The 71,066-nt window shown below is 35.4% G+C and overlaps 4 protein-coding genes across 8 annotated transcripts in view; 3 read left to right on the plus strand and 1 right to left on the minus strand.

Annotated features, from left to right (window-relative positions):
* Positions 1-8,955: 8,955 nt before the first annotated feature.
* Positions 8,956-18,296, plus strand: LOC115959898 (glucose-6-phosphate isomerase 1, chloroplastic). The gene is made up of 14 exons (XM_031078550.1): positions 8,956-9,633; positions 10,891-11,013; positions 12,514-12,612; positions 12,876-12,959; positions 13,242-13,385; positions 13,465-13,530; positions 14,533-14,601; positions 14,689-14,796; positions 16,195-16,247; positions 16,337-16,475; positions 16,550-16,706; positions 16,892-16,970; positions 17,623-17,689; positions 18,005-18,296. The coding sequence occupies exons 1-14, from the start codon at positions 9,109-9,111 to the stop codon at positions 18,137-18,139; spliced, it is 1,848 nt and encodes a 615-aa protein (XP_030934410.1). The 5' UTR covers positions 8,956-9,108; the 3' UTR covers positions 18,140-18,296.
* A 2,945-nt stretch (positions 18,297-21,241) lies between these two features.
* On the plus strand, positions 21,242-33,435 carry LOC115959685. Of its 3 annotated transcripts, none has more exons than XM_031078182.1 (23): positions 21,242-21,501; positions 21,629-21,699; positions 21,902-22,522; positions 23,012-23,280; positions 23,473-23,544; positions 23,653-23,787; positions 25,328-25,446; positions 25,527-25,832; positions 26,258-26,372; positions 26,444-26,549; positions 26,637-26,750; positions 27,653-27,816; positions 27,943-28,063; positions 28,235-28,459; positions 28,547-28,737; positions 29,435-29,602; positions 29,719-29,824; positions 30,106-30,243; positions 30,964-31,125; positions 31,208-31,411; positions 31,936-32,130; positions 32,247-32,318; positions 33,014-33,435. In XM_031078182.1, exons 2-23 carry the CDS (start codon positions 21,652-21,654, stop codon positions 33,164-33,166), a joined length of 3,804 nt encoding a protein of 1,267 aa, XP_030934042.1. In that variant the 5' UTR covers positions 21,242-21,501; positions 21,629-21,651; the 3' UTR covers positions 33,167-33,435. The 3 variants fall into 3 exon arrangements, with proteins under 3 accessions (XP_030934042.1, XP_030934044.1, XP_030934043.1); XM_031078184.1 differs by having other exon boundaries at positions 26,285-26,372; XM_031078183.1 differs by having other exon boundaries at positions 21,905-22,522.
* Positions 33,436-35,599: 2,164 nt separating this feature from the next.
* Positions 35,600-39,822, minus strand: LOC115960878. Of its 2 annotated transcripts, none has more exons than XM_031079879.1 (7): positions 39,572-39,822; positions 39,255-39,489; positions 37,972-38,062; positions 37,651-37,808; positions 36,616-36,643; positions 36,309-36,417; positions 35,600-36,041 (listed from the first exon to the last, which is right to left on the minus strand). In XM_031079879.1, exons 2-7 carry the CDS (start codon positions 39,471-39,473, stop codon positions 35,960-35,962), a joined length of 687 nt encoding a protein of 228 aa, XP_030935739.1. In that variant the 5' UTR covers positions 39,474-39,489; positions 39,572-39,822; the 3' UTR covers positions 35,600-35,959. The 2 variants fall into 2 exon arrangements, with proteins under 2 accessions (XP_030935739.1, XP_030935738.1); XM_031079878.1 differs by having other exon boundaries at positions 37,651-37,811; positions 39,572-39,819.
* A 16,132-nt stretch (positions 39,823-55,954) lies between these two features.
* The window catches only part of LOC115960309 (rho GTPase-activating protein REN1), a 20,133-nt gene continuing 5,021 nt past the window's right edge, over positions 55,955-71,066 (plus strand). The window contains exons 1-22 of one of the 2 annotated variants that reach the window (XM_031079127.1): positions 55,955-55,993; positions 56,197-56,318; positions 56,509-56,592; positions 56,923-56,959; positions 57,824-57,900; positions 58,836-58,906; positions 59,048-59,126; positions 60,310-60,454; positions 60,993-61,112; positions 62,199-62,276; positions 62,781-62,836; positions 62,942-63,011; positions 63,563-63,647; positions 64,033-64,276; positions 65,033-65,248; positions 67,121-67,450; positions 67,686-67,735; positions 68,995-69,055; positions 69,145-69,228; positions 69,468-69,581; positions 69,653-69,822; positions 70,114-70,174. In XM_031079127.1, the coding sequence (XP_030934987.1) occupies positions 56,289-56,318; positions 56,509-56,592; positions 56,923-56,959; positions 57,824-57,900; positions 58,836-58,906; positions 59,048-59,126; positions 60,310-60,454; positions 60,993-61,112; positions 62,199-62,276; positions 62,781-62,836; positions 62,942-63,011; positions 63,563-63,647; positions 64,033-64,276; positions 65,033-65,248; positions 67,121-67,450; positions 67,686-67,735; positions 68,995-69,055; positions 69,145-69,228; positions 69,468-69,581; positions 69,653-69,822; positions 70,114-70,174 (2,262 nt within the window). In that variant the 5' untranslated portion in view covers positions 55,955-55,993; positions 56,197-56,288. The remainder of the gene's footprint in view (positions 55,994-56,196; positions 56,319-56,508; positions 56,593-56,922; positions 56,960-57,823; positions 57,901-58,835; positions 58,907-59,047; positions 59,127-60,309; positions 60,455-60,992; positions 61,113-62,198; positions 62,277-62,780; positions 62,837-62,941; positions 63,012-63,562; positions 63,648-64,032; positions 64,277-65,032; positions 65,249-67,120; positions 67,451-67,685; positions 67,736-68,994; positions 69,056-69,144; positions 69,229-69,467; positions 69,582-69,652; positions 69,823-70,113; positions 70,175-71,066) is intronic. The other variant, XM_031079128.1, reaches the window with a different exon arrangement.

Genomic DNA, 71,066 nt, shown 5'->3' on the forward strand with positions numbered 1-71,066 from the left:
ATGACAATTAATTAGAATATATTTCAAGTGTTAAATTTTCTTAAAGAAAGTTTGAGTTTACGTTTAGTATCTTTCATGATCAAGAGTTGATGGAAGAGAGGTTGAGCCTAAGCGTAGTACAAGGGCAAACATCATAATTGTTTGGTCCAAATTTTCTAATTTATATATTAGAAGATGAACTTAAAGTTTCAAAGAATCAAAATCCTAAAGTGCCTTATTGGAAAAGAGATTGTCAATAGTGCAATAAATCCATTTTTGAAATCTATGCATAGTAATTGGTGGATCTACCACCTAAGAGTTTGAGAGTTGATGGAATTATTGACTATTACAATGCGAGACTTGTTTTAGAAGGTTACAAATAAAAGGAAGATGTGAGTTTTCTTGATATACAATAAACCAAAGGGGTTTATGATTCTTGTACAAGGAAACAAAGTGCTTAAACTTGTTAAATCTTTGTATAAATTAAAGCAAGTTTCAATCCAATGACGTGAAAAATTTGACAATGAGATGATGTCAAATGAGTTTAGATTTAATGTGACTAGCGTGTGATGTGAAATACATCACAAGAGGCTATGTCGTTGTGGGACATGCTCGTGTAAGTGTTGTAGATGTGATACAAGAAATGAAAATTTATAATACATCTAATGGACTTGTCTTGTCTCAATTACATAAGAAATGTGACGATAGTCTAGTGAGAACACCTTATGCAAAAAGCATATATATTTTTTGGGAAGTCAATAAATCTAAACAGACATCTATTGTTGGATACTTGTGCCTCCTATTTGTATATATTGGTAAGGCACAGAGTTATGATAGGTCTCAACATATTTCTTGGAGGCATAATACCATGAGGCAGTTGCTCTCAGATGGAAGTATTTCCAGATTATAAAACGGATTCGTAATCAATTTTTTGAGTGGAGAGCAAATAAACTGCGTGTTCATCGAGAGGACTAGGGTTAAAGCCTATTACCTAAAAATCTCCGGCATGGCAACCTAACCTAGCTGACTGGAGATCCCAAGATCTAGGTTCAAAGGGACAACCGAATCATGGAGACTATTTTTATTACTATGGAGATAACATCTCCCTCCCATTCCTATGATGAAATAGTGATGCTTGTAAACGATGTTCAAGGTAAGTTTTGCTTTTAATGATTCTTATATCTTGGAATTCGAAGTGGAGTATAGCAAGATATTCTTAATAAGAATCACCTATATGAGTGTGAAGTGGCGGCTTCCATGAGAGTTTTTAAGGCTGAATTCTCTAAAACACTTCATGAATTTACCAGGATATGGTCAGGGCTGAAATGAACATAACTATAAGAACAAAAAATGTTCGAAAATGAGCTATGTGAATTCTATTGTCTTGGTAGACACAAACGGTTGATAGTTCAAAAATATCGTGTTCACTGATTAGCTAGTATATCCAATAGTCTTTCACAAAGGAAAGTTCAAAGGCACAAGCTACTTCTCCTGATACAGTAACTTTTCTTCTACTCTCTCTGTGTCTACATCATCATTTGCATTGTGTTTATCAATTTCTATTAATGTGAGGAATTGTTGAAAAAATAGCATGGAGTGAATAAGAAATTAATGTTTTCTATGTTCACTTGAAGATGTTATTATTGTTATTAAAAGTGATAAAAATATTGAGTCTCACATAGGAAAGGAAATAGATAATATATGAGTTTATATGCTCATGAGTTGGACATTGGGTTGGGCTTTTGGCATATGTGGACTGGGCCTACTTATCCAAATAATAATATTTTATTATTTTAATTTTTGAGTCAGTTAGTCTGTACACAACAGTTATTACTGAAACAAAGTGCCTATTCAGTAACGTATAATAATTCATAGTCCCTCATTCATGAAAACAACTTTTCAGAAAAGACTTTCTAAGTGAGAATATTTTTGTGCATTCATTTTGTGTCAAAGAGAGAGAAAGAGATATTGAGTAGTTTGCAGAACACGACCTTGTGTGCTTCATTTTCGTGCTGTAGATCATTTTATCTTGGGAGGCAAATGTCCATGAGTCTCAAAGTACCACAATGATTGTGTGAGGGGCGAAATTGCTTTAAGGAGATTGTGTCAAACACAAAACTTGATCTGATTCATTCATCCTTTATGCATTTGGTCTGTGAGTTTTTAATTATTTGCAGATTTCTTCTTATATATATTCAATATTTGCTTATTGCTTTTGCCTATCATATCTATTTGTGTTATTGCTTATTCTTAGATCTGTGTATTGTTCCTTTTACTTTATCACAAAAGTAAATTGTTGAAATATATCCAACAATATAATTGTAAGTTGAAACTTTACGAACCCTAAATCTCTAAATCCATCATATAACTGATATAAGTATCTAGTTTCATTTTATTTTATTTTAGTCGTACTCACTCTCACAATCTCATACCCTCCTACTCTCAATTCTCAAACCCCAAACCGCTTATTGCTCCCTCTCACTCAATAGTCAATTCACTGCCCTCTCTCTCTCTCATGTGTTTAGTGATTTCTCATATTTGTGTTTTAATGTGTTGTTTATTCGCATTTTGTGAACTATGTAGGTAAAGATGGAGGAGAAAATCAATAAGTAATAACACCAATAATGTTGAAAATTTTAACTAACTTTTAGCGAATAAAATAAACAATAAAAAACTACAAACAAAGCACACTTTTAGTTTCTCACCATCTCTTGAATAACTTCAATGGCAATTGGACAAAATTTAGAACTAGTTAGCTATTCGCAGAGCGTGGGGGGTTGTCTTCTGAAAGAAATTAAAAGCCTCGAACAATAAAGGGCCCGAGAGGTAGAAAACAAGTTAGGAGTCTCTTCTACCTATCTAAAGGTCAAGAGCTTTTGATATCTTGGAGAAGCCTAAAATGTTGAAATCATGAGGTGGTTGTTGTATCTATAAATTAAACATGCAGACCTTTAGATGCAATAGTCACCATTGGTTACAACTATTTGAATAATACGCTTGTTGTAGACAGTCGTGGTTAATTAACACTCAAGTTTGGATCAAATCTATATTATCGAAAATAATGGTAACAAAAGAGTGACAACTTATTAAGATCAATTTATTTTCATCAAAAGAAAATGTATAACTTTTAAAAGTATCATATTTTTCAAAGTGAAAATGTAAAATAATACTTTTACTCTATAAATAAAATAAACACATCCAAACACACATCAAGGGAGGCTTTGATAAGATCAAAAGCAATGGATTTTACGGGTGTTATTATTCTCACAGACAGTGTAAAAGTTGGTATCATTGGTAATAGTTGCAAGAAGGGCAGCTGGGAAATGAATGCCATTCTCTTGTACCTTAAGTGTCTAAGTGTGTGTTTGTATTGAGCTTTTGCGTCTACGTTTTGCGTTTCCTGCGTTTCAGTTTTTTTTTTTGTTTTTTTTTTTTTTAGCCGCACTTGTTGACTTTTTGTCCGTGAACAGTGCATTCTTGCACTGTTCACGGACCCACAAATTTCACTTTTTATCAACTTTTTTATTAAAAATGGGTTCTACGGTACTATTCACACATTTAAAAATTATTTTGCTACAGTGTTTTAAGTTTTCAGTTTTCAGTTTCAGCAAAATAAGTTCTATCCAAACAGACCCTAAATATGAATGTAGATCCTTTTTGGTTTTAAGCTTTGCTTAGCATTAGCAGACTTCTTAGCAAGCAAAGGTTAGGCTAACAGCTTAAGCATCAAAATATTTTTGTATGCCAAGGTGCCAAACACCTAGCTTAATTGAATAAGAAATGGATATGGCTAACCAAACATGAGCACGTGCAACTTACATTCAAATACATGATCAGCCATTCAATCATTCACCAACACCTTGTAGGTGAGTTATACTATCAAAAACAAAAAGCACTATGGTTTTGTTCACGTGCTTTAAGTTTAAATAACTATTAAATCTTGAATTTGTACGGGAAAATAATTTTCTAACATAACAAATGCAAAAGATAATTAGCAAACACGTTTCAATGATATTTTTTTAATTATTTGCATCATTACATTGCTCATTCTTGCTATTGGACCATAACTCCACAATTTGCATCGTGTAAAGGGCTCAATTGTTGAATGTGAAAATTCATTTTCATGGATCTGTCTCTTTATTTTGGCAAGTGATTTGTGGATGGATATAAAATAATTACCATTTCAAAATCTCTAATTACGTGCCTCTATATATAAAAGCAAATCATACTTTCCAGTTTCCACGGATTAATACTTTGAAAATCTACATACATTTCACTTCTTGGTGTATATCCAAAAGGGTCTAACTCTTTAATTCACACTCATTTTTCAATGTGGGATTAACCCACTATTTTTTATTTGGAGAATACTAAGGAGGTGTTTGGATTTTGTGTTTTCCATCACTCATTGCTCATTACTCAAAATTTGTAAGTCCCACACATGCTACATTTGTTTGGATTTGTTTTCAATTTTTGTTTCCATCACTCAAAATTCACCAAAATGAGTTATGGATGAGTGAAAATGAAAAAAGAAAAAGAAAAAAGAAGAAGACGTTTTTAAGTTATGGAAACAGAGTGATGGTGGCATTTTTATAAATATCTTCATATGGTGGGCCTTGTTGTCTGTCCTATCTTTTCCTTGCTAGCTCCAATGACTACCAACGGCTCTCTCCTTTACCAGACCATCTCTTTTCTTTTTTCTTTTTTTTCCTCTTCCTCTTCTCTTCCCAAGCCACTCTCTTCTCTCCGTACCCATTTGCCATTAACACAACCCATTACTCTCACAGTTTCGGTCTGCCACTCCAGCTGAAGCTCAAGTCTTCCTTCTGTTCCATCTCTGTCTTCGTCTCGGTAGTGGGTCTCATGGTTCCAGGTTATGGGTTGTCATCTCGGCGGCATAGACATGGTTCCGGGTTGGGTATCTATGGGTTTATATTTGTATGTTTAAGAGAGTTTGTATCTGTTGTGTTTTGGGCTGTGGGTAAGAAGGAAAAAAATCTGAAATTTGGAGTGGGAAAGAGAGAAAATATGTGCTATGGGTAAGAGAAAAGAAAAACAATCTAAGATTTGGATTGGGGAAGACAAAAATATGCTATGCGCAAAACAAAAAAAAAAATCACTGTAAGCTTTTTTTTTTTTTTTTTCCTTTTTCTTTTGTCTTTGTGGAGCAAAGAGTTGTTGCTCTGCAATTTTTATGTGGGTATTGTGCTTCATGTTTGAGCTGAAAATGCAGTGAGATATGAGAGAGAAGAGGGGTTCCATTAATGAAAAGTTGACAATTTTGAGTTTTTAGAATGAAAACACAACCGAATTTAAGGGCCAAACAGAGGCGGTGCATAAGTTGGGGATTTTCAAGTGATAAAAAATGAGTTATGGGTGGTGAATTTTGAGTGACGAGTGAGGAGATATCACTCACTCACCCCAAACAGCCCCCTAAGTATTAATTTTTAAAACCTCCACATTGTCTTTTTCTCCCCACTTGTAGAATTATTGTTTTCAGCATCATGCTTCAATAGTTTATTCTTAGCATAATTTCACCAGTATTGTATCTAAGATTAACATAAATCTAGAAACGAGAAATTGGCCTCTTGTGTAATCCAATGATAACACCAACAAATTACACACACCTATTATAAACCAATGGTGTTCATGGGAATCGAAATCATCTAATTGTTGGGGTTTATGCCTTAAAATCTAATTTATTGGCATGTCATAAAAAATTAATTTGTTTAATTATATGAGACTATTTGCAAATGAACTAATGAGACATTATTATAGTCCTTAAGATGCATTGTATGTGATTTATGTGATTTAATCACAGAAAATATAAATTACAAGTTCCTTATAAACTCAAAATATAGTTCGTAGTCGGTGATGAAATTGGACGTTTTATCTGCGAAGACTATAACACATCAACTAAGATGGTTTGTCTTGATCATGGAAGTGGAGATTTCTAGTTGATATGTTGATGTGTCTTAAGAGTTAAAACATATTGAACTGGACCGTTGTGAAATTAATTATTCAATCAACAACTGTCACCTGAATAATTAATCTCACGACTTCTAATTTCATAAACTCTCAATCCTGAGAGGATAGTAAACTCGATCATGAAATATAGCTTACTTTGATATATCAGGAGTGAGATCTAATATTCACGATTAAAATCTCAGTATGTTAGTTAACCACATGTAGTGTTGAGGGAACATATATTTTCAAGATGGAATCCATAATCTCTTTTTATAGAGACACGAAATATCTCCTTGAGATAAGTTTAATGGGAATTGGTTATTCAAGGTGCCCACTTTAGTAAGGAGTTACTAAAGCTTATATTTTATTGAAATCGGATTTCAATAAATGTAAATAACTAAAAGATTAAACCGGGTACTCGAGAATAAAATAGTTGTTTACAAAGTGACAGTTTATTATGACTTTGTTCATTATGGATATTTCATGGAAGGGTCAAATGATACCATTAAAGTATTGAGATATACTTTATTAATAAGGCCTAGAGTGCAATTATATTTATATAGTTGTATTAAATATAATTAATGGTAACTTTGGACTTGTTAAGAGTTAACAGAAAAACCCAAGGCCCATTGGAGCTAGAGTTTTATTTGTTCCCTTTAATCTCATCTCAAGCCACAAACTAAAACCCAATTGGGTAGGCCTAAAAGGTTAACCCAATTAGATAATCAGTTATGTATAAGGAAAGAAACATACAGAATTTTCATAAGTGTGAATATGGAAATGATGTAAATGTGAGTGTAAGTTACTCTCTTATTCTCCCTTGAACACATACATCTAAATTAATTAAGAGACCACACCTCTTGGGCACAATGTGGAATTGAGATGAATATTAGAGGTATTCTCAAGTCTTGGTTTTGAATTTCACTGCATCAAGGTACGTTTTCTATTATTTGTTCTAGAATTTAAGGTTACATGTTATCTCTCATAAATGAAATAGATCCATGTTTATCGCTTCTGCTGTGTGTTTTGTATGAGATGCAAAACCATATTTTCCAACACTAATGCATCCTTCAATCTACAATTAGATAGAAATTGACTTGTCAAGTTTAAAAAAAAAGGTCATTTTATTTTTACCTACTCTTTTTTTTTTTTTTTTTTGAGAAAATTTGTACCTACTCTTTGTCATGTTGCTCACTCTAATTAGTAATTAGTACTATATAATTACTCAAAATAAGAAGTGAAGTTATGAAGCGCACGCAACAAAAGAGTTAAAAATGAGTTTGTTAAGTAAATTTAATATGGGATTATATCATCTAGTATTAAAATTGTTGATTGTTAACATTTTTTGAGCTAAAAGCCATACCAAAATTCTTATTGATTTAAAACACTATGTATATTGTTAAAAACTTTGTAACTCAACTAACAAATCTTAATGTTTTTAACGAAGATATATAGGAGGCAAATTCTATACTAGAATCATTGAAGAACTAGGAGAAAGTTATAATTCATTTAAGAAGAGCTAAAACCATTACTAATTTTATAATAAAAGACCAATAAATCGATGCGAAATATGGAATTTCATTCAATTAAATTGATAGTGATAATGAATAATATTAGTGTGACACTAAAAATGACACAAAACCCAAAAAAAAAAAAACTCATTGCACTAAGAACTACTAATACAGCCAAGAGTGTCACGAGGCTAATTCTTAAGAATTTAGGATAAACATATAGGTTGTGTTTGTTTCAGTGTAAAATATTTTCTCGGTGTCAAATATTTTCAGGTGTAAAATATTTTTGGGAAAGGAAAATATTTTCAAGTGTTTGGCTGCATTATAAAAATTGTTTTAGAAAATGTTTTCATGTGTTTGGTTGCATTCTAAAAATGCTATTTTCCTACTACTTTCTCACATTTTCTCAGCTACCAAACAAATTTTTTAATAGAAAATTTCAGTCTATAAACTTAAAAAAACAAAATCAAAACAACACCATTCATTAAACTTCACCGTTCGGTCAAACTGAGAGAGGGAGGAAGAGAGAGTGATAAAAAATGGAGGGAAAGGGAGAGATTGATCTGGGTGATGGGTAACGACGAAAGGGCGACGAGATTAGTGATGGGTAACGACGAGAGGGCGACGAGATCGGTTTTGGGTGGATCGGTTAGGGGTGATGCGATCTTCGGTGGATCGGTCTGGGTGGATCGATTTTCGGTGGGGTGCGATTGGTCTAGGTGGATCGGTCTTCGGTGGTGATGCGATCTCGGTGGTGGTGCGAGATATAAGGCGGCGCCGGCGCTGGGGTGCAATCGGTGGATCGGTAACTCTCTCTTCTTTCTCTCTCTCTATATCTCTCTTTGCGTGTCTGACCTGGAAATGGTTTGAAGTGAAAATAGAAATGTAAAACCATTTCCAGGTCAAAGCCTCGTTTTACATGGTCAACTGAAAATATTTTCCGAAAAATTTATTTTCCATGCACAACCAAACACCCGCATTTACGGAAAAAACATTTCCGAAAGTTATTTGAAGCCAAAACAAACACAACCATAGTTGAATCAAAAAATATACTAAACCCCTTGTGCACACGTTTGTCTACTATATTATGCATTTAGAATTACTAATACACGTTTGTCTCCAAAAAAAAATTAACACTGAAATAACATTGAAATCATATGAATATATATTGATGAAACGAACACCAAAATAAATTTAAATCATATGTTCAGTTCATTTTTTGAAGCTAGCTTCGTCACTCTCTTGTCCGTATTGGTAAATCTAAATACCCTAGATTTTGAGCCAACTGGCAAGCCAGTTATTCTTCAGATAAATTATGTTATAGACGCGGCGATTTCCTATTGGGCTAGCTCGAGTAGTCAACATATCCTCTATTCACAGACAGTGACTGAGGAGGAATATGCGGGGGCATTAGTGTAATATAGAAACCCGCGAAAGTCCATTCCGGTCAATCAGCAAGAAAACTGCCAACCAATCAAATGTGTGAACCACGTCACCCTGAACCAACAGACAAAAACCCCAAAACTCAAACACACAGACACAGACCCAAAAGATTTTCTCAGCTCAGAAATTCAAACCTCGCCATGGATTAGTAGTACCACTACTCTACTAGTAAAACCCTCTCTAAACGACACCGTTTTCTTCGCGATCTCCAATGGCTTCGATCTCAGGCATTTGTTCGTCTTCTCCATCTCTCAAGCCCCAAAAGCCTCTCCTCAGGCCAATCCACTCGCTCCGACGCGACTCGTTGGCGTTCCCAACTCGCTCGCGGACTCAGTCCGTGGCCCGCGAGATCTCCGCCGAGCTATTGTCGTCGTCGAAGCCTGAGATTTTGAAGAAGAAGGAGAAGATTGAAGCTTTGGAGAAAGATCCTAGGGCTCTGTGGAGGAGGTACGTGGATTGGCTGTACCAGCACAAGGACTTAGGGTTGTTCATCGATGTGAGTCGGGTCGGGTTCTCGGACGAGTTCGTCGCCGAGATGGAGCCCCGATTCGTAGACGCGTTTAGGGCCATGGAGGAGTTGGAGAGAGGCGCGATTGCGAACCCGGACGAAGGTCGCATGGTTGGACACTATTGGCTTCGGAACCCTATGCTCGCGCCCAAATCGTTATTGAGGACTCAGATTGAGAGTACTCTTGACGCTGTGTGTAGCTTCGCAAACGACGTCGTCAGTGGTAAGGTCAGTTTTGACTGTTGACTTTTGAGAAGTTTGACTAATTTTCGGTTAATATGTGGTCGTTTAATCAGTTGCAAATTCGTTGCTTATGGAAGTCAGGCATTAGGGGATTGTTTGGATTGACATAAAATTGGATTATTTAGTTATTTATTTATATTTCGATAGTTCGAGGAGAGGGTATTTGAATTGAACACTTGATGTCTCTGTTGGAATCTCGCATTCATACTAAATGCGAGTTTTGTGACAATTTTATTTTTCAGTTTTTGAAAATGGGGTGGTTTGAAAAATCCAGGAAAAGAAAAGTGAAGTTTGAAAAAAGGCTGTACTTTGAGATTTGAAGCTAACATTGTTATATTCTCTGTGTCCAAGTGTTTAGAAGCTAATTAGAGTTTTTATACTGTTTATCATATTCTATTAAGAAATTAAAAAATAAAGGGAAAATTACAATATCCTCAAGGTATAAGGAAATGACGGTCCTTTCCTAAGCTTTGCGATAAGGGTCCGTTTGGTTAGGCGGCTTGAGAGCCTAAAAGTGTGTTTTTTAAACCCAATTCTGTTTTGCATCAGCAATTCCTCGTAGCTTTTTTACAAATGCTCATTTTAAACCCAAAACACCATTTTGCAACAGTTTATCCAAAAGCACCCTAAGTGTATATAAAAAATACAATGAAATTCTTGTGGATCAACTCGTCCTTATTTAAGTGATAATGTTTTTGATTTTCCCTTGGTTATCAATGAAGGCCTTATTTTGTCCTTAAGATATCTTATTTAATCAATTTACCAAAAATTAGGAATGTTTAATTAAACAACTCAAGGGTAAAATAGGTATTTCATTGTATTAGTTATGTTTATCACATATCTTAAGGAGAGGACTGTCTTTTCTGCAAATCGTCATTGTCACTCCTTTATATCTCAGGGGAGGTTGGTGTATTTTTTCCAAAAAGAAAAGAATAATGGTATAACACCATAACTATACTTTTTGAAAGTCTAATATAACAAAAAATGGAATTTCGCTTGGTTGATCAAGAAGTTGTGGACTAAGCACTCTGCTGGATATGTTGGGTGGAATTGTGCTCCACTTCCTATTACTTGCCTTCTAGGGTTTAAGACATTAAATACATGTACGAGTTTTTAGATGGATGCCATAATTTGAATTATTGGAATGCTACCATAATACTTTCGGCATTATGTTGTCAGTGGTGGTCTACTTTGCCTTTTTTTTTTTTTTGATGTGCTCTTTGCTTGAAATCAAAATTGCAGATTAAACCCCCATCTTCTCCAGAAGGTCGCTTTACTCAAATACTTTCTGTTGGGATTGGAGGTTCAGCTCTTGGACCACAGTTTGTTGCAGAGGCGTTGGCCCCTGATAATCCTCCTCTTAAGGTATACGAGACCCTTGTACTTGGGTGTCTATTGGTGCTGGTTTTGCTTTTTCTTTAATCATCCACATTGCAATTATAAAGTATAATTGTGACAAATTTCCCTGCACCGGCACCAGCATTTTTTTTTCATCTTATATCTTTCATTTTTTTCATACTCCATATGTTAAAATATTAATTGAATATACATGTTGAAGAAGCTTTTTTTCCGTGCTTTGCCTTTTCTTGATGAACTGTGACTCTCTCTCTTTCCCCCCCCCCCCCCCCCACCCCCCTCTTCCCAAATTTGTTTAGCATACAAAGAACACTTCCACATTGCATGGGATAATGATCCAACAATGGGGGCCAAGAGCCTGGTAGAACCAGTGTTCAAATTCCCCCTTCCCCACTTTTTGTAATAATTGAATTATCAAAAAAGATGCAACAATGGCAGAAAATATGGTCTGGTCAATTGATAGTCTGCATTGGAACCAAAGATTTGTTAGAGTGGTACATTATTGGAACTGGAATCCTTTGGTCTTGAAATGCTCTGCAAAGTTTGTTAGGGGGGTGATGATAAAATAATTTGGATTCCTACTAAAAGCCATGGCTTTGAACGTAAAATCATATGGCACCAAGGTTGGGGTTGGCAGTACATTGGAAAAATTTATGAAAGGTTAAAGCTTGTCATATTTTTACATGGACAGAAATCCTTACAACAGACAATTTAATAAAGTGTGATATAATCATCGTGGGTTGCTGTTCTTGAGCTACTATCTCGCTTTCCATTTAGCATTTGTTTGAGTTTTTTAAACTTTTGAAATTTTAGATGCTAGTAAGGATGTTTTATCCTATATATATCCTATGTACTAGGGTTGTGTTTCTTATTGTGCTTTTAATAAATTTCATTTATCAAAGAATTATTTGGTTGAGAAGTATTTGTTATCTGGTGGATGTATTACGCTCCAAGTAGAGGAAAGGCCTGACTGTTAAATCAAACTGATATAACTCAGCTATGCATACTGTTAAATCGAACTGATCCTATTCCTCCTATTTTAATTATTTTCACTTTGAATTTGGGTTTTTTTGAACTTTTGAATTTTAGATGCTAGTCTTTAGGGTGTTTTTTCCTATATACATCCTATGTACCAGGGTTGTGCTTTTAATGAAAATTACTTATCAAAAAATTATTTGTGTGAGAAGTAATTGTCATGAGTGGTGCAATATATTCTGGTTGGGGCTTGTCTGGTGCATGTATTACACCCTAAATGAAGGAATGGCCTTACTGGCTTCAAATGATATCATATAACCTAGCTACCCAATGGCTTGTGAGGGTTTCTATGCCTCACAAGGACTAAGAGCTGGATTACAATATGTAGACATTGAAGGAGTGGCAAATTGTAAATTGTCCTTTTTTTCAATGATATAACCTAGCTATGCATACTTTTAAGTCTAACTGATTCTATTGCTCCTATTTTGATTGTTTTTGAATGTGCTGATAAATATTTTCTTGTCTTATTGGCAGATAAGATTCATTGACAATACAGATCCAGCAGGAATTGATCATCAGATTGCACAGCTTGGTGATGAGCTGGCATCTACCCTTGTAATAGTGATTTCAAAGGTCTGTGTGGAAATTATCCTTCCTTATGTGTTTAGTCCTCGTTTGGGAGAGCTTATTTTCATTGGCTTATTATGCTTAAAATAGTATAGTTGTACATAGAAAACGTACAATTGTACCTAGAAAAAGTGCAGCTTTAAAAAGATGTACATAAGAGTAAGCTGGAAATAAGCCCCTGGAAAAAAGAGCCCTTTTGCAGTTAAATAATGGGTTTTCTGGATTACGTTGTAAGGTTTGCTGCTAATGTAATGTCAACTTTTCCTTAGAGTGGAGGCACTCCTGAAACTAGAAATGGTTTGTTGGAAGTACAGAAGGCTTTTCGAGAAGCTGGCCTGGAGTTTGCAAAACAGGTTTTGATCTCAGGTTTTTCTTTCTGCTTTTATCAATCTATATCTTTCTGCTTTTATTAATTACACCCCTACTCCATAATACAAATCTAAAATAAATTTTTGGTGATAATTTTGATCCAGAGTTGCAAACTAAGATTTTGCAAGCCTTAACACTAGCCAGATAAGATATAGATTGATTTGCACATATTTGGATGGAGTCCAGACATTAATGCCTGAGATTTTTCTCCTTCTTAATTTGATGGCAAAATTGTGATTTGGTTGCTTAAAAATGTTTTTGTGCAGGGTGTTGCTATAACACAAGAAAATTCATTATTAGACAAAACTGCAAGAATTGAGGGCTGGTTAGCTAGATTCCCCATGTTTGACTGGGTGGGTGGTAGAACTTCTGAAATGTCTGCAGTTGGTCTGCTTCCAGCAGCACTTCAGGTTAGTGATTCTTGAATTCTGAATTTGATGTGATAATCCTTTATGTTTTATGGTTATTTATATGCAATTTATGCTTCAGGGAATTGACATAAGAGAAATGCTTGCTGGTGCATCAATAATGGATGAGGCAAATAGAACTACTGTGGTAAGAATTTGCAATCAACCATTCTTTTTAATCATTGTCTTGTTCTGATGCTGTTATTTATTCAGTGAGGATAAAGAACTTTGTTGGTTATAAATTTATCGAAGTGGATAAAGTCATTAATCTGTCATTTACAGTTCATCCTGTACAGTCTAATTAGAAACGAAGTTTACATTTGTTCCCAATGCCCCAATGAAATCAATGCCAGGAGCTCCTAATAAATTGGAAAGACTACTTATCAAAACCAAAAAAAAGAAAAAGGGAAAGAGTTGGTTTGTTCCCTTATGGCTTCAGATTTCTTTTACTTGTGTTATAGCAACACCCTGCACAAAAATAAGGGCAAATATATGCTGAATAAGAAAAGGTGGAGTGGTTTACTCCCTTCATTCCTCATTCTCATTTCTTCTGTAGGTTGAAGATTAAGCTTTTCCTTTGAATGGGGGATAGGTACCTTTTGCAAGAGATAATTCCTGGCATGGCTCTTTTCTGCATAGAGTTAGCATTGTGCAACATATGTCATAAACTGAAATGGTGTTTTTTTTTTTTTTTTTGGTATTAAACGTGTTCATTATTACTGATATGGAACTCTATGCATGCATGCTTCCTTTTTCTTTATTTTGTCTTTGTGTGAATGGTGGTTTTGAAGATTCAACCAGACCAGTAGAATCTTCCTATTCAAAGAGCTGTATTCTGCTAGTTTCAATAGCAAAGACATCTACTGTTCTTCTTGTTGGCTAGAAATATATTTAAAATGACTTTATAAAGTACAAATTTTTTTTAATATGACTTAGTGCTCTTTATTTAATTTTGTCTGATGTTCCGTTCCAGCCAATAAGTTGAACTCTTGCTTCCTCGAGACAAAATTACATATTGTGAAATATATTGTCATAATAGTTCTGTTTTCATGGGAGATACTTGTCTCTTCACAACCACCCCCCCCCCCCCCCCCCCCAAAAAAAAAAAAGGGAAAAAGTTTAACCCTTTTGGTTGATTTCATTGATTTAGGTCAGGAATAATCCTGCAGCGTTGCTAGCTTTATGCTGGTATTGGGCTTCTGATGGGATAGGATCAAAGGTACTTTATACTCTATTAAGATTTGCTTAATATTTAAAATTTCAGCCCCTCTTAAATTGGTTTTTCTTTCCTCTGTTTTTTTCTCAGGATATGGTTGTTCTTCCTTACAAGGACAGCCTATTGTTATTTAGTCGGTATTTGCAGCAGTTGGTCATGGAATCTATTGGGAAGGAGTTTGACTTGGATGGAAATCGGGTATATGCAACAAATTTTGAGTACCTAGCTTTTGTGTGTGCGACTTAATTATTGAGGGTTTGTTTGGGATCCGCTTATTTTGCTGAAATTGAAAACTCTTTGCTGAAAGTACTGCAAATAAATGTAAAAGTTTTCTGAAATAGTATAGTGGGATCCATAAATAGTACTAAAAAGTGCAGTGGGGACCATAAATAATAGCAAAAATAAGCTGAATAGTAAAATAAGTTAGCAAAAATAATTTTTGCCAAACACACACTGAGTGGGGTAAAACTTGAAAATCTAGAAGATTAATTCAAGTTCATTTGCCATCATGGCTAGTTAGACATCCAATTTTAAATCACCACGACAATGCTATAGAATTTTAACTTATAAAAAAGAAGGTTCATTAGACTGAAGCATATATGGTACTGTTACCATTTTGGTGAGTTCTGCCATTGGTGAATATGATTCTATCTAGAGAATTTCCCTTTTTACCACGTGACATGTGCCTATTCTTGTTTTCCCCAAGCCATTTACACACTCAATCTATGTTTTCGCAAGGTCTTCTGAATGGCTATAAGAAGTCGACCAAGCATAAACTTGAGAAGGGGGTATTCAGTAGTTTGATTGTTGGTTCAATTATCCAAATTGCTTAAAGATTAATGTTGCATTTAGATATTTATTTGTTTGTTGAAACTCTTGCTGATTGACATGTTTCTGGGTTCAAACTTTGTCCCAATGGGGCTTATCATCTGGAGTATGTGGCATAAAAATTATGTCATATATGATATTTGTGTTAAAAAGTGTAAATATCAGGTAAGATATTGAACAAAGTATAAGTATTTGGAAGTATTAACTATATAAAAAAGGTACTATGCATATAGTACTTTCTATAATAAATTTTTTCGTACCTATCAAAAAAAAAAAAAAAAGGTACTATAAGCGTGCATTTGGATTGTGTTGGGGATGATAATTTTTTGCGTTTTGATGAAAAATGGTCGGTCTCATGGTACCGTTCATGCATTTTTTGGTACTATTCATAGGCCTTACTGTACTATTTCAACTAATTTTTACCTTTATCTATAATATTTTTAGTAATAAGTTTTCAATTTCAGCAAAATAAATGGTATCCAAACACAACTTAAGTATACTAGTGGAAAACTTCAAATTTGATGTATTTTTTTTGGAGTCCTTGGCCTCATGGCTGTGTTTATCTGATATATCCTAGAAAGACTTAATGAGTCAACTTGCATCAAATTTGATCACATTTTCTTGCTAGCATAAGTTGTTGAGGGGGCCAACTCCAACTAGCATAAAGGACCACTACAATATGGGCTTGATGAGATAAATGGAAATACTTATCGTCAAAGATGTTCAAATTGTAGCATAATTGAAGATTTTGACTCTTTGATATCACAGGTGAATCAAGGACTTACCGTATATGGAAATAAAGGGAGCACAGATCAGCATGCGTGAGTTTTTCGTTAAATTTTTAAGAGTATATGATATATCCCATGATGCAGACTCTGCTTAGTCCTGATGCACTTGTTCTTTTATGTAGTTATATTCAACAACTGAGAGAAGGTGTGCACAATTTCTTTGTGACATTCATTGAGGTGCTTCGTGATAGACCCCCTGGTCATGATTGGGAGCTTGAACCTGGTGTGACATGTGGCGACTACCTCTTTGGCATGCTACAGGTTAGATTTATTCCAACCAGCCAGTTACTCGTGTCCTTTTACTAATCTGTACATACTAATTCAAGTTCATACAGGGAACAAGGTCAGCTTTGTATTCCAATAACCGCGAGTCTATTACAGTAACAGTGCAAGAAGTGACACCTAGATCTGTGGGTGCACTTATAGCACTTTATGAGCGAGCAGTGGGGATATATGCCTCACTTGTCAACATTAATGCTTACCACCAACCTGGTAAATATAGATTTTCTGTTGCTTATTAAACTTTTGGTCCAGAAGTCAGCATTCAAAGGTGGTGGATGCGACTGCATCATGCTTTTGGCGCTACATATGTTATCTTAAAGTTAATTTTTCATGTTTGATCAATTTATTTGACTGGTGTTCCTCTTTTCCTCTCTCTCTGTCTATCTTTATCTCAGGTGTGGAAGCTGGAAAAAAAGCAGCAGGAGAAGTATTAGCTCTTCAGAAGCGTGTTTTGACGGTACTCAATGAGGCCAGGTATTATGTCAAATCTTTAGCAACCTAGGTCTTTTTCTTTACTCCTATTTATCATTTTTTTTAAAAACAATTTTTTTTTAATATCAGTTTTGAAATGTGAAGTCCTATGTAAATCTTAAATTTATGGACTCAGAAAAATAATTAAATATATTTTAACCTTGTAAATATAGAGTAGTTCTTCTTCAAGTGAGAAAGCTTGCTTGAAAGCAATAGGGTTTGTTGGAGCAGGTTTTTATGCCAAAATATGTGTCATTTTTAGATGTCCCTAGTGCATGAGTATAGACAAGGATAAAATATCAGGATGGTGTTATTGCTGTATGTTTGACTTCTGAAAATAAGATATGAAATTTTGGATTTTATAAAAAAAAATTTAGTATTACAAATTCACATCCCAAACCTAGGAATCCTCTGGCAGGGCCTTTAAAATTTTATATTAATATTAACCAAAAACTGGACGAAATAAAGGGACCACAGCATTTACCATAGGGGACTTGGATTCTGACCATTTGAGTAGTCAATAAATCTGTTTGCAACTAACTTCTGCATAAAATGATACTTCTTAGATGCAGTTCTGTTCTGTGCTAATGTTATCTTTTTGTTTAGTTAGAAGTAGATTTGTAACTGATTACTACAAATTTCTCTCTTTTTTCAGTTGTAAAGAGCCTGTAGAACCCTTGACACTTGAGGAAGTAGCTGAGCGTTGCCATGCTCCTGAAGATGTAATTGCAATATCTTTTATAGTTAATTTTTGTTGCACACACTAAGTTATACACTGCCGTACACACTCTAGCTGAAATCGTGTTTTGATAACGTGATTTTAGTTATAATTGTGAGATGGAGAATCATATTTTGAAAGCACTATTTCAAAATTATAACTAAAATCATGTTTTCAAAATACGATATTTCATCTATGTATCTGGTACATAGTGTGTAACGATCACTGCTCATCTTCTACCCTACTCCCTTTTTAGAAACTCTCACAAAGAAGCTGAAGGCTTAGCTAAAACCATTTACTTTCTCTTCTTTTTTCACAGATCGAAATGATTCACAAGATTGTTGCTCACATGGCTGCCAATGATAGAGCAATTATTGCTGAAGGCAGTTGTGGTTCACCACGGAGCTTAAAAGTTTTCACTGGGGAGTGTAATGTTGACGAGTTGTTTGCTTAAGATACCAACAAAAATTGCTTAGTATTTTACAATAAAGAACTACAATAAATCGTTTTGTTTCCTGTTGAATGTTTTGCCACTTCATTGAAAGTGGGTGTTTTTTTTGTTGCGGTAATTTATATATAAAGATTCCATCCAGAGAGTCATTGTCAATTGAGATGTAATCATGTAACCTTGAGCAAAATTATAAAAAAAATCCAAGTGGACCAAGCCCCAATAAACAATAAATTAATTTGAATTAACAAGATGATTAATTTAAAATTCGGTTTCTTATGATTCTTATTGGACTTTGTAATTTTTGGATTACTAATTCCAACTGACATGTTCTTATTGTCTTGTCTTGGAGGATTATTTGTCTGGTTCCCCTAGCAAATTTGAATTTAAAAATGAAATAATCACCCTGAATTGCCAATCATTTTCACGTGCTCCACAATGTATGATACATCCAACATGTCACCGCATGATAAGGATTTGATAATTCTGACTTGAGTCACACTCTGTCTTGTCTTGGGGGAATTTTAACTGTGGCTTCCCTAGTAAACTTAAAAATGAGACAGTAACGCTAATTAGAGAAGCCTGAGTTGTCTATCATTTTCGCGTGTCCCACAAATGCATGCTACATCTAATTGCGAGTTCCCTTTGGACCAGAGAAAATTCTGCTCAAACGGTCGATAAATTTATTACACTCTTGGACGGGGCATAATGATGTGGACCAAATTATTATGGAGGATCATTTGAAGGGAGAGCAGCTACAACAGTCATTGTCAATTTTTTGTTCTGCAATTGAGCCACTACAATTAAAGTCAATGTCAATGACTTTCTGTCCTTTTTCTTTTAATTTTGTTCTGCAACTACTTGGCCGGGCAGTAAGGAATGTCTCCTTTTGTGGAAGCTTGCATGACGCTGCCAGCCAATTTGAAAAGGGAGTTATGAGATTATAAAGTTTAGTTATACCTTTTTTGTGCATTAACTTTTATCAAAATTATAATACCGTAAAATGTGAGCGGCAGAGAAAAAGTAGAGTCATGTGAAAATGATTGTTTACTACTCACAATTAACTACATTAAAATTAAAGTTATAATAAAAGTCGTGACACAAAAATTGTAATTATAGGAAATTTGGAAATCAAAATCCCACACAAGTTAAAAGAGCAACCTAGTGTTTATGGTTGAAATCTAAACCGACACCATCTATCTTATACATCAATTTTATGCAACTCTTGTCTCACACTTTTTTAGACCACATACCTGTGGACTTTACATGTTGTGAGTCATTGATTGCATAGAATGTTTACCTAGAAGACTGCATCCTACCTTTAAGCTACCTTATATATTTTCTTCTAAAATTTATTTTCCTCAACTATGTATTGCCCTTAAAATGATATTTGTATTAGAAATTTCTAAATTTTTTTAAGATAATTACATTATGGCTTTCTTAAAATTCTATCCAATAATTTAAATAGATACCAAAATATTAATAGTAACGATTGATATTAGCCTAACAAAATTCAATCCATTCATCTTAAGGATAAGATTTAGGAAACTCCATAAATGAAGTTACCTAAAAAGCTTCAGATAATAGTAATCTTCATCCGTTACTTTATTAGGTTTTATTAATTAGTTTTTATTTTTTATTTGCTGGAAAGTCTCAATTACTAGGATTATTAATATGCTAAAGTGATAAGGTTTGCATTTATCAAAAAAAAGGAAAAAAGTGCTAAAGTTTGTTGGCCTATAGTCAAGAAGGTAGTGATAACACAACCAACAATAAACAATTATAGTACTAGTAGCAAATAATGAAATGGAAAAATATAAAAAAGAAGAAAAAAAAAAAAGAAGCATATTCTCCAGCTGTGTCATACTGACATATTCAAAAATTTTCAAATTAAAGTTCATACCCTTATCATTTTTTCGCCGCCAACGTGGAATAAGTGGATGATAAAAATTGTAGTCTGTGACTAGTCCACAGATTCTAACATAGCCGTAAATTTTGCATAAAAGCTTGGTTGTTAGTTGTTACCAACGGAAACCACATGTACACCGTGAACATAGCATTTCTTTTACTATAGAACCTTCATTCCTCAAAATTATTGTTGTTTTAACAAACAAACATTATAGAATTATTTAGAACCCACGAGCATTACACGGCAAACACAGACACAGTGACACATAAATACTACGCAGTTAAGAAAGAAGAAAAGTATGGGCCAAAAGTGGGACCGACCATTCCCATGTGACTTGTGTACTAGCGGGAATTTAGAGTGAAAGTGTTCCCACTACAACGTTCGACTATTTAATGTTTTTTAATAGTAATAGTTAAGAAAAAAACGGAGTTCCACTTTGCCACGTCAACTACCCGTTACTTTTTTTTCATGCCCTCACTGCCTAATCTCACCTACGTGCGCTTTATTTGCGGACTACTTAGGATTTTTTGTTTCATTAATTTCTCATTGTTTTAGAAAAATTATAGTATGTTAAAAAAAAAAAAAATTCAATCATGTCATTTTGAAATTAATAAATTAGACATTATAACTCAAATGTAACAAATTAGAATTTGACTTGTCTTTAACTCCTATATACGGGAGGAGGTGATATAACCATGATACGAGTTTTAAAATAATCATGTGTCAGTTTTGTATTATTCTATATTCCTAAGTATTGGACAAAAACCTGACCTAACATCTTAAACCCGTAACAAATTGTTTTTGAGATTTTAAAAATTAACGAATCTAATATTTAGAAAATATTAAATCTCAAACACAGGGAGACTCATTATTAAACTTGTTACTATTTAAAACCTAATGCTTAGGGTTTAATTTATTATATTTAAAACTATAATATTTATATTTAATTATTTACAATTTAAAGGTTTAATTTGTTGTTCTTAATTTTTTTTATTAATTTGTTATTTTTGAAGATGTAAAGTAAACTCAAAAATATAGGATTTTTTTTTGAAATTTTATTTTTGGGGTAAACGGTGTGTCTTATGATTATTTCGTTGACGACACGACGACGTATATTCTGAACCGACATCATCGTTGGATTTTTAATTTGAAAGAGAGAATCTACCAAAATAAAATAAAAACCAAAAACATTAAAAAAAAAAAAAAAAGTTCAGTGAAAGAGAGTAACCAAAACTAAAGTACCAAACCTCACAAACAAATCTCACTGATCAGTCTCTGAGCTGCGCAGAGATAGCTTTTTCGCTAAGTAAAACCTTTTTCATTCTCTCAAATCTCTCGAACCCTTCCTTTTATATACTAGGTTTCTCTCTCTCTGTGTCTGTGTAAATCTCAAAGTTTCGTTTAGCATTGCGCTTTGCTTAGCTATTTCAGCTGTGAAAACCTTAAGCTCGATTCATATGTGAGTTCGTTTTCTTTTGAGTACTAAAATCTCTGTGTTTATAGCATCTGATTTCTTTGTTTATTTAGTTTTACTATAATTTTTTCTGTGATTAAATTGTATCTGAGATTTGGTTTTTTGGGTTTAGGTGAAGATAAATACCTAGGGATAATGTTCACTGAAGGACTTGATAAGAATGCCCTTCGTTGGGTTAGAGAGGTCAGTTTTCACTAACTCAATTCCCGTTTTCTTATTTTCACTTAATTTTTTTTTATAGCTTATTTTTATTAATTTTTACTCAGTAAAATTTGCTTTTTTGTAGTGTAGTAGGATAGTAGGATCTGGTTATGGAAATTGCTTTTAGTTTATGTTTTTCTTCGAAGTAACAAGAAATTAATTTCTGGTTTTGTTTTCTAATCAGAAGGAAGTTACATTATCAAATTCAAATATGAGACCCAGGATTGACCCTATTGCTGGCATTCGAAATGTTGGTGGCCGGGGATTTGGATTGCCCCCTCCATCTAAATTTAGAAGTGGACATTTACCTATGAATGCCATTCCAGTATCGAGAACAATACCTGGTGATGTAGATGATAGTGGGTCTAATTCTGAGAAAGATATGAGTACTGAATCTGATGAGGAGGTGTATGGGGGTAGGTACTCGTTGGAATCGTCTCCACAAGACGAGAGGGTACCTAATGCGACTGCTCATAGGTATGGAAACCCGGTGCAAAGGCAGGCGCGTTATGGTAGTGATTACATGTATTCTGATGTTAGTTCTTCGATGGAAACGGTGGTAGGAAGACGTGGGAATTTGGCGGAGAGGTTGGTGAGGGGAAATGGGAGGTACCCTGTTGGGCGGAATGGTTATACAGAGGATGAGTCATCAGATTCTGCTGCTAGCTCAGAGTTTTCTTCTACACAAGTGGGAAGCATCAATGGGGCTGTGCCTCAGGGTAGAGCTTATGTTTCTGGGGGATATGCTTCTAGTGTGCCATCGCAGAGTGTGCCATCGCAGAATGTGGAAAGTGCTGCTGAAAAGGTTTGTAAATACTTTTGGAGCTTATATTATGTTTTGGAGCTTGTGTTGGTGTACCATCTGTTGTTGTTGTGTTATGGATTGTACATAATTTTTTGGATGCTATGTGTTTAGATTTCGAGAATAGCATCCCAATGTAGTCCTAATTTAGAAATATGGTTGATGATGATCTTAAACCCCCTTTTTTATATATCAGTTTATATTGGTTCCTTGTCTTGCAGAAGTCATTTTGATTGTATTAATGAGGCCTAGCTTTTCACTCTTTTAAACTATTCTTAGGTGGGCCACAAAGCAATTTAAACTCTTATATTATATTGAAATTTGTATCATTATTAGACTCAAGGTTTGTAATGTAACTGTTTCCTTTATTAGCACTAGTATGATATATGCGAACTATCTTGTTAATTTGAATTCTTTTCACGTTCTGCATATGCATCCATACTATCAATTGAATCTTATTTACTGTCTTTGCTAAATTGTTATATTTTACAGGATTCACATTTGAGAAACTTGCGGACTGATAAGTTCTCCGATGATGATGATGATGATGATGATATTCCCAGTGCACCTCCTATTGATGGTTCCACTCATGAAATTAAGCAAGCTGCTGATAGAAGTCCAGTATCTAGAGTACATAGTACACCATACGTACCGGGTTCGAATAAAATCTCAAACAAAAATGATTGGAATACATCAGAAACCACATTTACTGTTAAGCCAGAGAATGATACTGTAAATAGGAATGCTGACCAGTTTGTAAGGTTAGTGTTCTTTAATTGTTCTTTTTGGCAAAAGCTGTATGCAAGTGTGTTTTTGGGATGCACATTACACTTGATCTTGAAAAGACATATTCATTTGCGGCACATTATACTTGTGTGCTTTAACATCTAAACGCTTTAGTTTTTGTCATAAATTTGGGAAATAAACCGTTTTGTTATATTATCTGTTGACAGAACTACAGCTGGTTCCGAAGCAGGTGCATCTTCAGGTTCATATCTAGCCCGCCTCCCAACATTTCATGCAAGGTATCTCTCTGAACACCATAAATGGAGCTGATGATAAGCCTAGAGTCCTTTTCCTATTATTAAATGTGATCTTTAACTGTTCTTGTTTGATTTTTAAATCAAATTCAGTGCTCTAGGGCCATGGCATGGTGTGATTGCATATGATGCATGCGTGCGACTTTGCCTACATGCATGGGCAATGGAGTGCATGGAAGCCCCCATGTTCTTGGACAATGAATGTGCTCTATTACGGGATGCTTTCGGGTGGGTTTAGTCTCTTCTTGTTATTCATCTATAATGCCACCAATTCAAGCTAGTTTTGAGTTTAGTTTCTATATTTGTAATAATCCATATCCTAAATGTTTGTGGCCAAGAACAAAAAATTTGCTCAATGGTTTCATCATATAAGAAACTGTATTTTGGACTTCTATTGCTTCTTATTGGACTATAGTATATATCTTTTCCAGGCTTCCTCAGCCGTCTGGCTCTTCTGCATCTTATTGCACCAATATATATACATATATATTCTATTCAACATAGGGATGAACTTAATTGCGTCTCCTTATTGGAAAGTTAGAAAAAATCATTGAACTCCCAACATCTTAAACATTACTTGCTTGTGACCAACCACTATTCATAGTTTATTTATTGGCATAAGATTCTTAGTTTGTTAGTTCCATTGATATCTAAATAATTATTTTTTTGATAAAATATCTAAATAATTCTTACCATGACTAATTGGGAATCTTAACACCCTTGCCTTGGTTTAGTTTCTCCTCAGTAATGCAAAACCCATTTAGTTTGTTCTTAATTTACAAGTCAGTACTCTTTACTTTTTCAGAAAGTACATATTTGAAATCACTGGATTAAAGTGGTAGTGCTTAGAATGTATTTACTCCCACATGTCGTTTTAGTTCCAACTGTGTCCCATGCATTCCTTCAAATTTTAAAGGCTTACAAGTGAAGAACTACTACAAGGTATGGAGAGAGCATTTGGAAAGTTAGGGTGCCTCCATGTGTTCTATTTTTTCCATGGTGTGCAGTATTAGAAATGTTGACTATTGATAATTTAAGGAGATGAGGGTTGATACTTATGGATTGGTGCTTTATGTGCAAGAACCATTGAGAGAGTGTGGTTCATCTTTTTCTTCACTGTGCAATGGCTTGGGAGTTGTGGTCTTTGTTTTCTGTCTGTTTGGAGTCTATTGGTTATACCTTCTTCAGTCTTAAAATGTTTCCAGGTTGGAAGGGGTGTTTTGGAAAAAGAAGCAATGGGGATATTTGGATAGCCATTCCTTTGGGCTTAATGTTGTGGCTCTAGAGAATGAAATGTCTGTTGCTTTGGGGGGAAAGAGTTGAATTTGGCAAAGATGAAGTTCTAATTCCTGAAGACTATATGTGGTTGGACCTCAATTTCTCATACTTCTTCTACCATGAACTTCTAGAGTTCCTGGACACCCTAAGTTTCCGTTAATTTTTTTTTGTACTTCTATTTTTTCTTCCTTTTTTTGTTATTTTTTTTGGGCTTTCCTTTCTATGCATACTCCTTGTTTACTAGGGTTGGTCCCCTTCTGCGCTTCTTTTTTTATTGAGTCTTATTACGTATAAAAAAAAAAAAAAAACTGGGTTCCTCCCTCACACTTTCTCCTTGCAGCTAACATTTGTCTACTAGATTAAACTATTTTCCATTGAATGATTCTCTGATGATGCAGATTGTGTAAACTGTCCAAATAACATACAGAAACATTTTCATGGTTTTTCCTTTTGACACTTTATGCTTACTCTTAAAATAATTTATTTGTAGATTACGGCAAGTACTATTACAATCAGAAGATGAATTAATGAAGAAGCAAACTTCAGAGCTTACCAGTGAGGGGGTTGCTCCAAAGCCTAAGAAAAATATTGGCAAGATGAGGGTGCAAGGTAGTTTTTATCCTCAGCTTTGGCACTCTTGTCATTCAAGCTTATAAGGAAATGTTCCTAAAATCTTATTGATTGTGCAGTGCGTAAAGTGAAGATGTCCCTTGACCCACCTACTGGCTGTAGTATCACATCCTTTAGGGCACCAGTAATTAAGTTGGAAACCATTCAATATCACCTCTCTAATTTGCAGTCAACACTTGCTTCTGGATGGCAAGCTTTAAGAAAAATTCGTGTTGCACCACGTCTACCTGCAAATCGGTCTTTTTCACGTCAGAGCTTGGCATATGTGCATGCCAGTACAAAGTATATAAAACAGGTGTCTGGACTCCTCAAAAATGGTGTAACAACTCTACGCAGCAGCTCAACATCATATGAAGCGGTGCAAGGTATGCAAACTATGTGCTTTATTGATTTGTCATACGAGATGAATTAGCTGCTGATTTAGACTTTTTTTGTGGGGAAGGGTGGCATAAATAACTTTTTCATTAAAAGAAAAGAAAATCACCTAAAATTAAAAGGATAGAAAACTGTTCAGGTATATCTATGTTTAGAAAACACAGTATAAGAATGTGGTACCATGCAAAATGCATTGTGTGCTTTAGTAGGCTAATTTTCCATTTCTGGCTAGACTAAACGTCGCAAATGATAAGTTTGTTACAATTTCAGAATTGCTATGAGTTGCCCCTGTGATTAAACCTATAAATGACATATTTGCATTGATGTGATGTTCAGACCCTTTATTTGTAGCACTGTTTAATATCTTTCTTGGTTCATTCTCTTTTAATTTTCTTCTGAATACTGCGACTTAAAGGGTTCCCCCCCATGCAAATGTTATCAGAAACGTACTCTTGTCTGTTGAGGCTGAAAAGTTCACCTGAAGAAGATTCCATCCGAACGCAACCTGGAGCTGGTGATATGCATATCTTGTACGTTCTCTTCCTGCTTTTATTCTTTCTATTTCTAAATTTTCTTGAGAAAGATGCTGACAACTCTACAGCTTTCCAGATAGTATAGGAGATGATCTGCTAGTCGAAGTCCAGGATTCGAAGGGGAAGCATTTTGGCCGCGTCCTTGTTCAAGTGGCTACTATTGCTGATGACCCGGTAATATTATCTTGCCCTGACATTAGATTTAGGGACATTTTTCTGAAAATTGTTGAGATAGAAGGCTGATACTAGAGTTGAATGCAGGCTGACAAGCTACGCTGGTGGTCTGTTTATCGTGAGCCAGAGCATGAGCTTGTGGGCAAGATACAGCTGTATATAAACTATTCAACTGTTTCAGATGATAATAGTCATCCCAAGGTGAGTGACCCTTTAGAGTAGTCTTCAAATGTACTAACCATTTCTAATAAAAGCTGCCTGTAAGCTGTTGTCTTAACCGAATCATGGTACAAGGTTGCTAACATAGATGATCATTTAGTGAAAGATCAGGATGTGAGACATGCTATGTATTAATGAAGATATGACCTTGTGATTAGTTGCTGTAAAAACTATCCTTTAATGTCCATTCCACAAATCAAAATATTACTTCCCATAATGTGTGTGCCTCAATTTGTGTGTTGATTACTTCTAAAGGGGCAAATTTGGAAAGTTATGTTAAAATTTAAAATGTTTGCATTTACATAAACCTACCCATTATGGGGCAGAGGGAGTAATTAATTTTGAAATTGATGGTTAATAACTGTAGAGTTTTAACTTACCTGAGCATATTGAGATATATTGTATCTTTGGGTATTGTGAAATGCTGTAATATCAGTATTGCCCAAATTCTATAATTGAAGTGGTAAGTAGCTGCAGTCTTTGTCTTGATATTTCTATTGTCTCTTCATTTAGATAATTAAAGGCTTACCCTCTTAATAATAATGAGAGATTGGCAGCCTGCACTCAAAGAAAAAGTTCCTTGATTGTTAAAGATATTCCCTCACCCAAACCCATAAAAAAGAAGAAGAGAAGAGTAGTTGTATGAAGAATGATTGTTCAGTATTTGAAAGTGGGAACGTGTATATTTTTTAATATATAGATTATAATAGTTCATTAAAAGGAGGAGATACTTTATGCACGTAGGGTGTCTATACAAAATATTTATAAAGAATAGAAACACACCAATCTTCACATTCGAAGAGAGTAGGAACATGTATTCTTTGTATTATGTCATGGCTTACTGAATAGCTTGATGATATTATATGCTATTCCTTTGGTCCCAGTGTGGCTCTGTTGCAGAAACAGTTGCATATGATCTAGTTTTGGAGGTTGCTATGAAGGTTCAGCATTTTCAACAAAGAAACCTATTGTTGCATGGCCCATGGAAGTGGCTCTTAACAGAGTTTGCCTCATATTATGGGGTTTCTGAAGTATACACCAAACTGAGGTAATTGATATGTTAATGTTAATTGCTTTTTGATATTGAAAATAGTAGGCCATGCAATAAAAGTTATCACCACTTGTTATGGTTGGCTATTTACTCAAATTATGTTTCAATGTGCCATGTGAATAGATACCTTTCTTATGTCATGGATGTAGCTACGCCAACAGCTGACTGCCTCAACTTGGTGTATGAATTGTTAATGCCCGTTCTTATGAAAGGCCACAGCAAGAACATATTGAGTCATCAAGAGGTACAAATCTGCTTTCCAGTTTAAAGCATGTGATGATTGTTCTGATTGTTATGTTGTTCTTTTCCAAGTTGCTTTTCTGCAATATTGACGTTGTTTTTGGTTAATAGTTCTCAGCCTGATCCATATATCTCTCCTAACACAAATTTGCATGATTTCTGGTTGCCTCATCAGAATCGAATTTTAGGAGAAACTAAGGATCAAATTGAACAGATATTCTCCTTAGCTTTTGAGAATTACAAGTCACTTGATGAATCATTGCCCTCGGGTATTATGGAGGTTTTCAAGCCTGCAACTGGGCTAGCAGCACCTGCGCTGGAACCTGCTGTTAAATTATATACACTTCTTCATGACATCTTGTCTCCTGAGGCTCAGACTGCCTTATGCCATTATTTTCAGGTCTGAGAGACTGAGCCAACATTTTTCATTATGATGCTTGCTTGAGTTGTACATTTATCTGTTTACTCAGAGTTAGTGTTTCCCCAGGTTGCTTCAAAGAAGAGATCAAGAAGACATTTGGCTGAGACCGATGAATACGTTACCGGCAATAATGAAGGCATTTTAATGGATAATGTTACTATGTCTACTGCTTACCAGAAGATGATATCACTGTGCATGAACATTAGGAATGAAATTTTTACTGATATTGAGATCCATAATCAACACATTCTTCCCAGGTACGTTCCTCAACTAATCAATGCATTGATACCTGAATTGTGCAAAAATCTAAGATGATGATAGTCATGTAACCATGCATCATAATGTGCAATATATTGGTTTATCTCTTATTAGTCCATCTTTCACTTCCAAATTTACGATCTCACATTTGACAGCACATGCCTTCAAAGTTTGGCTTTACTGTACTGTTGCAGAAATTTAAATGGAACAATTTGATTCTCAGCAAACTGAAATGTTCCATTCAAGATTGATATATACTTAAGTCAACCTTAAAAAATGTAAATAAAAGCCTTGATTTATTTTTTTCCTTCTGATCTTAAATAATTATTATTATTATCATTATTATAGTGGTAGAAGCAGTAGTAATATATAATCATCATCATCATCATCATTATTATTATTATTGCTTTTGATATATTATCAACTCCTTAAGTTCCTTACCCATAAAAAAAAATATTATCAACTCCTTAAGTTCCTTGATTCTAATTACCTTTTTAAAGAGTGTTGCATTCGCTTGATTAATATGATTTGCAAACACACTCTTGGCTGGGGGGGGGGATCATCCTTAGATTGACACTATTGCATACATGTTCAAAATTTTCATGGTGCTTATCTACATGGTTCTTACTTGGTGGTTTGTCTCACACTCTCATGTCAAGCAAGTGGGATTTTAATATTTTGAATTTCTTTGTACAGTTTTTTAGACCTCCCAAATCTGTCTGCATGCATCTACAGCACAGAGCTTTGCAACAGATTGCGTGCTTTCCTCATTGCTTGCCCCCCCACAGGCCCTTCACCTCCTGTAGCAGAACTTGTTATTGCTACGGCAGATTTTCAGAGGGATCTTGCCGCCTGGAAAATCAGGTAATATTATCTCTTCTGTATTATTTTAATGACACAGAAAGAGCAGAACAAGTGTTCGACTATCATAGTAGTTATTACTTTGTGTGGTTTTAACCCAATGTTATGTTCTTTCTCAGTCCTGTTAAAGGTGGAGTTGATGCAAAAGAATTATTCCACTTGTATATTATGGTATGGATACAAGATAAGCGTCTCTCTTTGCTCGAGTCCTGCAAATTAGACAAGGTAAATGCGTTAAACCATGGTACTACCATGTGTATTCACTCCTTATGCTTGCCAAATCCTTTTGGTTCTTCTCCATAACTGCTTGGATGGAAAGCAATTGAGTAACTTTGACTCATCCAAGTTATTTATTTTTTGGGGCTTTTCTTTTTTTGTTTTGGGGGGATGGGGACCAGCATGTTGGAGGACTATGTTGACAGTGATTCTTTGAAATTCTTGAATCTTCAATTTTATTGCACATTCTACAAGTTGTACTTAATCATCTGAAAGTTATGTATTTGCAGGTAAAATGGTCAGGAGTTAGGACACAACATTCTACTACTCCTTTTGTTGATGACATGTATGACCGACTGAAAGAAACTTTGAGCGACTATGAGATCATCATTTGCCGATGGCCAGAATATATTTTCGGCTTGGAGAATGTATGTCCGGATGGGTTCTTCATCTTTCAATCTTTATTTTTCTATTTGGTCTCAGACATCAGTGTCTTTTTCTTTATTTAACCCTGTGGGTTTTTGTTTTTTTTAAAGATCTATTTGAGTTAGAAGCATATTTTTTTATGTGTCTCTGACCATTGTCTAACTCTGGTGACCAGCCTTTTGGTTGATTATTGACTCACAAAATTCCTAGGCTTAATTTGAACTTTGAAGTGACTAGTGAGGCTGGGTGTCAAAATGAGGTTAAGGGCTTAAAAATAAAGCTTTTTATTCCTACAGTTCAAGTGAAATACTGAGCAGTCTTATACAACAATAAATACGTAAATAAGAGGAAATAACTAACAAAAAATAAATGAAAACATATATATGAACTTTCTTTTTATCTTACAACGGTGCTATTTGCATTCCTCATGTCTTTTTCTTTCATTGCATATCAAAACCGAGCCTATCTTTCTTGTAATTTCCAAACCATTATCACCTTGTCTGGCCTTTATTCAAGATAAACACGGGATTTGCTCAAGAACTTATCTCATCTCATTGTGGACTCATTTTTTGTAGTCACCAATTATCTTATTCCCTTTATGCAGCACTAGAACTTGCAAGAAAAGATTCTAAATTTGTTCATATGTTAATTGAAATAACAGTAATAAAAATATAAGAAAATACTGAAATTGTTTTACTTTTTTGGATTATGTTTTCCTCTAGGCTATTGCTGATGTTGAGAAGGCAGTAGTGGAAGCTTTAGACAAGCAATATGCAGATGTCTTGGCACCAGTGAAGGAAAATATGGCACCCAAGAAATTTGGCCTAAAGTATGTCCAGAAACTTGCCAAACGTTCTGCATGCCCCTATGTAGTTCCTGATGAGGTCAGCTGTAACTTCCCAAATTTATAAGGTTCCTTTAACTATGTATATTATTCTGGTTTGAAAATCTAGTGTTGCCTTTCAGCTGGGAATTCTACTGAATTCCATGAAGAGGATGCTTGATGTCCTGCGCCCCAAGGTAGAAGTTCAGTTCAAGTCATGGGGTTCTTGCATCCCTGATGGAAGAAACAACGCAGTCCCTGGAGAGCGTCTCAGTGAGGTAACAGTGATGCTGAGAGCCAAGTTCAGAAATTATCTGCAAGCAATGGTGGAGAAACTTGTAGAGAATGTGAGTATCATCCTGAAAGTGACACATGATTTGGAAGTAGTTTGGGACCTAAGCTAAGATATATTTTAGTTAATGAAATGACATAAACAAAAAGATAGATATTTCTTCTTTTTTATTTATTTATTTTTTTAAAAAATTTAACAATAAAATGAAAGATCCTTAGCAATGTACAACAACAAATTTTTTGTTCCTGAAGTTGGTCTTGTACAAGTGTCTTTGTTTATGCTATCCTCAAAAGTGGAGGTTGTGGGCCCTTCTGCAGCTTATCAACTGTAATAAAGCTTGCTGGATGACATATGAGTAATTCTTGTTTGAAATAAAAGTGTCCCTATAAACTCCAATAGGCATACCTACATTTATAGTCCCAATAGATGTGTACAGGAAATTACTGCTGTTCTGCATATATCTGCAGCAGCCAAGTTTTTGTTCCCTTTTTTCAGAGTAATATTTCTTGTATAAAATTAAATTAGGCAAGGATTTCTGTCATGTGTGCTTGATTTACTTCCTTTATTTTGTTGTTCCAGACAAAGTTACAGAATGCCACAAAACTGAAAAAGATTCTTCAAGATTCAAAGGAAACTGTGGTGGAATCTGATGTAAGGGGTAGAATGCAGCCACTGAAAGAGCAGCTGACAAATACAGTGAATCATCTCCATACCATCTTTGAGACTCATGTTTTCATTGCAATCTGTCGAGGTTACTGGGATCGGATGGGACAGGTAAGTTAATTGCATCTGGATCTTATTCTCTCTCTTACTTTTTTTTTTTTGGATGAATATTGTCATACTACTTTCCAAAGTCAGGCTCGAGGCTAATGTTATATTTCTTGTTATAGGATGTCTTAAGTTTCTTGGAGAACAGGAAAGAGAACAGGTCATGGTATAAAGGTTCACGAATTGCAGTTACTGTAAGTAATAGCGTTACACTTTTTTTTCCTTGATCAGTAGTAGCACTACAGCTTTATTCAAAATTTCAGTTAGAACAGCAGTGGTGCAGTTCACATGGATTTGGGCAGTATAGTCCATGATCAATGATATAGTTGGTTCCTTCCAATTACATCTAAATTTAAAAAGATGATAAACTTTTTTTTAACCTATCAAAAAAGAAAAGTTGATTAGATTATATTATTTTGTGTGCTGTCATTTGTTATGGAAACTATACTCAATTGGGGGGCTTCTTCAGATTACATCTAGGGCACTCAGAAAATTTAATCAGATACATCATTAGAACCACCTTATCAAGCTTAGAAAATGTGGTGTGAATCAATTAATCAAGTTGTTGGCACACTCATTCTAGCTGGTTCCTGCAGGGACCATTTTATTGTTAAATACTGCATGTTTCTGTTACCTTGGTTGTTACAAATATTGTTATTCCCTAATGTACTACTAGGTTCTCCGTAGTCAACATTGAGAACCATGGGCTCCCCAATTCCAGAAGCATTACACAGTTTTTGTTTACCACTTTTTTATTGGGGAGGGGGGTGGTATGGTCATTGGCAGGTAGGTAACTTAGTTTTCTGGTGTCATATTCGGAAGTGGTTTTATATTATACCTTCTTTCTGTACTTTTCCCTTCAGATGTCTGACCTGTCATTACTTTGCAGATTCTGGATGATACCTTTGCTTCGCAGATGCAGCAATTGCTGGGAAATGCAATTCAAGAGAAGGACCTGGAACCACCTAGATCCATCATGGAGGTCCGTTCGATTCTGTGTAAGGATGCTCCGAATCACAAGGACAATACATTTTATTATTGAGCAAATGTACATATGACGGGGGGAAGGGGCATGTCTTATCAAAAAGCAAGGGCTCAAGTATATGTATCCTGGTAGATCTAGGTGGTACACGATCTCATTGGCCTGCATACAGAATTATACATAGTCCCATTGACTGCTGGGGTTGCTAATTTTGTAGAGGGAGCAAGCAACTCAGCTGCTCCAGGTTCATAAATCACTCTCTTTAGAAAATTCCATTTTTTCAACCTACCTATATTTTCCATAATGAAAATATATTAGATACTGGAAAATTGATCCTCGCCTTTTTTCTTTGTAATATCCATATATGGTTTTAGTGGCTTTGCCTCTGTTTTACCATGTTTTAGTTGTCCTCAAATTTTTGGCTGGTCAACTAGACAAGGCATGTTCACTCTTGAAAAGAGGAAAAAAAAATGAACTGGGCTATTCTGGGTATTAAGCTTCTAAAAGCCTTTAATGCCACATCAATAGTTATGAATACAATTTTTGTTTTGATGAAAATCTTGTATAAGAATAGTTTTCCGTGTTTTTCAGTGATTGGTAGCATCAGAAAAATGAATTAAAGAAAAACTATCTCTGGTCAACATAAAAAGTATGACTTATTTTTAAAAATTGTTTTCCATTAAATTTTTTTGAAAACAACTTTATCTCATAATAAGCTATATAAGGAAAGTTAGAAGATTGTTTTTTAAACTCATTTAAGGTTACTACCAAACATAGGAAAATGAGATAGTTTTCTAGAAAATATTTTTTGAAAAATGATTTATTTTTTAGGGAATATTATCGCTGAAATAAATAGAGGACTTACTGTTTCCTTAGGATTGCCAGCAAAGTCACCTTGTTTCATGTAAAGCTTTAGGTGTTAGTCTCGTTCGGGTTACATGTGAATGCAAATGCGTAACCCAATAAACCAGGAAAGCGGTAGGAAAATGAGAACTGCACCTTTAAGCGAAATATGTGTGGGTAGCCTCTTTGTTGGAATTCAGACCGTACCTTGTGTAACAGAAACAGCTAGACCTAGTAGTAACGTTATAAAAGAGCCTGCCACCTCTCTCTTAGATTGTCACAACTCACAAGCCATAGCAAGGATCTAAGCAACCAACGGCCTAAGTTTTTGCATTGAAGTTTTGTTAACATGACTATTTCTTTTTTTGATAAACCTATAATTTGACTATTTCACTTTATTCTTTTTGTGACATAATCTATTTCAAACAAGTACTGGTTTTATTTTATTTTATTTTTATATTTTTTTTATAGACAATATAATAAGTATTGATTCTCTTATTTGTCTGGCTTGCACAATGACCAAAAAACTTCAATGTTTACTGCTGCTAAAAGCTTGTTTCTCACCAAAATGATGCTTATGAAGATCCCTAATAATTACTCTCAATTGGCACAAGATGACAAAGTTTCTTTCTAGTCTCTTGTGATTGGTTCTTTTGGGCACCAATAATATGGTCTAAAAGGTGGTCTAGAATCTAAAGACACCCATTATTTGGCCTAGGTTCTTAGATTTTCAGACATTCCAGCTCTACGGATGATTCTCCAAAATATAGAGACAAAAAAAAAAAATTTACTATTCAGTCACTGTAAGTATTGTAAATAAAATTCTGCACTTAGATACATCGCCCCACTAGAAATGTATAATCCCTTATTTTAGAAGAAAGTATCTTTAACTTAGGTGAAACTGACATATGAGATTTAAAAGAAAGTATCTTTAACTTAGGTGAAACTGACATGTGGATCCCATAGCTTATATGCCCAAAGTATACAAGATTTTTGCCTATTCTCGAGTAGCCGCGAATTGTTCCGCTCAATGGTCCAGCACAACGTGTGCTGCTTTGGTCAAAACAAACTCATCAAATGGTTTCTTTCTCAAAATAAAAATAATAAAAATAATTCTCTATATCTGGACCGAATATTCATATTTCACAGGATGTGTGTGCTGTGACATATGTGCAAGCCACCTGTTCATAGAGATCCTTTCACGTCTGTAAAAGTACGAACAACTTTGTCGTCCAAGTTAATTAAAACCTACATAATAATATTAGCTAGATTCCCAACCAACCATTTTATTAAGGCAGCATCTTCGAATCGAACAAACGTGATCCCTTTAAAGAAGCAAATTTGTTGGATTAGGTTTAAATGTTCATTCCTCCTACCATCATTCCATATTTAAATTAGGACAAAGAATAAAACATAGAATATCTGAATATCATGTGCCACCAATTGAATTAGGTTTAAATAAGACACGAGGAACTAGTTTTTATTTTTTTTATTTTTTTCCCACCAAGACTAGTTGAAACATGTTATTCTTTCTTTAATTTCAGAACCATATTTTCACTTAAATTTGTTCTACAATGCAGATGCTAAAGAGTAACAATTGCTTACTAATTAAGAATCATATGATAAGCCATGACCTAATTACAAGTAATATAATCCCATCGGTTGTTCGGTGCCACTTATTGACAACATAATAATACAACGAATATATACATCTGTTGCTAGCTAATGCAAGTCCGTGCACTCAGGGAGATAACCTTAATAAAAGTGCAAGTAAGAATAAGACTGCAAGCCTTACAATGAAACTTTTCCAATGATTTGAATTGCACTCTGGAAATGCTTCGAAAGGAAGAAATATTTACAGGATTAAAAATGATGTCAACAAACTAATTAATCAGTGGTCATGAAATGAATTGCATTAATGTTACAACGTATGGAACACCGAGCTAGCACAACCACAAATACGACAAAGAATCCTAACATCGGACTTTTTCTCCACGCAGCACAAGCAAATCAGAGAAGCTTTGATATCACATGACAAGAAGTCCAGAATGCCTTGGTTGCAGCCCTTAGAATTACAGGGTTTTGGTATATCCTGTTCGGGGAAAAAAAGAAAAAAAAGATCAAGATCAGTAGATAAGGTAATTCTATAAAAAAAAATAATAATAATAATTAAATAATGGCTTGATCAATCAAATATAGATGTGGGAGCAAAGTGAAGATTCTTGGAACTTGGCAAGGTACTGATCAGAAGACATAGTTCACCTCACACTAGTAGCCGACACTATAAAATCACCATTACACACTGCATAATAAATATAGACCATGTACATATAAGCAGGATTTAGCATAATTAACCTACCCTATAGCAGTTGCACCCCAAGATGCCACATTATAAATAACTTTGCTTCCATCCCATGCCTTCCGAAGCTTTCCCTTTTTCTTTTTCACTGAGAATGTCTTGCTAAGGGCTAAAAAAGAATTCAGAGAATGTCAGAACTCCATTCCGATATCACCGGCAACAAAATTGTTACAACTACACATAAGTTGTATTTGGAATGAACAGGTGAAAGAAAACTACAGAAATTTTTCTCTTCAATTCATCATACAACATTAGGAAGAAAAATATAGGCACAGAACAGTTGAAGGATAAAGCCAATCAAACTTACCATCCTGGAGCTGGTTTGGCGTCAAATCCTGCAAAATAAACATCAACCATTTAGAAAACATTTTATTCTTCAAAGAAAGTATATCATCATCTTTTTACTCCTTAATTTCTTTTTATAACCCATGGTTGACATGTATAGACCTTGTCATTAAAATTGTGTGTGACACAGTTAAAACTAGAAAAAAAACTTCACAAATTCTTTAATCTGGGTTCAACAACAGAGCAGATAAGGCACCATGTTAACACATGTTGATCTCCACAAAGTCAAATATATAATTATACGATCCCCATTGCTTTCATCTGGCATAATAGAAAATACAATAGCATAACTTATAATCCAAGTTGCATCTTCAAACGCATAGCAACTTTAATACCATACTTAGAAAGGATTGCAAATCTTTTTAACATGAAACCCATAATATTTGGGACTAAGGCTTTCTGTTGTTGTAAACCCATAATAGATCCTTGGGGTCATTTTCTGAAGAGGTCATTAAAAAGAAAATCAAACTCTAGCATGCATACTAATCTTAATTCAATGATACCTCTTTCCTAGAGCACTATCGATTTGCTGAATGCTGTATAAGGGTTAATACTTACGCGTGCAAAAAGCACTTGGATACAAAACATGCCCAGAGACCCTCACTCAAGCAAGCTTTTAACGTAGCAAAAGTATATGTACAAATTTAAACCATTAGATGTGGTCCAACAGATACACTTAAACAGGACCGGTAATTGATCAAACTTTTTCGATCAAAACAAGAGAAGAAAATGGATAAGGAAACCATATCCAATCATATTTCCAACAACTGTTAAAATATGGCTCCCATGAGTTCATTATAACTTATAAGTTCTATAATAAGGGTCAATAACAGCCATGGCATAAAATCAATTGAAGTCAAGGATGGTTATACAAGTGTGGGATACTGTTTGAAATTTTCAAAAATAATAATAATCATAATAATGATAAGTTAACTAACTAGGGAAAGATCGATCCAGGAAACTTCAAATTTTAACAAAGAGTGGAAACCTGGCACACCTTAGTCTGTTTGAGGGACAACAAATATGCAGCCATGAAGCACGCAATGCCCTCTACTATATCTTCTTGCTTAACAAGAACATAGTCTTCTTGTTCTGATTCATCACTTTCTCTTTCCCATAGATCATTTTTATCGACCACATCCCAAGAATTACCTTCTTCTGTGACAGTACAAGAAATTTTTTAGCATCCAATTCCAAGCCTTAATGAGAAAAGGCCAACTATTATAAATCCAAGCACAAAGTTGCTAACGGCTGAACTTCAAAAAGACTAGCGTATTTGGCAACAAGTCAAAAAATGGAGCCATCTTTGCATTCATACCAGCCATATTTTGTGGAACTGTTGCCTGTGCACTCTCTAGCTTTTCAAGGAAGTCGACGCATTGAACTCTAGACTTAAGAAGATCGCACAACTGTAGTAAGATGGAGAGGATATGGAGTTACAAAATGGAAGTAAGCATATATTATCCTCTCAATGAATCACAAAAATGCATAACTCATTCACAATTAGTATTTATTGACTACACTGGACAAGGCTACAAGATTTGGGTATGACAAGGGCAACTTATTTCTACTACATTATATGAATGGTGTTTTAAATGGGGGAAGAAAACAGAAAATTTTCACTAGCACGTCTATCTAAAGGTTCCAGAGCATGATGTGCCATACAAGAGAGGAGGTTTGAAATATATTGATCTTAAAGTATATAAATAGTTGGCACAGACTTAATATATGGCACATGACGCTGGATCAAAGATCTGTCTGCTTAAATTAGTGTGGTAATTAACGAAGACAAACCCTTAATTGCTTAATAATGGTATAAAGGGATAATTTTCATGACAAACAACGGGTTACGCCTACAAATTTGAAAATGGGGCCCTTCATTTATTTTTATTTGAACATTAACATCAAAATTCAGGACTCACATTCCAATGGGAAGGCAATTAAGTTCAGAGCAACAGTCTCAAACTACAGACCCTCTTAATCAATAGCAATTTCTATTTTTGATGATGTGAATCGAGGTAAACCTCGGATAACAAAATTGCAGAACAAACATGACTTCAAATAACCGTCTTTAGAACGACTTTAACCATTCTTAACATTGGCCTGAACTAAAAATCAGCTCAGCCGTAGACAGCAGACTCAGTATACTAATTCATTATCCAGTAAATCCTGACCCAAGCATTCATTGTATAACCAATCCTAGTTGCAAACCAGCATGCCTCAAACATTCAATGCCGCATACCAGAGACACAGGCTCAGCTAAAAAAACAAACACTATGTATTGAAATAAAGGAAAATAAATTCAGTATGTCCCACCACAAATTCAAAAGGCTAATCAGTAATCACCCAACAAAAAAAAAAAAAATTTGAAAAACACTTTCCAATTAATGCTTTCGTTTTCAGTTTTCAGTCTCACAAATTTTAAAAACAAAAACAAATTCAAAGCTAAAGATTCACTAGATTTTGCTAAGGTTTCTCTCACAATTCAAATCCAATTGGCAATTTTCATTAGCTAAACTACAACTAAATTGTCCGTACAAAGCATAAAATAAAAAAAATTAAAAAAACCCTAGAAACCAAATTGATCACAAAAATTCATACCTCATCGGCTTCTCGATCACTGCCACGGAGAGATCCCGAGGCTGAGCTTTCGCCACGTGTGCCACCGTCACCGTCACCGTCATCGTCTTCCTCATCGTCACCGCCACCGTCAACACCGCTCGTCGTAGCGAGCAATTCAAGAGCTCGTTGACACTGTTCCACCACAGACTGCAAAGTCTTCCTCTTCAATCGAACCCTATCCGTCTCCGAAATCTCCATGTGCAACAAGCCCTAGCTATATATATATATAACACAATTCACAGACTCAGAAAAAGCCAGCTCTAATAAAAATTTCAAAATCACAAGAATTTGAATACCTTGAAAATTCCTTTTCCTTTGCTTTTTAGTTTTTCACGCCCTAGGAAATTGTTTTTCCAGGTCCATGAATTGGGAACCCTATGGAATTCAGATAGATCGTGTTGTTGTTTTTTGAGGTTTGAGTTTTGGGTTCGGAGAATTATCGGACATGTGCGGCTTTTGTTTTGTTTTTACCTTGTCTTCTAGTTTTCCCAAACGTGATGGTTTTTTGGGGGACTCTATTATTTTTTTAATGTTTCTCGTGAATTTGGAATTTGTGTTTCAAAGTTTTCAACTAGTACACGGAAACGGTAAATAATAGTGCTATTGAATTTGTTTAATCAGATGAATTTGGGGAATTTATTTGTTAATTACTATTAAGCTGAGCTAATTGGTGTGCTAACCTGCAAGTTGCAAACGAATGTTTCTAAATTTGTTGAGGTAAAAACATCTGAAACCTTCTGGCTTGATTGTTGAACTTGTTAATTTTGGATTACTGTGTGATTTAATTACACTTTATTATTAAGTCAATACATTAACTTTTTTTTTTTAGTTTAAACAGAAAACTGAATCATAACATTGCATTTATTTATTTATTTTCTTAAATGATTTTAAATTTAAATTTAAATTTAAACACGTAATTTATTAAAATTCAAAGTTGCAAGTCTTAACTTTATTAATTAAAGATTTGAAATTAAAATCATCCTAAATTGTATTTAAATAATAAAGCTAATATCATAAGAAAATGCCACGTTGATAATATTTTTATCATACTTTGACAACAAATTCTAAGTTTGTTTACCTGCAAGTTGCAAACGAATGTTTCTAAATTTGTTGAGATAAAAACATTTGAAACCTTCGCTTAATTGCCAAACTTGTTAATTTGGATTACTGTGGGATTTGATTGCTCTTTATTATTAAGTCAAGGCATTAACTATTTTTTAGTTTAAATAGAAATCTGAATCATAATATTGCATTTATTTATTTGTTTACTTTCTTAAATGCTTTTAAATTTAAATTTAACCATGTAATTTATTAAAATTCAAACTCTCAAGTCTTAACTTTATTAATTAAAGATTTAAAATTAAAACCATTTTAAATTGTATTTAAATAATAAAGCTAATGTGGTAGAGAAATGCCATGTTCATAATATTTTTACCATACTTTGACAACAAATTCTAGATGACAAGTTGTTATGAATTATTATAAGTGGACAATAAAAATAATTTCAGTAGTGGATTCAAATTAAAAACCTGTGTGTGGGTTTTTTTTTTTTTTTTTTTTAAACAACACACGGGCCCAAGTAAAGAAACAAGGATCCTAGGCCTTATACTTTATGCTTTAAGGGATTGGGCTTGGTTCATCGCAGCTAAATTGGGCTGATTTCAAACCAAGTGGTGCACAAAGCGTGGATCATACAACACATACATGCTAACATACAACAAGCATATACGTATTGAATAGTAAGGAACAGTAAAGAATGAAATAACAAGGAAAAGAAAAGAAAGTAAAATAAAATAAAATAAAATAAAATAAATAAATAAAACGTTAGGGATCCTTAGGATAACATGGAGTGTTTCATTATTTATTTAATTTTGTAATACATTATGCTCACTAGAACGTGTTACAAAGTCCAAATAAGTTCAAAAATCACAAACTTAAATGACTCTTCAGGTCTCTGAGACTTGCGAAGTTTAAATCCCTTTGAATCCAAGTGTGTTCTCTAGTGACAGTTTTGAGGATTTCAAACGGTGTTTTTCCCTCTATTTTCTCTTTTTTTGAATTCTAACAATGTTTGCTCACGGATTTTACTCTAATTCCACTCTTGCTAAATGCCTTTCATTGTTGGCTACTTCTTGTTTTATAGTGTCATCCTAGGATTTCTAAGGTATCATTGATTCCCTCTATTTGCTCCCCTAGGTACCATAACCAATATTGTGTTAGCAACATTGGTGGGTAGTCCCTTACTCATTCTTCATTATTTCCTTCTTTTGAGGTTCCCTCTTCAAAAGACCCTAACTGACTTTTCCGTTCTGGGGGGTTCTAGAGGGCCGACTTTTGGTCTTTTTTTCCCCCAAGTCTTCTAGATTCCACCTTTTCAAACCTACCTTTTAGCTGCTTTTTCCTTTGTCATTTTTCTCAAGTGAGCTGGTTTCTTCCTACCAGGCTTAAAGATCCCCAATTACCTTCCTTCATGGTTTCTCTTCCTGAGTTCCCCGAAGTACCAGACTTTTACTCATGAGTTATTGGTCCCCGAATCTTCTAATCCCTTATTTGCATCATTGGCTGGCTGATAGGGACATATCTATCCTTGTTCTTCGTGTTTCTGGGCATGCCCCCTTTGAACTGTCTTAGTCACAACCTAGCCTTACTGCACATCCCGAGGATCCTAGGCTCCTGAGAATTCCCAGGTATCTTGGTCCAGTTTTTTCCGGACTTTTTCTTTCCTTTGTTTCGTGAGGTCCAAAGCTTGCCCATCCATGGATTTGGGTCCCTCTTTATGGACCCTTTGTGGGTTTGGGCCTCCCCTTTTTTTTATTAAAAGCCCAAATGTTTTTCTAAATTTCAATCCTCTGTGTTGTTTTGGGCCTTGGTACAACATTGTGATTTTTTGAACCTTAACAACGTGTCACCTAAGATTTGTTGTGAAAGTGTTTAGAAAAAGTTGTGGACATGGCACTTGTCAATGTCATAACTCATAGTAAGTGATAAGTTGTTATGAACTGTTACAAGTGGACAAGAAAGTAATTTTAATGATGGATTCAAATTAAAAACTTGTAACAACCTTTCATCTAAGTTTTGTTGTGAAAGTGTTTAGAAAAGATTATGGACATAGCACCTATCAATCACATAACTCATAATAATAAAACGTTCACAAAATTTCACAATAACTAATATAAAACTTGTCTGTCTTCTTACGCATTGCCATTGAAAGTAATTTAAATTAAGCAATATTTTTTTTCTTAATTTGACAATTTGCTCATATTCCCCAGAGTGCTAAATTCCAACCAACATCCAATGTTTATAAAGCTGAATATACAATTTGATTTAAAGGCCATTAGTGATTGGAGCAATATATTTCCTAGTTCCTACATGATGTGACAAAGATTTGATGGATTTCCTTGTGATTAAGAAACTTAAAATGTCTTTTTATGCCTAGTGACAGTGAAGGGGAAGCCGGCCAATGTAACAGCTAATAAAAAAACCTTACATGTGACATGTTTTGGGTTGTTTTGGAGCCCACCTATTTGTCTGGACCCTATTTTGGGCCAAACTTTCACATGGACCCAATTACCAAAAAGCCATCAGGTGGACTATTCTAAAAACTTAACAGGACATGTTGATAAGCCATCTTTAATAGGATCTGGGTATATGCTTTATAGTTTTGTTTCTTTCTGCATCATCATAGAGATTAGAATAGAGAATCACAAGCCATATATGCAAATAAGGTGAATTTTTTTCTTCTTCCTTATTTATGCTCACACCCAGGATTTGGAACACCACGCCCCCACCACCCCCCCCCAAAAAAAAGAAAAAAGAATAGACTTCACCTAATCCCTGATAGAGAGGAAGACACCATTTCTAAAGTTAAACAACAATGCTACAGTCACACTTTCAATCAATTTCACACCTTATTAAGTTTTTTTATTTTTTTTTTAATACACACATGAGAGGAGAAATAATCTTAAAAAAACTGACAATAATATATATTAGAAAGGGCTTAACCCTTGCACCTTATTAAGTTATTAACTAACGATAAGAGCAACGTCACTTTCACTTAAATATATCACTGACACTATTTTTATTATAAACAAATCATAACTTGACGTACAAGTTGAGTATAAAATAAGTGTATCCTTACTAAATTTAAAAATCCATATTGATAGGGACCAGACTATTTACTGCACAGGGAGCGTGAAAATAGAACATATTGCAGGGATTCACGTGAGCACAGTATAAAGTAAGAGAGAGTGTGTGGAATTTTCGTCAAGTATTCGATGCCTTTAGATTTTTCATATTCAGGTTTTTGCTTACAAAAAGGGAAAAGCATATAGATTGCCCTCTATATACCATCGTTGCCCATTAAATTTTCCACAAGAATATTTTTAGTCTTTCTTGGTTCTTTGTTTAATTTCCACAGGCATTTCCATTATTTTGACCGAATAATTAAAAAGAGCATATAGTTGGTTTGTGATGTAAACAAATTCAGCAGTAACACGTAGTATCATATAAAATGTTACAACTTTTACTATAATTATTATACATGTTAAATTGTAACTGATTCTGTCATTTTCACATAAACTTACTAGTTTTTATCCACAACTCACAACTTGCAATGTGGATAATTGCGACATAAGTTGTAACATTTAATGTGTTATTAGAATTTTTGTTTTCAATTTTGCTAAGGCTCTATTAAAGTTTATCTAGCTGAGATGGAGGGGGAAGTCAATTCTGCAAATTTTGTTTGTTGTCTAGATATCAAATCACTGAAGATTTTTAATTCTATGTACCGTTGCTTTTTGTTTGGTATCAACAACTGGGACACACAAGTACCCAAGTGAAAAAAAAAAAGAAAAAAAAAGAAAAAAAAAAGGTACCCAAGTGACATTGAAGTTGTGGAATGAAGTTATTTAAAACACTCCTGGTCCTCCAAAATATGGATGCTAGTCCCATTTCAAATTTATATCATAAAACTTTCTAAGTGAGCTTTTTGCTTTTGTTGACAAATCCATGAGTTGGAACTAGGACAAGGAAAATTGAGAAAATTCTTAGTTTCCTACCTATGAGTCAAGGTTGTAATTACATGTTTAACTTTAATATGCATAACATGTGAAAGTGTTTATTTGATGGTTGCATGCGATGAATGCTTGTTTAGTGGCCCACAAGGTTATAATCCTGCAAGACAAAATGCATTGTCAGATGTCAACCTCATATCATTGAACTCTGTCCTTGTGTTTTGTTTACTTTTACGTGGAGAGACAAAGAGAGTTAAGTACAACCATCGAAAAGAAATCATGCCTTGTTTATTCAACAAATGAGGCTTGTGATTCTAAAAAACAAACAAACAAACAAATAAGGCTTATACATAAAACAAATCAAGAGCACACAGTGAAATATCTATGGAAATAGAAATATTTTTTTATTTTTGTATGTTTTCACTAAATACTTGTTTCTTTTATTGAAATTATTAAAATGTCAATCCTGCATGATTTGACTAACTTTGTGATGTACGTTGGTGCGGTCAATTTAAAAATATAATGATCATACAAATTGAAAATAATAATTTTTTTATACAATATATTTTATCTTTAAAAAAAATTATTCATCACAATTGATAAATTAGTATGTTGTAATTGGTAAACAATAAAAATAATGTCAATATTAAATTTATGTAAACATAATATTATACCAATCATAATTTGTCGGTGGAATTTATTAAATCTTTAACATCACTCAATTTAAAGGCCAAATTAAATACGATTCTATAGATGGCAACCTTCTACCAAAGCTTTGTATCTGGACAATGAACTAGTAACAGAATAGACTACCAAAAGAAGAATCAATCCTATCCCCCAATTAGGATACCTCTTTAGGTGCTCGCTTTTATGTGCTCATTGATTACAGCCATTATGGACGCTGATAGTTTAGCTTTGAGTTGGTAAGGAAAAGCGACACACAAATTAGCATGGCTCGACAACCCCACTACATTAGGGCCTTTAAAATTGGTGGGTGGCATGGCTACCAAAATCAATGTGACCAATTATTGCTCCCTTTAAAGCTTGCCTATCAAGTTCTATTGTCCCACGACTCATCATTTTGGTCATACTTCTAGGTCATAACAAGGTTAAAAAAAAAAACCTACTCATGAGGGTCCTGAGTGACATGTCTTCTGTCTAGTGCATTGGTGCGCACTAGACAGGAGCTTAACACACTCGTGAGATGGTCCTACAAAAGTTAGATTTGTTTGGTAGTCATGTTCAAGTAACAGTTTTTAGTATTTAACCATTGAAAATTGTGAGATCAAAAAAAGAAAAAAAAAAACATGTTTGCTAGCGATATTTTATTATGGGTATTTGTATTACAATTCTTAAATTAAGGTGTTTAGAACATATATTTTGAAAACTCATCCATACTCATTTTTAGTTTTCAAGTAATGTTGTTAAATGATTTTTTTTTTTTTTTTTGGTAAATAAGTTGAAAAATGTGAGGTTCATTGATAAGACCAAACTCCTTTTTTTTTTTTTTTCCTTTCTTTTTCTCTCTCCTTAAATAAAATAGTATTATTTTACTATACAACCTTCACTTTAAAAAAAATACACACATACACATACCAAACATACAATTATATTTTTTTACATTTTAGAATGTGTTATTTAAAATATAGTACCAAACACATTTTTTTACATTATGAATACTTTAAAGTTTTTTTTTTTTTTTTGGTTGAAAAGACTTTAAAGTTTAAACACATATTTAATATTTTCCTTACTCTTTTTAAATCACAATTTTCCTATCATTTTGAGCACCAATAATTAAACACCGCGAAACAAGCGGTTTACAAGTCTTCCTCCACTTTAAGCACTCATTATCTTTTAAATCAGGTGGCCCAGGTTAAAAATTAGGCCCCACTCTATGTCAATGATAGGTAATTAGTTTGACTGTTTAAGGAGCCAATTCCGGCTGACCATATCCAAGGCCTGCAAAATCATAAATAGCTCATGTCCCCCCGATCACACAAGATTTCAATCCCACAAATCTTTTGTCAAATTACATTTTAAGCTCTAATATATATTACTTATGAGTGATTTTAAATTAACTGTTTTAAAAGTGACACCTAAATTGTTACAAACTGATTCTCTAAAAAAAAAAAAAAAAGTTACAAACTAAACCTTATAATTTCAAATTTCATTAATTTCAAATCGAGCATTAAACTTTTAATATCATATCACTTCAAGGTTTAAATTGACATGACTTTGAAATTTCAGCATTTGATTTTTTTTTTAAATAATGAAACGATGAGTTTATTTTTGGGAAAAATAAAAAAAAAAACATATGGACGAGGGGAGACTACAACTGGAAGGCCAAAAAATGAACATACGTATTACAATTCTTGAAGTAGACTCAAGCACCAAACACTGCGGGAAGACAAAACTTAGAAAACGATGTATTTAATTTTTTTTTTTTATATATAGATATAATAGAATTTTAATTTAAAAATATGGGTCCGGGAAGTTTACAATCCGGCCCAAACTCTATCTGGGTCCAAGGCCCGTGCCGAGGATGTCGTTTGCCGAGGACGAATGATCGAAGGCCGAGGTGTCAAGGGGAACGGCTGAGGACTATCCTGTCCTCGGCACTCTAGGGCTTCAATGGGAAGATCAACGTCTTGGTAAAGGCTATCCTCAAACAGCCCCCTGAAAGGGATGTGAGTGGAATGGGGCCCACAAGGAAGCAGGGTGCAAAATTGGGTCAAGGAAAATGCGTCCCCTCCGCATTAAATGCACCTGCCAGCGTCCAGATCCGATTAATGAGAAAAGACACTTGGACGGTGTAAACTTCGATCTTCGCGACTAGCAGAAAGTAAGAGGGGATGGTTGATGAGATGGATACAAAAGTAAGCACCTGCACCTGCCTGACCAACAAGTGGAGGGCTAGGATCATCCAAGAAGGACCATATAATGAAAAGATGAGTGCACCAAAGTGGAGGCTGGGAAAAAATGGCCAAAAACCAGAGCCTCCTAGCCCGCCTTCTGGAGAAAGACTCCTAGGACGAAAATGACTTAATCATGTATGAACACCACGAAAGACCCACCGCCTGGTGACCAAGGCCTAGCCTTTCAAACCCATACTCTACAAATGATATTGTTTGGGCCTTTTTACGAACGAGCCCAACACCGTTGCGGTTCGTTACGAATCGTGTCCTTACAATTGACGCCGTCTGTGGGAAAGGCTTGTGTGTTGGCATAGGCGGTAGGTCGAGAGAGTTCCTTTGTCATTTCTAACAGTTGGTTATAGAGTTCTAGTGTAAAATTCCGCTAGGGGCTATGATTTTTTACTAGGGGCTACGCTTGATAGCGTCAATCGCATGGATGGTTCTAGGGGCTTGGCCGAGGAGCTAACTCCCCTAAAGCCAAGGTCCCACGCCAAAAAAAAACTGAGTTTTGGACAGAACTAAGGTATTGTATGGTCTTCGGACTCAAACCTATGGGGAAACCAACTACTTGGATGAGAAAACTGAGTTTTGGACAGAACCAAGGTATTGTATGATCCTCGGATTCAAACCTATGGGGAAACCAACTACTTGGATGAGAAAACTGAGTTTTGGAGGGAACCAAGGTATTGTATGGTCCTCGGACTCAAACCTATGGGGAAACCAACTACTTGGATGAGAAAACTGAGTTTTTGGACAGAACCAAGGTATTGTATGGTCCTCGGACTCAAACCTATGGGGAAACCAACTACTTTGATGAGAAAACTGAGTTTTGGACAGAACCAAGGTATTGTATGGTCCTCGGACTCAAACTTATGGGGAAACTAATTACTTGGATGAGAAAACTGAGTTTTGGACAGAATCAAGGTATTGTATGGTCCTCGGACTCAAACCTATGGGGAAACCAACTACTTGGATGAGAAAACTGAGTTTTTGGACAGAACCAAGGTATTGTATGGTCCTCGGACTCAAACCTGGGGAAAAACTACTTGGATGAGAAAACTGAGTTTTGGACAGAACCAAGTATTGTATGGTCCTCGGACTCAAACCTATGGGGAAACCAACTACTTGGATGAGAAAACTGAGTTTTGACAGAACCAAGGTATTGTATGGTCCTCGGACTCAAACCTATGGGGAAACCAACTACTTGGATGAAAACTGAGTTTTGGACAGAACCAAGGTATTGTATGGTCCTCGGACTCAAACCTATGGGGAAACCAACTATGGATGAGAAAACTGAGTTTTGGACAGAACCAAGGTATTGTATGGTCCTCGGACTCAAACCTATGGGGAAACCAACTACTTGGATGAGAAAACTGAGTTTTGGACAGAACCAAGGTATTGTATGGACAGAACCAAGGTATTGTATGGTCCTCGGACTCAAACCTATGGGGAAACCAACTACTTGGATAGGAAAACTGAGTTTTGGACAGAACCAAGGTATTGTATGGTTCTCGGACTCAAACCTATGGGGAAACCAACTACTTGGATGAGAAAACTGAGTTTTGGACAGAACTAAGGTATTGTATGGTCCTCGAACTCAAACCTATGGGGAAACAAACTACTTGGATGAGAAAACTGATTTTTGGACAGAACCAAGGTATGGTATGGTCCTCGGATTCAAACCTATGGGGAAACCAACTACTTGGATGAGAAAACTGAGTTTTGTACAGAACCAAGGTATTGTATGGTCCTCGGACTCAAACCTATGGGGAAACCAACCACTTTCATGAAACCTAGGCACTAAGCAGGACTTGGCAGCTACACGTGATATCTAAAATGATGCCTATATCTTAGTTGAATGAGGGTTAGAAATGAGTCTAAAGGCTCTGCGGGTGCAAGTAAGTTAGGGTTTTGAAACATGATGTTAAATGTATTGCATGCACAAATATTCTTACGTGTTAAGATGAATCGGTGCAGAATTCATAAATAATATTACGTATCAACGAGGACAGCTAACAAGTAACCAGAAGGAAAAAGGAAGAACAAGATTTCGTATATACATGTTCAAATGCTTTCAAATTATTAACAGATTAGAAAATTTTCGAAATAAAAAGAAACAAGTTAATCGTTAAACTAAAAACGAATACAAAAACCTAGCCAGGATTTCTACTTTTTTAGTTTTGCGTCGGTCACGTCCTGGGAGGAAGGAACGGGATCAACTTCGACGCCCTGGAGGATAGTCCCTTCTGGGGAAGGCTGAACAGGGTCAGCATTGGTACTCTAGGGGACCACAGCAAGGGGAACTGCCTGTGGCGGCTGGGCAAGTGTGGCTGGCTCCTCAGCACTAGACACCTAAATGCCAACCACGGGCTCAGTAACCTTTCTAGGTGCCTCAGGATCCATATGCTGAGATATTTCTATCACATCCTGAAGTTCTCCCTCTTTGAGCATCTTGCCAGAAGAACCACTGACCTGTAAGTCTTCCGACGGGGTGACCCCTTCCTCGGGTTGGTCATCCATAGTCACGGAGCTGGTGGAAGTGGCCTCGCAGATGGCAGTAGGGTAGAATATGTTCTCTGCCTTCCACAAATCAGATGAAGCATCCACTCCAGCTCGCTTCAATGCTTCTTCCCAAACCTGGGAGCAATAAAACCTGCACACCCCGGGAATCTGGGCTTTAAGGATGGCGTGGGTTTCGGTCACCCCCGCATTATAACCATCATCCTCGGCCGTTTCCTTGGCAACCTCTGCCTCGTTTCTGGCAAACTCGGCCTCCTTCTTGGCCCTTAGGGCTTCATCACGGGCGTATTCCGCCACCCCTTTGTCATGCTCGGCCACGGCCAGCTGCTTATTTAAACCCTCAATCAGATCTTTGGCTATTCGCAACTGATCCTCGGCTTCAAGTACGCGCTTTGTTTGGTCCTCGGCCTGTTTTTGGGCGCTAGCTAGGCCTGCCGAGACGTTATCCCTCTCACGGATAGTTATTGTTAAGTCAGCCTTGACTTTGGCAAGTTCATCCTCAGAGGTTTCGAGAGTCTTCGAGGCCGTTATGAACTTCTTGCGTTCGTTCTCGGCCGCCTTACTCCTGTTATTCACCTCTTCCTCCATCCTATAGGTTGCCTGGAGAGCCTGGTAAGGGAGATAAGCGTGTGGTTAGTGACAAACCAATGGCAAGAGTTAGTAAAATTTTAGGTTTCAAGAAATCTTACCATGCCCAAGTACCTCTTAGTACTGAGGAAGACTTCCTGCATCCTCATTTTCCTTAGTTCATCCATGTCATTAGGGAGTAACATGGTTCTCCCTAATGCGTCTGCCACGTAGCCACCCTCACCATCTCCAAGGTCCCTCATGGATGCTGTTTCCAGTAGTGGACCCCCGTGAAGCATTGGGGCAGGAAGCCAGGCACTCGGTAAGGACTGGGCCTCAATCCCCTTTCCCTTGCCTTGAGAAGTTTGGACTTCAGTTTCTTTGCCCTTGCCCTGGTGTCCAATCTTCAGTTGTTTAGTGCGCGAAGCCTCATCCTTCTCCTTAGAAGGTTGGGATTTTCCCCCGTCCGTGACTTCCTTGCCCTTGGGGCTCCTCTTTCTCTTTGAATCAGCGCCTTCAGGTCGAGGAGGTCGAGCTGGTTGGGAGGAAGCAGGAAGTTCGGGGTGGGGGGATTGTGGCTGTGACTTGGTGGAAGATGACCTGGTCTGGATAGTAGGGGGCCGAGGTGGTGGGGAAGGAGTATCGGGTTGTGTCGTTCCCTGTGTATCCTTCCCAGGTTGGCCCTCGAGGAGTTGGAGAAGGGGGGTCAGGGGTTTTCTCTTGAGTCCCATTTCGGCTTGAGAAGAGGTGCCTAGTGACAACAATTCCGCCTCGGACAAGACTGGGTCACCTATATCACCAGAAGGATCCTCGGATTGGTAGACTAGGTCAAAAACCCCAAATCCTTCCTCGGGCCGGTCTAACTCGCTTTCGTCCTCTGTTACTTGATGAGACGAGGAGGGGCCCATCGGTGGGATGTTCACAGGGATGGATGGTTCCTGGGAAATAAGGAATCCTGTCTCAACCACAGTAATTTTTGGAAGCCAAAGACGGCTGGCGCTAATTACGTGCCTTGCGTCCGCAAAAGACTTCTGAACAGGGGGGTACCCTAATATCTTATGAGCAACTCGGACTTGACCATCTCCGTCATTTACAAAAACTGCTACTTGCAAAACGGTCTCCAAGTCCGCCCGGTTGACTAAGTGAAAATGCCGTGTGTAGGCGTGTAGATTTACAAAAAGACAAACACGTATGCATGGTTAGTTACCGAACAACATTATATTAGAATGGCGTAAATGGTCATCCCCCCTCCATTCCCAGTACCCCACCTAGTTCTCCTTCTACTATGGGGCACGGATCGCCATCGTGCCATTCCCCAAAGACAATAAGGAAATCCTTGTTCAGTCCCTTGTTAGAGTCAGGGAGGCATTGGATTAACCGAATCCTTTCGTCCCTCGACTTCATGTAGTAGGTTTTTCCCTTCAATTTTTGGAGGTTATAGCACCAGTTCACGTCATGGTGGGTCAGTCTTAACCCCATCTTCTCATTCAAAGCGTCCACGCAACCCAGAATCCTAAAAACGTTGCCGGCGCACTGGGTGGGGGCTAAACGGAAGTGCCTGAGGTAACCCCTCGTCACTGGCCCCATAGGGATTCTCATACCTCCCTTTACAAAGGCGAGGACGGGAATTACTACTGCGCCTGTTTCCCTCTTATAGTGTCATTCCCCCATCTTACAGTGCTTCAGACTTACGTTGGGGGGAATCCTATAGTCAACGATGAAATTATTCATTGCCTCTTCAGTATCGACTAATTTCCTCAGTCTCAATTTAGTCATCTCTTTGATTTACTAAACAAACCCAACTCGCGACGGGAGAAGAAAGGGAGCCAAAAAGAAATAAACCCAGAATAGAAAAAGCGCGAGTTAATGGAGGTAGGGAACTTACATAAGAGAAGAATTACGCTTCGGACAGGCTTTATGTGCTTGAGATAGACTTGAATTTGGGCGGAAGTTCAGATGAACCCAGAATACACGCACTAGAACTCTTAAGTGTAGAACTGAAGAGACGGATCCATCCCCAAAAAATCTTTTATACTTTCTAAGGTAACTGCACACCTTTTCCCGCCCATAAAGACTAGGAGATCACCACCGTTCGATTTCCATCATACCGTAGAACGTGGGAAGCACAAAGCCGCCCGTATTTAATGAGGCCACGTTTTGCATTCCAAGGGCTCTAGAAACGTGTCTCGAGCAGATGAAAAGCCTCGGAAACTGATAGGTGACAAGGATTGACAGGCATTGGCAGATATCTGATATCATCAAAACCCTCCTATCTGTCCGAGGAAACGGATAGCAGGATTTTGAGGGGCTATTGTGGGTCTGGGAAGTTTACAATCCGGCCCAAACTCTATCTGGGCCCAGGGCCCGTGCCGAGGATGTCGTTTGCCGAGGACGAATGATCGAAGGCCGAGGTGTCAAGGGGAACGGCTGAGGACTATCCTGTCCCCGGCACTCCAGGGCTTCAATGGGAAGATCAACGTCTTGGTGAAGGCTATCCCTAAACAACCCCCTGAAGGGGATGTGAGTGGAATGGGGCCCACAAGGAAGCAGGGTGAAAAATTGGGTCAAGGAAAATGCGTCCCCTCCGCATTAAATGCACCTGCCAACGTCCAGATTCGATTAATGAGAAAAGAAACTTGGACGATGTAAACTTCGATTTTTGTGACTAGCAGAAAGTAAGAGGGGACGGTTGATGGGATGGATACAGAAGTAAGCACCTGCACCTGCCTGACCAACAAGTGGAGGGCTAGGATCATCCAAGAAGGACCATATAATGAAAAGATGAGTGCACCAAAGTGGAGGCTGGGAAAAAAGGGCCAAAAACCAGAGCCTCCTAGCCCGCCTCCTGGAGAAAGACTCCTAGGGCGAAAATGACTTAACCATGTATGAACACCACGAAAGACCTACCGCCTGGTGACCAAGGCCTAACCTTTCAAACCCATGTTCTACAAATGATATAGTTTGGGCCTTTTTACGAACGAGCCCAACACCGTTGCGGTTCGTTACGAATCATGTCCTTACAAAAAATATTAATTGATTTTTTGTGTATGTAAAGTGTGAATTTTAAATATTTTATTTGACAACAATTTTTTTTTCCTAGTTGAACTAACTGCATTCTACTGAAAAACAATTTATTGAATGTTATTCTATTTGGAACTAGTGAATTATAACATACAATTTGTAACCATTTTAATATTCGATATTTAATTTGAGAATAAAGTACATGTTAATAAGTATTACTCATATATAAATCTAAGGTACCATTAGATTACTAACAGAAATAGACAATGAGACCAACATAAAAGCATAATCAAACATAAAGAGTTAAAATTAAAATTTTAGAACATAAAGAACCAAACTGAAAACAAATTTAAAGATAAAAAAAATAAATATAAGTTAATATTAATTTAAACTTTAAAATCACCTTAAAAAATACTGCATCTGTCTCAAATCTTTTATCTTGTATTTTATTTTGAGATGTCTTAAAATATTATCCTGTTTCTAAAATTAGAATCCACTAGTTACTAATTTTCCTATTATGTCTCTACTTTATTTTTACGAGCATTTAAAAAGGAAAATAAATCTCAATAAACGCATTGTAGTAGTTAGGAGTATTTTTTAGATTACATTTAAGGTATAAGTTTGAATTTTAAAGGATAAGTCTGAATTTGAAAGCAAGTCAATGGTGTTTGTATCTATCTATTCTATACTATATATAAGATGATTCCCCTCTTTCAATTAGACTTTTATGTGGTTTAAAAATACTCTCATTAATGAAGAGTAACTTTATTTAGAAATAGGATCATAAGTGCCAAATAACAAAAATTTCATTTTGAATTCAAAAAGAGACTTCCTAAAATTTAGGATTTTTTTTATCTATATATTTAAAAATGAAATTACAGTTACTGTTTATCTCTAAAGTTTATCATTTTTTAGATTCCATTTAAAGTATAAGTTTGAATTTTAAAGGATAAGTTTGAATTTGAAAGCAAGTCAATAGTGTTTGTATTGTATTATAAGTATGTTTTTTAGGTTTGATTTGATTTTATTTATTGAAAAAAATACCCACTACTAAATGGCACACGAAACTAACACATATCTTAAAATAGATATGTATCAATCTTGTGTCCCGTCCAGCTATAAAGGGAAACTTTGACTCATTTCTTAAGCTCAGGAGTGTTTAAATTTTACATAATGAAGTTTCAGAATTTGAATTTTACCCCTATGAAATTGTATTCTGTTTGCATTAGCATATATTCTATCTATATTTTCCATTGAATGCCACATAAACTTGTCACGCATGTATAATTTGTCTAATAAAATGACGACACATCATTTTTGTAGCCTAAAAAAAATTAAATAATTAAAAAAGTGGCATAATAAAAATTTTGTGGCATCATTTTATCTGATGAATTAAACACGTGTGACAAACTTATGTAAAACTTGACAAAAAATAAAAATGATGGCCGTTGATACTAACATAATAGAATAAGTAAAATTGAAATTCTGAAATTTTAAAGGTAATATCTAAACACGTAATTTACAATTGAATTTTTTTTTAATTTTTAATTTTAATAAAAAAAAAAAGCTAAATTCAGGTAGTAGTCTGGCTACAAAGCACTTGCCCAAGTCCAATCTCTTTGTCCGAGCTGTAAATTACTAAATTTCAGATACTAGCCACGTGTGTACACGTTTGGTAGCCTACGACCGAACAGGTAGTAAGTGAGGGAGAGACATTACCAACTCGTAATAACTCGTAAAGAGACAGACAACAGAGCTTTAGTCCGAATTTCCCAAAAATGCCCCTTCCAAACTCCACGTTTTCCCTCCAACACGATCGTTTATAGTTACAGCGTAAGACTGAGAATACACGGTTGACGTGTACAACTGCCGCATATTAGGATGGCCAACTTTAGAGCAATGCTACAAAAACACAATATTTGCACAATATTTTTTACAAAAGTTTGACTCAACAAGTTTTTACTATTTTTTGTAAGGATCCACCATTAAAATCAATTATTTTTTGAACATTTGTATCAACGCTTGTAGAATATAAAATACCACATTTTAACCAATCAAGTTAAAAATTCAATTACTCAATCTGGTCATGTAAAGTTGTGTAAAAATATATGGTTGTTATAATAACCGTATGATTGGCAATATTAATTTTCTATTTATCTGTATCTGAAGATAAATGAAGATAGTTAATGATAGTTGTTGTGTCAGAAAAAAGGGAAACCTTATAAAAAAATCAAGAATTTTTTTAAATAAAATATAGTGTAAAGTAAATAATATGACATGTAAACCTACATGAATCCACAATTTGCCCTATAACGAGTTGTGGTAAAAGTTGTGGCTTGGCTCATGCGTTATTTTTTAATTTTTTTTTGTCATCAATCTGCCACGTCAGCGAAAGTGTGAAATTGTATTTGTCAAATTTGTTTGTGTTTATAGACTTTCTCCCCGCTCTATTTGGGCTTTTTCTCGCTTGACCCCCCGGGTTTCCGTTGGAAAAACAAACAACAATTCCGCCTCTATGGACCAAGAGAGAGAAAATTCAGAAAGCAAAAGGAGAAAGAGAGAGAGAGGGAGAGAAAGAAAAGTCCGTTTCTGTTTCACTTTTCTTTTTTATGCTTCTTCCTCCTCTTTTTCTTTTCTTCCAAACACGCTCTAATTTAGTTTTTCTTCTTTTCGTTTACACAAGGTAATGTAAAAATCAAAATATTTTCGCATAGCACGTTTCTGAAATCATCATTTGAAAAAAAAAAATGTTTCTATTTTTCTATTTATAGAAGCAATAATACGGTTAACCATTTTTGGTGGATTAGGTTTGTTTCTAAATGTTCTTTGATTGATTTTTCTGTGTTTTTTGAAATTTCATTACGAGTTTGATCAATGTGATTGCAGGAACGGTGTTTGGTCCAATTAGCTTAGCTCGTAATTTATTGCCAATTTTTTTTTTTTTGTTATAACGATTCTGTGATTTTGGGATCAGAGATATGACTACCCGAAATGCAGAATCTTCTCAGGTACTTTGGCTTCAATTTCTCTCCAATGTGACATTTTGTTCAAATTTTCGTTTAAATGAATTGAAATTTGAATACGCATTGTGATTATGTATGAATTAGATTAAATGTTGATTAACAAAAATTCATTGTTATGTGTGAATGAGGGATTTGAGTGCACGGTTTTGAGGAATTTTGGTGTATTGTGTTATAGGGAGAAGGTGGCGGCGACGACGATCCACGACCACCTCCTCCGCCTCCGCAGCCGGAGTATTTGCGTTACCGGGGTGGCAATACGGTAATAAGTCTTTTTATTTTGAATATTACTTTTCAATGTGTTTAATGCTTTATACATTTTTGATACTTGCACATTGCTGTTTTTATTGTCATCATAATTTTTATTGTGAGATTTTTGAATGAAAGTTTGGTATCATATCGATGTCCATGTGAGAACATTTTTTTTATATGTACGAAAGAAATTGTCTCAGTTCAAATATGATGAAAAAAAGTTGAATAGGAAAGGTGTGTGTGTGTGTGTGTGTGTATATATATATATAGTATTTTCTGTTGTTTGTTTCTATTGGAAGCCCTGAAACTTAAGGTGTACTAAAGCATAACTGTCTTGCAGGTTTTCAAGAGTGGGCCGCTTTTTATATCATCCAAAGGTGTGTTTTATTTCCTTGGTTTGCATATAAAATTTATACTGAATTAGCAAGAAGCGAGACATGGACTGTAAACATCTTAGGTGTTCTAAATTTCTGTGAGTTTTTCTAAGATGTCACAATTTTCATGATTGCTGATGTTGGTTTGGGTTTCCTTAGAAGTAGCAGCAGTATATATGGTTTTTCTTGTTTCTTTTGTGTTTAAACTCCTCTGCCATTTCCTTCTCTCTCTCTCTCGTGTGTGTGGGGGTGGGGGAGGGGGTTAAGGGAAAATATTTACGTCCAATTTCTGTTTTTTTGTTTTGTTTTTTCTTTTTTTTTTCTTTCTTTTTTTAATTTTATTTTTGGCTAGGTAGTTACAGTTTGTCTGTTGTGCATGTATCTGTATACTTGAATAATTATAGATGAATCTTTTTGCATTTATTTGCATTTGTTTGCTAATTTAGAATGGCTTGCAGTGTTGTGCATATAGCCAAGCCATTGGATGGACCAAAAGTTTTTCAAATGGACATTTTTAAATTTTAATCATTGTTATTTACTCGAGATGATTTTTCTTGGCTGAGGATAAGGTTTGTTACTTCCAGAATAGGTTGACTGCTGGAATAAACTATAAAGTTTGTGGTTCAATGACAATACTGATTTTTGATAGAACTCATTAGTCTTCCTCTCTCTCTCTCTCTCTCTCTCTCTCTCTCTCTCTCTATAATTTTTTGATAAACATTTCAATTATCAGGGCAGTGCAGTTATGGTTTACTCTTATTTCTACCCAACACATATTTCTTAATTTAGTGTACATTTAACACTAATGTACTAACTAAGGCATTTGAAGATGTCTGAAATTAATATTTATGTAATTTTTTTATATAGGGATTGGATGGACATCCTGGAAGAAAAGGTGGTTTATTTTAACACGTACTTCTTTGGTTTTCTTCAGAAGTGATCCAGTAAGTAGTTGTTTGGTTTCCTTTAATCTGCATTCTTGTGAAATCTGTTGTAGCATTGTAGCAGTTATTTTAAAATGATGAAGAAGGACACAATGAACTGATTAAGAGCTGTTGGGGTCGGCTTTGGGTTTTCTTTGCTAAGATATTTGAAGCTAAAACTTACATACCATGATCATCCTTTATTTGCATTTTTTTCACTCTAATCCAGAAGAATTTAGTTTCAAATTTCATCTCCTTTCCCTTCCCTAATTTATAGTGGCTGTTTCCAATTGAAACACTTTTGGGGACACATGTCCACTTCAAGCAGCAGATATAGTTACTGGCTATGGAGTTTGCTGATTGTCCTTGCATGGAGAGGAGTATGTTGCTGCTGTTCTTACTTCTGATAATAATATTGATTGGCTCTTATGGATGGCCTATAAGATAATACCTTAAGCAGTTTGTCAACACTGACCGCAAGAAAAAGGAGCCAGTTATAGTTGTTTATGAATGAATAGAACTGTTAAGTAATATTTTAAAATGGCATTCAAATTGACTTTAATCTGCCATATCTTTAACCCATAGTTGCATGGATTAGTTAACTGGAGAAACCACATGCTTAGCATTCTAGTTATGAATAAGTGAACCAAAACTCCTTTCTCTAGTTATGCACAGGATATGATGATCTTTGAGATAATTTGAAAAACTTATTCATTGACCATGGCTTGGTATGGTAGATGCTCTTGGTGTTGGACTTATAGGGGAATTAGCATAGTGTAGTCAACTCAATTGCCCAATTTTAATCTTATGCTTTATATTAGATCAGGTGTGCAAAGCAGTAGCTGAATGAAAGGACCTTTACACACACACACACACCCCTACCTATGTATGTATTGTGTTTTACGTACTACATTAAGGTTTCAGAAGGTTCAATCTACTATTGTTTTAATTTTCAGAATGTTGTTCCTCAGAAGGGGAGTGAAGTGAATTTGACCCTTGGTGGTATTGACCTCAACAATTCAGGCAGGTTGGCTTTTTTATTTTTATTTTTGTTTTTAATTCCTAGTTAGAGTTTACTTGGTTTTCCGGCTTCCTTCTCATGGTTTTGCTCATTATGGAAATGGAGAAGTTTACTAACCTTGTTGTCCTTCATTTCAATAATCTATAGTGTGGAGGTCAAAGCAGATAAAAAACTATTGACTGTGCTCTTTCCTGATGGTCGTGATGGTCGAGCTTTCACACTTAAGGTGCTTCCCCCATCCTTAAAAAAAGAACTTTTTTCTTTGCTTGACTGGTGTAGAACTACTTCCAAAATTGGTAAAATCTTGTCTAGTAATGTAAACTGTGATGTATTATTCTTTCAAGTCATTATAATCAATGCATCCCAAATTTTTATTTGCTTTTCATATGTATAAAATACAAAACACAGTGCCCTTATGATTGACTTTTGAAACAGTATAAGATGATTTAAAGGGGAATATTGCTCAAAAGATTGGAAGTTTAAAGTAATAATAATAAATAAAACAGATTTTGCACCTGAAGCTGGAATGATGGAACTCTTGCAATACTGCTAGCCTCAACTAGTTGGAAAAGGAATAGCTTTTATCCCTCCTTTAAATGGCGGTTCAGTTTATAAATTTTCAAATTTTTCCTTAAGGATTCATGGGTCAAATCTATTTGGTTAACCAAGAGTAGCCAAGAGCCTTGTATCTCAACTAGCATATCCTGATTTTTCTAGCGGAGGCTTCTAGGGTTCAAATCCTCCTCGCCCTTGACCCCACAACAGTTATTGAATTAAAAACGGCTGAATTGGTTTTTAAGGTTTAAAGAAAGGCTGGTTGTGTAAAGTAAACTTTAAGACAAAGAAAGAGAAGGAAAAAGATGATAGAGGGGATAAAGATTGGAGCCTCACTAGATCTCTTAAGAGTTCATGATGTATGTACTAATTAATGGAAACTTGTCTTAAATTGAGTGCAAAATCTACGTAAAACTCTTCCAAGTAGTTCTATCCAAAGGCCTTTTATTTTAATTCAATTTTAAATTTAAAAAAAGAGAACTATAAGATTCATAAGCGAGGAAGTTGGAACCATTTTATTTCAACGTCACTTCACCAAATATGATCCTCATCACATGGAACCTTTGGTGGGAACTGCATTTGCTTCAAAAATTTCATGAAGGCCATATTACTTGGGGAAGCTTTTGGGGCCAAAACTAGAAATATGGAGAGAAAAACATAAATAATCCTTCTGAATGATAGCTTCATGGAATTCGGACTTTTATTTGAGCGGGAAAAACATACAGAAGACATGTTGAAAAGTTGATAAAGTCCAAAAATGATTGGGGCAAAAGTAAGAATAGAGAAGGCTCCTCTAGGCTTGTTATTCAACTTTTTCTGTCTGCTTCTGATGTGCCTTTTTTATGGTGTTACAGGCTGAAACGTCGGATGATTTGTATGAGTGGAAGACTGCACTTGAGAATGCTCTGTCACAAGCACCAAGTTCAGGTATTGTGATGGGGCAAAATGGTATCTTCAGGAATGATCGGACTGATTCAGTTGATAATTCTTCGGACCAGTGTATGCCCTTGTTGTCATCATGCTTTTCATCTATTGTTTAACTTCACACTTTGTTTTTTGTGCTTATATTTTGCATTATTTCTGAGCTGGTAGAGTTGCTTCATAAAAAAACATTTTTTGGCATGAGAATGAATAAAATTTAATCATTAGCTTCATTTTCATTAAGTTAAGTATGTCTGAGTGGTCTCCATATAGCTTCGTTCCCGTCAGAACCTTTGGTTGCAATTAAAATATCTGGGCAGTGGATTACAGTGGATTAACTCTGCTGTAACTATGAGAACAGAAAAAACACCTTGTGTTGTTCCAATAGTATTTTTTGTTTTTTTTTTTGTTTTCATGATATTATTCTTTAATAAACTTCCCATGTACTAGGTTTTGTAAGTTTTTGTCAATAATAGCATGAAAGTTCTTGAAAATATTTCTTGACTAGTATCTGGAACATTGATTCTTGTGTGATGAGGCATACTGTTTTGAAGTTGAACTTGGGGTAATTTTCACTTCATTGAGATATTTGATATTTTCCTTACTTCTTTTGCAGTGAAGGAGGGACCGCCAGTGAAATCTTCAGTTATTGGCAGACCAGTTTTACTTGCTTTGGAAGATGTTGATGGAACTCCATCTTTTTTGGAAAAAGCCCTTAATTTTATGGAAGAGTACGGTGGGTCTAGTGCCTCCCCCCCCCCCCCCCTAGAGCTATCATTTAGGATCTCATTTCTGTGGTACTTTAAAATGTGAATTCTGTGAAATAATTTACTTCTTAATGCATATCTGTCTTCTGAATAATATTATAAATAATGTTTCTGAAATAATGTTTTTTTCTCCTTTCAATCTTATGCTTGAGAGAATCTTTAGTGTGCTTGTGTCATTAGAGGATCTTTAATTATTGAGTCTCTTGCTGCTCCACAGCTTATGGGTGTGTCATTAGCTGATTTTATTACTCTATTGAAGTTTAATATCTATATTATTGCATTGAAGGATAAATATGTATTGGCCCCGAATCTTTCTCTTCTTAATGGAAGATGGCATACTACAATAAAAAGAGTGTATAATTTTAACAACTTTTTGCAACATGTATGAATAATCTACTGTCAGGAAATCTATTAATACACATTTCATGCTGGGATTTTATAAAATTTTTAAACACCATTAGCTTAATTTCAAATTTTCATTTGAAAATTTCGAACTCCATTCATTTAATTATGTTACTATAGTGATCCCAGGAGAAATTGGTAGGAAAAAGATATAGATGAGTTTCAATGTTCAATCTGAGGATGACTGGTGGATTGTGGAAGTTTTAATATGTTTTTAAATATTGTAGTCCTGTAGAACTTGTTGCTGTACTGAACATTTATATCTTTGTATAAGTTCTAATCAATGTCAAGACTTTATTCTTGTTTCACTATAGAAATTTATTTTGGTGCAGTTTCTAAATAATCTCATCTTGTTTAATTCTTAGCTTTTTTTGTGCAGAAATCATGCAAATGTAAGATGATTATAGAAAAGTAAATTGTCTATTCTTTTTGTTCTACCAAATGCTTGCAACATCTAATATGTATTACTGCACACTTTAATTTCATTTGCCACAGTTACCCTCATTTGTTATTTAAGTTAAAGCTCTCACTTTGGGTTTTTTGTTAATATAGCAATTGTCAATCTGTAGGGCTCCTTTCGTTATTGGTTTGGATACACATAAATATATGATTTTTTGTTGCTTTGTTTATCAATCTGATAAAAAATATAACAGGTGTCAAAGTAGAAGGGATCTTGAGACAAGCTGCCTATGTTGAGGATGTTGAACGTCGAATTCGGGAATATGAGCAGGGTGGGTTTCTTTAGATATATGCTTTTCTTGACTAACTTTAGTCTTATATTCATAATAAAATGCATCATCTTTTTTTCTTTTCTTTTTTTGGTTCATTAAGTTTTGCATGCAAGGTGATTCTCACTTTTCAGATCTTGAATTTATATCATAGTTGTTATATGGGTGAATTGGCAATTAGCTACACCATAAGATGTGGGAATAGGACTGTAGTAACTGATTTGTAACTTTTATTTTTTGAATTTACCCTCTGTGAAAAACTGCCACTTGCTATATGGACATAACCACAGATTTAAAAAAAAAGAAAAAAAAAGAAATAAAGACAATCACAGTGAAAAAAAAAAAAAAAAAAAAACTAATGGTCATTTAAATGAACTCCTCTTTGCCTTCGGAGTGTTACAGTAAAAGAAACCATAGTTGTATTGTAGCTTCACATTAGAGATTCGTTTTTGTTTTTTGGGTTTAATGTCTGTATCTTAACAGTTTTTGGATAATGTTTTAATTTAGGAAAAATTGAGTTTTCTCCAGAGGAGGATCCACATATTGTTGCTGATTGTGTCAAGGTATCTCCTTATAATCATGGCAAAAATATTGATCCTTCATGTAGGTTACAGCACACAATGGATGCTAAACTGTTTTGTTAATTGTTTTTCTTGTAATTATCCCAGTATGTCCTCCGGGAGTTGCCATCTTCTCCAGTTCCTGCATCTTGCTGCAAAGCACTCTTAGAAGCATGTCGTAAGTCTGTTGATCAACTGTTTGTTTATCATCTTTTGTTTTGTTGTTGCTTGCAGGCCTAGTTGTAATTTACCACATTACAATACATTTAGTGCTAACATAGTAAAATGTTGGGGAATAAGTTGAAAATGTATTCAATGCATATAAATCATTAACATTTGATGGTGAGGAGAACTACCTCTGTGACAAAACAAATGTGATTGAACATTTATAATTTACTGGAGGATGTGACTTTTCACTTCCTTATTACAATAGGTGCATAGAGCCATGGATATTACTTGGAAAAGAGCAGTCAGAAAATGGAATTTTTAACTATTTAGATCTTGCTCTCATGCTTTTTCATAAATGTGTTTACATTTTTTTTTTTGATAAAAAAATTAATTATATGACGAGAAACTTTCCTATGTACAAGATATGCTACAGTCTCTTCTTTGGAGATGCAGTGGAAATTATCAAAGGAAGTTTTATACGACACATTACATTTGGATGTTTTACCATATGCACAGTATTCTTTTTAATGTTCACTTTTCTTATTGTTCAATGATGTCCAGGAACTGATCGTAGTGTTAGAGTTGATGCTATGCGTGCAGCAATATGTGAAACATTTCCAGAGCCTAATCGCCGCTTATTGCAGAGGTAGTTCATACATCATGTTTACTATCGCCTCTATGTCTGTTTGACTATACAGATATTGTGTTTGTCATAATTTAATTATCTTTTAGATTCATTTTCCCAAATAGAAACTATTTTTTTGAATGCCTTTTTTCTCTTTAATTTAATGCTTATTTTTCCTTTTCAGTTTCAATACTGATTGTACTTTGAATTCTTAGATAAAGGGGGAAATTGACACGCGCACGCGATGGCACATATAGACAGATATTGATATATTTTTATATATGATCATTTCTTTTCCTTTTTGTTTTCCCCATCTGAAAATTATTCTCTCACTAGCCTTACCTCCTTGCATTTTCTATTGGATGTTGTTTTATTTTTTAATCTGTTTATTTTTGCCCCCGTTTAGAGTACTTGTGATGATGCAAATTGTAGCTTCTCACAAAGCTGAGAATCGAATGAGCTCCTCAGCTGTTGCTGCTTGCATGGCTCCATTACTTTTGCGTCCCCTTTTAGCTGGTGATTGTGAAATTGAAACTAATTTTGATGTCGGTGGTGATGGTTCTGCACAACTTCTGCAAGCAGCTGCTGCAGCAAACCATGCTCAAGCCATTGTTATAACCTTATTGGAGGAGTATGATAACATATTTGGGGTAAGTTCTAATGTCTTCTTCATTCACAGTCAGTTTTGATATGCTTTCCTATTATCATTTTCCCACGCACTTCCCACACCCACACATTCATATCTGTGCTAGTATGGGCTATATGTTTTTCTTTCATGATTAGGTTTTTTGCATGTTAATTGTCCTAATGATCTAGGAATTCCATAGGTGTTTTTTTTCTTTCTTATAGATCTTTCAAACATTATTTGAGATTGCAATAAACTCCATATAAACTCTTTGAAAAAAAAGAATGGAGTCAGTTGACAAGGAGCGAATAACTGCCATTCAATGAAGATTACATATCAACTTTAATAGAAATATTTCTTTTTATCATTTTACTTTTCATTTTCAAACTAGTTCAGGTACTTCACTGATGAAGGTGCTCTCTTGTATCCTCCTTTTGGAATTGTGAAGTACGAATGTTTATCTTCTGTCTCCTTGCTATTAACCCCCAAAGAGTTTGAGCTCATTTACTAGCATAAAACTTTAAATTTGAGGGTTTTTCAGTGCTATAAAATAATTAGTAAAAGGCCGTATTGGCTATTGCTAAAATCAGATAACAACTTCAGTGTTAAGTTTTTTTATTGGTACGCTACATACACAGGTTGTGGGTCTTGAACCCCAACCTTACCTTCCATCCCATTGTTAAGGGTGGTGGAAGTACCATTTGAACTAGAGCTCAATGGCTTCTTTGTGAATTAATTCTTACTTTTTCTTTGTGACTCATGAATTCTAGTGTGTTTGCAGGAAGGGTCCATCTCCCCTGAAATATACACCGACACAGAAGAGAGCGGAAGTGAGAGTGAAGAGGCAACTGATGATGATGAGTCCTATGAAGATGATGAATATGGTGATGCTACACATGAGTCTGATGCAGAAGCAGGTGATAATCTTGAAAATGCATCAGGTGAAACCTGCAGCGAGAGTGGTGACCCTGGAGACTATGATCTGTGTGATGATCAGGTTTGTCTCTGTACTTTCTTACATGAACATCCTATTTACTTACACACTCTCATTGTAGTAAAGGGATAATTTATCCTTCTCCATTCCTATTGCCAGAACTGAGAATAAATATTTGGTGCATTGGACTTCTAGGTTTGATTAGGATTAATATTTGGTGCTTCTGCATTCCTACATCTGAGCAACCTTGTAGTCTTGCTATGTGTTTAGACGTACATGTTTTCCATTTGTGTTTGCTTTGCAATGTACTTAGAGAGTCTATTACTGGTTGTCATGTCTAAGTTCTCTCTTGAAGGCATCTAGATTGACTTTCAAATTAATACAGATACTCATCCAGTTCTGAAGCCTAGATTCTTTCACCCTTTCTTAAATATTATTTCTGCCATTTTTCAGATCAATCATGGTTTTATTTTGATAGTCACTGGTATGATTATGTATGTGGAATACTATAAAACAAATTATGGTTATAGGAAATCTATCTTCACTGAATTGCATTATGGCCTTTTATTTGATACTAAGTCAATTCTTAATGTGTTCTGATCGGTCTTTGCTGCACATGATTAAATTACTAAATTTACTCATTAAATGCTTCTATCACTTTTCTTTTAAGTCTTTATATTATTGTCTATCAACCATTTTATTGGTTCACCATTTTTTTTTAAAATTATTTTAAAATAAGCTTTTCATTGCTTTTTGACTCAATCCCCCCTCCCCCTTTCTCCCCTTTTCCTTCTCCTGTTGATTCTTTTGGACTAGAGCCTGGAGCCTTGAACTTTGAAGCTGCTAGCCTCCACCACCTTTACTAAATATGCTGTCCTGGGAGCTTGAACCTGTGCCCCCCTCCCCCTCTTTTTGAGGTACCAATCCGCCTAAAGTGTGGCTGGTACAAACTCAAACCTATTTCACGTAATCATGCAAGTCTTGTGATTTCATTGCAAGACCACCTACTGAGCTCAGTGCTAGTGTTTATTCTCCTCTGCTCATATACATTAGTGGGTCGCCATTCTCGTCATATATATATGCGCTGTCTGTCTGCTCTGGATTCTTTCTTGTTGTGCAAACATTAGAACTCTAACATCAATTATTGTGATTTGGGGCTAGCAGAAACGCATTCACATGAACCAGAAAATAAAATAACCACACGAGACAGCAATATTTAAAGTGGTTTGGCCAACTCCATGCCTATGACCACGGGAAATGCCAACCAAAATATCCGCTATCAACAATATAGATTACAACAACATTAATCAACATTCACAACTCACACAAACAACACTCACAAACCTCACCAACATAAACTCACAAACCCAAAACCCCAATACACCCAACAACTCTCTCACACACAAACTCAAACAAACTCTCAATACATAACGTTGAGTAATCTTTCAACCAAAATAATTTACCAACTACTCTTCGGATAAACCCACTCATGTTCTTCTAGGAGCCTTTCACCCTTTCACCTCTCCCCACGTGGGAGGAACCTTGGGCAAAAGCCACCAAACCCTTTGTAGTAATGCCTATTTATAAGACTTCAATCTTATTCCTTAATAGACAAGAAATGCCTATTACTTTTGCAATAAAGAATACTTTTCCTTTTATGTCATGGAGAATCCTTGTCTTCTGCACCAAGTAAATTTCTTGTCTTCTACACCTAGTAAATTCATTGTTTGCTACACAAAGGTAAAACCTTTCCTTCTTCGTCAAGGAAACCCAAACCAAAAGTAATTAGGAATTTGAGGCAACATTCAACATTTCTTTATTTTGATTGATATTTTGTTTTCTACAGAGAGAGTGAGGCTACCCCAGTTCTACTAACTATTCGAGAGGTTTTGGATGATGCTTTTTAAATTTGTACTAACTAGTTGAAAGGTGCAGGATTTTGATGGTTCAGACTTGGGTTCCAAGTCTCTTGAAGTAGGTGATGCTTCCAAAGACAGACATTTGTTGTCAACAAATTTGAATAAAACTTCAATGACTCAACATGATGATCTAGAAAGTGGTGGGAATCTTCTGAATCAAAGCAATAATAGTTCAGCAATGCTGGATATTGAGTCTGCTGAACTCCTAGGAAATGTTTCTAAAGAATCAAGTTCAGTTCCTGCTTCCACTAGTCCCAGTCCATCCTCGCGCATACAAAAGGCTACAACCACATCGAATGGACCTGTACATAGTGCTAGGCGGCGCACTATGTGGGGACGTACCTCTGTGAGTATTTTTCTGGATTTATGATACACATTTTTGCTTCGAGGCCTTCTATTCTTAGTCATGTTTCTCCAGCTATATCTTTTACAATTATATATAGTAACTTTTTCAAGAGAGGATTTGAATCTTGACATCCATTTATTTTGAATTGCTCAAATTGTTATCCATGCTTCAAACTTTTTTTTTTGGCTGTTGTCATGAGAGTATTTTTTAGTTTATTTATTTTACATGAGTGCAGGCAAAGAAGAACCTTTCCATGGAATCCATTGATTATGGCATAGAAGATGAGTAAGTGATACATCTATCTTCTGCACAAAGCAATTCCTTTCCTATGTGAATTTCATAAACATATATTTCTGTAGTTCTTCTTGTATCTTGTATTGTCCATTGATGCCATGTACAATAGGCCTGACACTTTCACTGGAGGTGGAGTGTGGCCGACCTAATCTAATCTATTGAGGATCCATAGCCGACCCCAAATTTTAGGACCAAGGCTTTGTTATTGTTGTTGTGTGTTTGACACACCACTAAAGGCAAGTTAAATACAGGGTCACTACAAGGTATCTCTGAAATAGTGCTTCCCACCCATCCATATGAATAGTGAGCCCCACAAGGACCCACACATTAGATTGAATTTTATGTGAGGGGGAGAGTTTTGCTCATGGAGTACCTAATAATTAAACGAGAGAGGGGCTGGGGGGAGGGGGAGAGCAAAGAGTGATGCGGGAGAAATATGAAGATTGAAGAAAAGAATATGCTTTCATTAGGAAATTTTTTCTTTCTTTTTAATTAGTAGAAATAGGGAAGAGGACAGCCACGGCGTTATCTAAGATTATCATCATATGTAGACAGTGTCTTGATATTAAAGCCACAATGATGTCTTGGTATGATATTCTATTTTAGTGTATTTATTTAAGGTTGGAATAGTTGGAGCTCCATCTTTATAAAGATGAAGAATTATTCAAAACCCTGATAGTCTTATTTCTTTTTCAAGAATTAAATACTGATCAAGGATTTTAGAGCTCTAAATGTATGATTTTATTTTTCATTGTCAATTATCCCCCACGGTTTATTGAAAAGGGGTTCTTTTGAGAAGTGTTGGATATCGGGTTGTAACACTGTTTTCCACTGTCAATTATCTTTTCAATTCTATTGTGTAGGTTTTATGTGATAAAAACTATGTTTTCTCACTCTCGGTGAAAATTCTCTTTTCTTTCCTCCAACCCCTGCCCCTCTCAAAATTTAGTACACAATTGTAAATAGTTGCATCTTTACAATGTTTAGCATAAATGCATTTTGATCATGATGGCACATACTTTCAGTGTTAGGTCTATGTATTTTTCTGAAGACTTTAGTGATTACCATGAGATTTTGGCCATTTGTCTTTGGCATTTATGGTGGTGCATTTACAATGAATAAATTTTAAACAGTCAAGAAAGAAGTTTGATTCTGTGTATGCATTGTACTTTAATATAGATGGTGGCTCTTAATTTACTCCCAATTGTTCTATCCATGTAATTTCTTTTTTTCTTTTGATGCTTATGTAGGGTGGAAATCCAGAGGCTTCAGGCCACCAAAACTGAATTGGAAAACAGAATTGCAGAGGAGGTGGAGGATTCGAATATTTATCTTTTAAGTTATCCTTGTAAGAAATTTTGGGGGGAAATTTTCATGTTAATTAAAATTTCTCTTTGCAGGCTAAAGGGAATGCAGTTCTGCATGCTGGCCTGGAAACACGAAAGAAGGCCTTGCATGAACATCGTCTAGCTCTTGAGCAAGATGTACTTTTCTCATATTGGAGATACTTCCTTTTCTTTTCCTTTTCCTTTTTTTTTTCCTAAAAGAACATTCACACACTCCCGCACACCTGTGCTCATACACACACATTATTCCTGTGTTGCGTTCAATCTAAATGTTCTGAATGCTATTTTCTGATCTTTTTGATGTGTGGATTTCAATTGAATTATGTATTTGGTAACTAAATGTGAAGGCCTCATTTGAGTGTTAATTGTACTTACAGGTAGCCAGACTACAGGAACGGTTGCAAAAAGAAAGAGACTTGAGGAGCACTCTTGAAGGAGGAATTCAAATTTCTCAATGGCCTTTACCTGTTTTAGCCACTATTGATGAAAAGGTTAGTCTACCTCACATTTAATCTGCCATAATTTGCTTTGATCTATTTTCTAACTTGCAAATGTGCCAAAGACAAAGGCAGAGCTTGAGGAAATAGCTAAGGCAGAGGAAGATGTCATCAAATTGAAGAAGAAGGTCGATGATCTTGGAGTACAGCTTAGTCAACAGCGTGAACAAAACTATGGTTCTATGCATGCTTCATACAATGAACCCCAACAAACTCTGGATCATCAAGCAAAACTGTAAGTTTTTATTTTACATAATGGTCCATCTCTTCTTGCATCATCTTCTACTTGATATTTGTAAAAAAATTTACTAAAGTTTACATGCTAATTTTAATGCTTGAAATGTTATGATGTAAGACATATACCAACTTCATATTTTAACAGTTTACTTACCAGTCACCCACATATGTGTATAAGGCCTTTGGTGATCTGAAGCAGATAAATGTGTGAAGGGTATTCATCTTTTGGATATTTGGTTGCTTTAGTTTGATTACTCATTCTTTTTATTCCTCGGAAATTTGGGTACAGGAAAGATAAGCAGGATACTGAAGCTACAGCCACTTCACTTTATGAAAGGTCAAGAAGCCAGGTAAATTCATGTATCATTTGAGATTATTCTTTGAGCAAGTCTCAATTAGGTGAATGCTAGAATTTCCATGGTTAGTTATGGATGAGTGACATTCTGATTAATGGAGTATCTGCACAATTTCTCTCTTCTATATTTAATCATCCAATAAGTTATGGCCGTGTGAGCACCATAAGATCATTTTATAGTTTTGGAAAAACAAGACTTGAATGGTAGGTCTCACTTAGCTGATGAAACTGACGCAGGACAACCAGAACAAAATTGAAAGAACGGAAAAATAAAGGATATGACCTAGGAGTCAGCACCTAAGCCTTGCTTGGAGTTAGCACCAAGCGGGAAAACCACTAGGAGTCAGCACCTAGGGTAGACCTGGAGTCAGCACCAGACCAAAAGAGACCAAACGGCCATTGTTTTCATTCATCAAAATATCAACCGTCTCCTCAAGGAGTACAATAGGTTGTTTATAAAGGATTACTAAACCCTAGTTCTAATTGGCTAGGAAACCCTAATTGCCTTATTACAAAAATACCATTGCTGGCTAGGAAACCCTAATTGCCTTATTACAAAAATAACCTTACTTCTAAATTAAAATACTAAAAGCCCAATAAACTACTAGGATCTAAAATATAAAAATACAATTGACTTGCAAACATAAATAATATTAAATAATAATTCTCTTTCATCTCCCGCATCATTCTCCTCTGGTTGGAGAAAACTCGACCTCGAGTTTTAAAGCATTGAAGGATTAGGATGCTGACAAACAACACTTGCTTCAAGTTTGAAATCACCTTAGGGAGCATAGGGAAAAGCAAAACCTTGAATTCCACCGCATCAAACTCATTTGGAATAATAAAATCAATGTGTGGAATCAATATAATCTCTTCTTGAACCTTAT

This window comes from Quercus lobata, chromosome 9 (genome assembly GCF_001633185.2).
Source record: "Quercus lobata isolate SW786 chromosome 9, ValleyOak3.0 Primary Assembly, whole genome shotgun sequence".
NCBI lineage: Eukaryota > Viridiplantae > Streptophyta > Magnoliopsida > Fagales > Fagaceae > Quercus > Quercus lobata.

What these genes read in the sequence shown, in the direction of transcription:
- LOC115959898 (XM_031078550.1), top strand. Translation starts at nt 9,109, where the DNA reads ATGGCTTCGATCTCAGGCATTTGTTCGTCTTCTCCATCTCTCAAGCCC. An exon ending in TGCTTCCAGCAGCACTTCAG is followed by an intron (nt 13,386 to 13,464) that starts GTTAGTGATTCT and finishes TTTATGCTTCAG; the next exon opens with GGAATTGACATAAGAGAAAT. An exon ending in AGGCAAATAGAACTACTGTG is followed by an intron (nt 13,531 to 14,532) that starts GTAAGAATTTGC and finishes TCATTGATTTAG; the next exon opens with GTCAGGAATAATCCTGCAGC.
- LOC115959685 (XM_031078182.1), top strand. Translation starts at nt 21,652, where the DNA reads ATGTTCACTGAAGGACTTGATAAGAATGCCCTTCGTTGGGTTAGAGAG. An exon ending in TGGAAAGTGCTGCTGAAAAG is followed by an intron (nt 22,523 to 23,011) that starts GTTTGTAAATAC and finishes TATATTTTACAG; the next exon opens with GATTCACATTTGAGAAACTT. An exon ending in ATGATAATAGTCATCCCAAG is followed by an intron (nt 26,751 to 27,652) that starts GTGAGTGACCCT and finishes CTTTGGTCCCAG; the next exon opens with TGTGGCTCTGTTGCAGAAAC.
- LOC115960878 (XM_031079878.1), bottom strand. Translation starts at nt 39,473, where the DNA reads ATGGAGATTTCGGAGACGGATAGGGTTCGATTGAAGAGGAAGACTTTG. An exon ending in TGTCCCTCAAACAGACTAAG is followed by an intron (nt 36,644 to 37,650) that starts GTGTGCCAGGTT and finishes TTTATTTTGCAG; the next exon opens with GATTTGACGCCAAACCAGCT. An exon ending in GCCAAACCAGCTCCAGGATG is followed by an intron (nt 36,418 to 36,615) that starts GTAAGTTTGATT and finishes ATTCTTTTTTAG; the next exon opens with CCCTTAGCAAGACATTCTCA.